This window comes from Mytilus trossulus, chromosome 9 (genome assembly GCF_036588685.1).
Source record: "Mytilus trossulus isolate FHL-02 chromosome 9, PNRI_Mtr1.1.1.hap1, whole genome shotgun sequence".
NCBI classification, from domain to species: domain Eukaryota; kingdom Metazoa; phylum Mollusca; class Bivalvia; order Mytilida; family Mytilidae; genus Mytilus; species Mytilus trossulus.
In genome coordinates this window covers 81,850,501-81,921,414 of record NC_086381.1, presented here as the reverse complement: position 1 = coordinate 81,921,414, position 70,914 = coordinate 81,850,501, and the positions used below count along the sequence as shown (strand labels likewise).

The following is a 70,914-nucleotide window of genomic DNA, read 5'->3' as shown; positions in this document are numbered from 1 at the left end:
GATGAACTGTACCAAATAAGTCCATGATAATTGTTATTTAACTACTATTTATGAATATACATATGTTTTTTAGCCTCTGTATTATTAAAACCCTTAAAATTAAAGAAATGTTAATGGATTTATAGAATTTCATACCATTATGACATAACTTTTTATTTACATTGGACATATATATTAAATTACAGAATAAGCATGAAAAGTTATAAAAAACCTAACAAAAACAGGACTTTATTTACCCAGAGGTGCAAGTGAAACATGTGAAAATGAGACTTTACAGCAAGCATAAGTACTTTAAAAAATTTGTTCTGATAAAAAAAATAACTGCTAATGGGAGATAACTCAAATATTTAATTCCATATATCATAGAGTAAAAGCTAAGATTGTCATTAAATTTACTTTTTGGTCTGTTATGTAGCAGCAAAACTTTGTTTTGTTTTTCTCCTAATTAATCTAATATTTTAGTCCATCATTTAACATTCTCTGGAAGTTTTTAATGACCTTGACTGGCTATACAGCCCTAAACTGGTCCGCCGTTCTATCTATAGCTTCGCACCGAAGGAACAGGTTGGAGCTATTGTCACATTGGCATTAATTGGACGAATCTTACAAATTCAACGATTTACTAATAAAATTGGCCAATTTTAAATGTGATAGGAAATTGACCTCAAATGTTAATACTACGATGCTGCAAAATGAACAAGTATATGTTAATTAACCCCACGGTAGTAGCAAAGATAAATGACCAACGAGCGTGTTAACATGTTCTTGACAAACTGAGCCGGTATCTTTTATTCCCTTAAGAACTCAGTAGGGTAATAAATGTGCTAATTTTTCTTTGTTTTGTTATCATACATAATTAAATACAGTCCATGATTTACTAGTCTCGTCGAATTATTAAATCCCGTGGTCAGAATTCTGACCACGGGATTTAGGCCATACCTGTTGTCAGTGAAGCGATAAATGAACTCAACAGGGGTCTAGTTTAATACAGCCCTTGCATGGACGTTTTTTTACCATTCTTAATAATAACATGTAATGTATACAAAAAAGTTCCAATTCACAGTAGGTGACATTTTGGAAGGGGTTTATAAAATAAAGAAGAATGGATACTAAATATACAGAAACGAAGGATCTGCTATCCAAATCCTCATAGGTACTTTCTTGGGTAAACGGAAAGAAAGTCACAGGACTTAGTCACAAATTTAATAGGACAAAAAGTCACAAATAATTTTTTGACAATTGTTTAAATATATTTTGAAATATTTTCTTTTTACAACATATTCATTTTTAAGTTAAGGAAATTGCTCAGAAACCTTGATAAATTATAGAATGTTTTTTTATTTTAATCATATAGTAGTTGGCAAAATGAAGCCTTTTAAGTACCAAGCCACTTTGACATTTTGTGTTCATAGCAATTATTAGATTATTATTGACATTTATTGGATAAATTTTAAGTACAAAGCTGCTTTATATATAAGACTTTAACAGGTCTTCAATGTAGCGAGAAATTCCCGCACCCGGAGGCGTCCTTCAGCTGGCCCCTAAACAAATATATACTAGTTCAGTGATAATGAACGCCATCCTAATTTCCAAATTGTACACAAGAAACTAAAATTGAAATAATACAAGGCTAACAAAGGCCAGAGGCTCCTGACTTGGGACAGTGTTTTCTTGTTCAAAGATAAATAATCTCAAAACGGAATTGTGACTTTTTGTCCTGTGACTTTCTGTCCTACATTCAAATTTTAGGTTGGGAAATGAGGCAGAAAACAGAAATTCAACTTTTTGTTATTGCCTTTTAAATACATGACATCATTTTTTAAGTGAGTGCACTTGTCAGCAGGTTTTTGTACCCTAGTTTATCCCAGGATTATAAAGACATTTATAATCTTATTTAATGATACATTTATGATTTATATGGTATAATTTAGCAGTATACACCAATTAATTTTGAAACATCAGTCACACCACTAATAAACCCACATGCCACACATTTGTGAATATAACCTAATGATAATGACATATACCCAGGTATTGTACCCAGGTATTATTCATGCTGGGTCCTTTAATAAAAAAAAATCTCTTTTCATGGTAATAAAGTTGATCTCTGTTATAATGTTGTAAATGCTTCACATATGAATCTATCTAATTTCAAAAGTCAATGAACCAGGTACAGTCATAGAAGAGAAATCAATATTTCATATTTAACATATTTTTAGGTAAGTTGTTGAATTTAATATAATTATAACAAATTTTACTAGATCTACTATAAAATAGATATTTTGTCAACTTAAGTTAAAATGTAAGAATTTAATTTTTAGTAATGCAACACTTTCTAACGATCAATGCATTTGAACAGGGACATAAAGTTGGAACCCTCCATACTTGTAAAAAGGGCTGGATCCATAAAATGATAGAAAGTGTAGTCTGGCTTTTTTATTTTCCCTGCTGAAATTTTTTTTGTGACTTTGTAAACTTTTTTGTCAGAAGGCAAAGCTGCACCTTCATTCTTTGTTGTCAGATTCAGAAAAAAAAAGGTTTTATTTGTTAATAAGAGTGTTATATCATTAATAATAAGAATCAAATTTATCTTTTGAAAACATTTATTCTGGATGGTGTTTACAGGTAAGAGAATATTAAATCTCAAGAGCCTGTGTCACTCACCTTGGTCTACATGCATATCAAACAAAGGACACTCTCGGACATTATTTGTAGACGAGAATAGACCATGACAAAAATCAGTATTTTTTAAAATCTTATATAAATTATTTTTTTAATTTAGTCTGTTTAATTTCTTTGAATTTTAAATGGATCTTGCCTTGGGGATCATTTTTGTGATTTAGAATGTGTATCATATAAATGAATCATAACAGAAAAAAATTCTCTCTAAAATATCATAGTTTTCATGATAAAAGGCAAAAATGAAAAAATAAAATTTGTCATTTATGGGCAACAACTCTTGTAAGAATTTGTCTAACAGTATCAACGTATGTGGATAATTGGTAGAGCTCATTATTCTGAACATATTTTTACTTTTCAGATTTTCTTTATTAATAATGGTTCAAAAAAATAAAAAACAAAACTTGCTTTTTACCCCTATGTCCTATTTAAGGGATGTCAGCCATGTTGGTTGGTAGGGAAAAATTTGGTTGATTATATAGGGAATCATTGAAGCATGACTGAAGCGGAGCCCCCCCCCTTAGCTCAGTCAGCAGGCCCCCCTTAGGAAAAGTTCTGGATCCGCCACTGCTAACATTTCTTTTTTAACTAGACACCTTAATGATGAGTGTGGCCAAGTTATGTTAAACATGTCTCAATATATAGTTTCAGAATATTTTTTTTCAAAGGTTACAAAAAAATTGTGAAAAATTGACTATGAAGGGCAATAACTCCTAAAGGGGTCAATTGACCATTGTGGTCATGTTGACTTATTTGTAGATCTTAATTGCTGAACATTTATCTTTTAACTAATATAAATATTCAAGATAATAACAAAAGACTGTAAATTTTCCATAAAATTACTAATTCTGAGGCAGCAACCATTCCAGGTTGTCTGATGCCTCTGAAAAATTAACAGCAAATAAGGTCTAATGAGTCTTGACTTGATACATATTTTTGTCAGATTTGCTTTAAATGCTTTAGTTTAGACAGTGATATTATAAGCCAAGAATTGCATTTTTAACCCTCATGCTTTATTTTTAGCCATGGCACTCATCTTGGTTGATAGGCGGGTTCATGTAATAATTTTTAACTACATATAATATAATACCCTAAGAATGATTACGGCCAAATTTGGCTCAGTTTGGCCCCATTAAAGTTTCAGAGGAGAGGATTTTGTAAAAACTTACAAAATATCTACGAAAATTTACTTAAAAGGGCAAGGCTCTTTATGAGGTCAATTGACCATTTTGGTCATGTTGACTTATTTGTAGATCCAACTTTTCTGAACAATTTTGCTAGATAAACATTTATTTCTTTATATTTCAATATTCAAGATAACCAAACACTGCAAAATTTCCTTAAATATATCAATTCAGACAAGTTGTCTGATAATTTCAGGGCAGAAAGATTTTGACCTGATATTAAACCCACTTAACTCCCTCTCCCCGTCTGATTTGCTCTAAATGCATGTTTCCGATCTACTTGCCAAAAACTGCCATGGTGGCCATCTTGGTTGATGGACGAGTTATATAATATATATATGGGATACATCATTTTTAAACTAAATGATGTTTAAGGTCAAGATCAGGGGTTAAGAAATCCACTAGCCCGACGCCCGGGACTAGAGCATTTGCACCTCGGGCAATCAAAACTTCTAACCAAATATGCCCGACGGACTAGTAACAAAAAAATCTTGGCGTTTCCAAAATAAAAAAATGGAAAATCCCTTCATCTCTATTCTATCTTAGCCAATCAATTTCAATTACGTCATCCGGGATTGCAAGAATTCAAACTGATTTTGTGTTTTAAAAAAAGAACAAATGACTCTGGGTGGACCCGTATCATGTATTGATTGGAATTCCTGTACTATCATTATCGATTTATCCGTACTTAGCGTATTGTACATTACTCAAGCCGAGACTTTAAATTAACGTTACTCTGGGTATGATGCATTTGGTTGGTGTGAACTGTTACTTGTAAGATTAAAGAATGATTTAGTCTTTCAGAAATATGTATTAATATAAAATTCTAAATTAATGATCAATTAAAAAGAAGTAAAAAAAAAAAGAGAAATGAAAATTCGACAGAACCACGTTGTTGAAACTGATACACATGTGAGATGAGCGCAGGTGCAAGATTTAATTTTGCATCTGAAGTCTTCAAAAATGCAAACATTATCATAGATACATTTATCTAAACTTTCATTTCAAGTATTTTCAAGAAGAATAATGTGGAAAGAACTACATAAACTGAACAGACAACTTTGACAGCGTACACAGAGTTTTGTGTCCATCTTTGGTCAGTGTTTTACCATTGACAAGTCAACATCTGGTAATAGGAAAACTGCTTTTTGCAAAAAAGAAAGTACAGTTCTGACAGCGTGATATTGTATTAATAAAGAGTTTAAGGCAGATTTTAGTTCACTTATTTTTAACATTTCGTATGTGGACTGTCAATTTAACAATTTACGTTTCAATGTCAATTTTTCAGGCATTGTGATGATGCCAACATTTTAACAATGATCATGGATAGCCTTTGTGACTAAGTCTTACAGGATTGAAATTTGGATCAGAAGAAAATACCAAGCTAACTCAAACATTTGTTGGAAGTCCGGGCTATCAGATTTGATTTGCTGGGCTAGCAGTTCTATTAACAGGACTAGTAAATCCTGCTACCAATAAGTCCTGGGCTAGTGAGCTGTAACGAAATTTTTTAACCCCTGGGGCCAGGTTAGCTTAAAGAAAAAGGGGAAATGACTAAAAAAAATAAGAACAGAGGAACAAAAGACTTAGGGAGCTACCATTTGATTTTTATGGGGGGGGGGGGGGGGGGTGCTACATGTAGGATGAAAAATTTTGTCCTGCATTTATTTTTAGTTGTAATCTCTGTCCTGCCTTTTTATTTTTCACCCTATCCGGTCCTGCTTTTTATTTTTTTACATAAATTGTCATCCTGACTTTTTTTTTCTCAAAACACCTGTCCTGCCTATTTTTTTCAAATTTTATCCTAGCCCCCCCCTAAAAATAAAATGTTAGCTCCCTTAACAAGTTTAATAGAGAAAAGAGAATGGTCACCATAAATAGAAAAAAATGACCATATATAATAACATTAAAGAATTTAATGGATTAAGGACCCGGATCCAGACCAAATACCCATTTTAGCGTTTGCTGAATTTCTGACCTTTTTTCATTTCTACTCTTCTTTTTATAAAGTATGCGGGCTTACAACAAAATTTTGTCTAATTTGTTGGTGTCTTTAGTTGCTTTATTTCACCAGTATTTAGTTAACTGTACCATGGTACACCAGAGGGGTGGGTAAGGATTTCAGTTTTCGTAATCAAAAGTTGCAGCTGTTGAAAGATGGCGGGAATATCGGACTTACTTTCCATTTTCATACGCGATATTTGTTTGACTTTTAATTTCTATTTTCATATCTATCAATTATAAGTATAACTTGTTTTCAAATATATATTTAAAGTGTTAATTAGTTATTTCATCTGACCTTACCAAAACGAAAAACGGTTAAGTTTTTTAGGAATTATTTTCGGATCGTAGCTATTTCCATGATAATTTGTGATGCGACCAAAAGAAAAACAACATGCAACATTTTATAGTAAGATTTGGGAAATGTTCTTATCTCATGACTGTTAAATATATTAAACTTATTTTAATAGAAAACAAATCTTTAGAAAAGCATTTGAATGAACAGTGTTTGCAAAGAATTATGTGGTTACGCACAAGTGTTAAACTGATGTAATAAAAAAAATATTCAAGAAACATGAGGGGGACCTGTTTAGCTTATAGTTCAAATAAATATGACGTCTTGCAATTCTATTTTTTTTCTGAGACGTCCTCCTGAGGGTGTAGATGAATTGCGCTAAAAATTCTTATCAAATCAATGACATTTAGATTTAGGCCTATATGCACTTTCTTTTACATGTTAAAAAAAATAAAAGATTTAGACAGTCAAGTTAATTTTTTTTTTCAAAAAAAAAAAGAACGTGAATGATAATATTTTGAAACCTCTGACGATTCATGAGAAGGATATTTTGACTAATCTCGGTGAATAACTTTTAATCAATTTGACGCTAACAAAAGCAGAAAATTACATACAGTTTGACGCCTGACAGTAGGTAGGAAGGCTTTACAGAAAAAAATTACAATTTGCCTTGAAAGAGATCATAATTATTTGGACTAGGGGTACCTGTACCAATTAAGGGGCTATTAATAGGTGGTTCTTAATAAATTTGTACTTTGATTTTGTTTAATATAAGATAAGATTAGATAATTTTATTAACCAATCATGGTGCCCTAATTTTGAGCTATACAATCAAATATCAATAGAAGTAAAGTAAAACATGTGACATGCACTTCTTGTTTATGATAAGATTAGCTGCAATTCTTTTCTATTGAAAATTTAAAACTCGACTCGGGCTTTTTTTTCATTTCCTGTTTGCTTACTTAAGTTTGCCTCAACCAAATACTATGAAACTTATACATGATGCTTATAATTACAAAATGGTATTAATGAACCATGCATAGATATGTAAAAAATGTATGTGGAAGTTACAAATGTATCGCATGCATAATATTTATACCCCCGCTTTAAAAAAGGGGGGTATACTGTTTTACCTCTGTCTGTCCGTCCGTCAGTTTGTCAATCAGTCCGTCCCATGAATATTTATACCCCCTTTTAAGAAAAGGGGGGGTATACTGTTTTACCTCTGTCTGTCCGTCCGTCCGTCAGTCAGTCCGTCCCATGAATATTTTTGTCGCATTTTTCTCAGGAACTACAATACAAGGATTTCTGGTATTTGGTTTCAGGGTTTATCTAAGTCAGCTATACCGTGTGATGCGTTTTCAGATTGCTCACTTGACAAATTCCTGTTTACCGAACACTTGTATGATTTTACACATGATAGCCAAGTTGAAAATTTTCGTCACACTTTTCTCAGGAACTACAATACAAGGATTTCTGAAATTTGGTTTCAGGGTTTATCTAAGTCAGCTATACCGTGTGATACGTTTTCAGATTCATCACTCGACAACTTCCAGTTTACCGAACACTTGCATATTTTTACACTATTTATTTTTTCGTCGCATTTTTCTCAGGAACTACAATACAAGGATTTCTGAAATTTGGTTTCAGGGTTTATCTAAGTCAGCTATACAGTGTGATGCGTTTTCAGATTGATCACTTGACAACTTCCTGTTTACTGAACACTTGTATGATTTTACACATGAAAGCCAAGTTGAAAATTTTCGTCACACTTTTCTCAGGAACTACAATATAAGGATTTCTGAAATTTGGTTTCAGGATTTATATAAGTCAGCTATACCGTGTGATGCGTTTTCAGATTCATCACATGACAACTTCCTGTTTATCGAACACTTGCATATTTTTACACTATTAATATAATCCACTTGCGTCTGGGGTATCATCAGTGAGCAGTAGCTCGCAGTTATACTTGTTACTTTTGTATTGGGGGAATCTGTGGCCCACTTACGCATCCTACATTTATTTTTCAACTTTACTGGAGAAAGTCTTCAAGATTTCTTACAATATAAGGGAAAATGATATTCTTTGTATATTTAGTGAATAAACTTTTATGCTATTATTGAAACACCAAATTATTTATAGTCTTGTTATATTTTTATCTTTAAAGGAACTGCAAGAATAATCTTCTATTTTCACATTTATATTGTTTTATTTTCAGATCACAACATTGGTGAAACATTAAATTGTACCAATAACCTAAATGAATCCCAACATTTACTCAGTTAGGCCAGGATATGGACAAGGTGTTTTTATGCCTGGATTTAATCCATCATCGATGCAGCAACCTCCACCAGGTAGTGGTCGGTTTGTCTACCAAACACCCCAAGCCATGCCATTTCAGTTTCAGGGACAAAGCATGCAATATCAGCAACAATTGAATACACAGTATCAGCACCCAACAAGTACACAGTTTCAACAACAAACAAGTACACAGTTTCAACAACCAATGAATACGCAGTTCCAGCAACCAATGAATACGCAGTTTCAGACCCCAATCAGTGAGTTCAATGCACAAGAGTTCCTAATCAACATTAAAAAATAACATTATTCATAAGATACCAATGTTATAAGCGTTTATGGCACGTATTATTACATGTATGGTATACCGTTCTCTGTCAGTCGTAAACATTAACTCAAAAACGCTTTAACCAATTTAAATAAAACTTTTGGGAATTATTCATATCTTTTGATGTGTGCTCCCTTTCATTCTTTATAAATTTTAGATTTAACGTTTCTGAGTTTTGGGGTTTTATTCATTAAAAAAAGGGGGATGTTCCAGTTTTCAGACATTAACTCAAAAATGCTTCCTTCAATTTGCAAAAAAATTTGGTGAATTGTTTATATCTATTGACATGAGCTCCCTTTCAATTTTTATAAATTTTATAAATTTGATTGTATGTAAATATTAAATTTAAAAAAAAGGAGGTGATTTTCCAGTTTTCTGATAAGAACTTAAAAATGCTTTCTGCAGTTCTCATAAAACATTGGTGAATTGTTTATATAGATCTATTGACGTAAGCTCCTTTTTGATTTTTATAAATTTTACATTTAACATTTTCTAGTAATGGATTTTTATTTATTAAAAAAGGGGGTATTTTCCAGTTCTTGGACAATAACTTGGGAAATGATAAAAACCATGTGTATTGTTTGAAGTAACTTGGTCCGAATATTTTTTATAATGATGAAAATGTTGAAGAAATATCTAAACTTCCATTGTACAAAATGTACATGCTGTATTACTGCTAATTGAAATCATAAATTTATTCAATGAATATGTCTATTTTCAGTGTCTGGAGTAGGTTATCAGAGGTCATCTCCACTACAGCCTGGTCAGATTATTAAACCAAGTTGTCCACCTGTCAGGTAAGTTGATGAATGGTCATCTAGATAAACAACAGTGTTCCTACTCTATTTTGATATACAGTGAAACCTGACTAAACTGAATCCTGTATAAACCAAAAAAACTAAGGTCAATTTACAGTAAATGGGCTATGTCTTAGATTTCAGTAAACAGTCAGAGCTCAGACATAAATAAGTCTGAATCTGCTTTTGACTCATAGAGGTCTAAATTTGTAAGTTTTAGGATTTGTCTCCCTTTCATGTAAGACAAAATACGACTTAAATAAGTCCAATATTGTTAAACAAGAAATAATTGACAAGAATCAAAAAGTTGCAAATATCGACTCCTACAAGTCGATGAGTGATCAATATTGGTTAACTTCAAGACCCATGCATATTTATAAGGAGGTCATGCATCTAAATCAAATAATGACAACATTGAAAGCCAATGCTTTGTCTTCTAAAGAAAAATATGAATGAGAGTCTAAAAAATCGGAGATAATGTTAATTAACCTTACAATGCAACTACCTGGAATCACACTTAATGAGGTAAAACATCTGTGTTTAGTATGGATGTTCAATTAGATAATTAAATATAGATAGCTCAAGTCCTTGTGAACTCTCATACATAATTTTGCTGTCATAGGTGGTGTAGTTTGGCCACAAAGTAACATTAAGTTTTTTCACCAACATAAATAGACCTAAACAAGTCTGTCATTTTCTGACTTAGATAAATCTAAAATTGAAACTACATTTTTATAATAAATACATGTTTCGACTTATTCAAGTCAAAAACAAAAATAGACTTGTTTATGTCTGAGCTCTGACTGGTAAAATTTGGTATACAACTCTGGGTCGATGAACTTTAACTGAAAATCGAAATAATAATGCATTTATCTCAATTATCATTTGAAATATTACTGATTGAATTCTTACAAAATGGGTGAACATTTGTATAGAAAGCACATAAAATCGGCGAAAACCCTTCTAAAATTTGTCATAAAATCGCCAAATCCCTTAATCTACTCCATAGATTTTTCTTAAAAAACTATATGTTGTTGATACATACATTTCCGTTATAATGATGCAAAATAAAGATAGGGTCACCAAGTTTGGTACAAACCAAAAATACAAGGATAGTTAAAGAAAGTTATTAAAATTTTAAAAACTTTAACCACAGAGTGAATGTAATATTTCCCCCCGCAGAAAAACTAAGTTCATTAATAAGTAAAAATCAGAAATAATGGAATTTTATTTTTGCAAACTTTACTTCTGGATACTATCTTATGATCATAAACAAGCTTCTGTCCAAGTTTGGTAGAAATCCAGTATAGTTTAAGAAAGTTATTCAAATTTTAAAAACTTTAACCACAGAGTGAATGTAATGTTTTCCCGCAGAAAAACTAAGTCCATTTATAAATAAAATACAGAAAAAAAGGAATTTTATTTGTACAACATTTACTTCTGGATACTATCTTATGATTATAAACAAGCTTCTGTCCAAGTTTGGTAGAAATCCAGTATAGTTTAAGAAAGTTATTAAATTTTCAAAAACTTTAACCACAGAGTGAATATTTGTGGACAACACCGACGACAGCTGAATGTAGGATCGCTTAGTCTCGCTTTTTCGACTAAAGTCGAAGGCTCGACAAAAAAGATCAATAAGTCAGTTATATTTTTTTTTAAACCAATATAGGTAAAAATATTTATGAAATATTCGTTAATTGTATCCCAGTGAATGTAAGACATGTCTTAAAACAGCCATTGAATTTTATTTATAATTTCAGTCAGCAACTAAGATCACCAGTCATGGTTGTCAGCAGCCAAGCACGCACATTGCCAGAGTTCCGGCCAGTGTCACCAATGTCCCAACTTGTTGGTCTCCAGCCGAGAATGACCTCACCGCTGAATCGATCTTTAACCTCTCCTCTGGACACATCTTTATCATCACCTGACACAGGCAAGCTGTCTCCTTCCATTCCTAACGGTTTTGTTGCAGCTTACAAAGACGATCAGATTTTCTTTAAACTTGGTAATGGGTGTCAGATGTTTTTGTGTTAGCACTAGAATCTACTGTAATTCTATTTTTGGACACAAATTCTGAACAAACTATAACAAAATTGCTTATTTGTTGTTCAAGCTTTAAAGCCACTTAAATTCAGTTTAATTTTATAAACATGTCAGAGATGGATTTATCTTGCTATACTGTTTTGTGTGTAGAGTTCTGAAACAGCGAATTTGTGGGTGGAAATAGTAATTTCTTGCTGTTTGTGTAGTAACTCAATTTGAGTGCACTTAAAAGTTTACTAAGTTTACATTAAGGTTCAGTTTAATTTTGTGAACCCCTGAATCATCTAGTGCTAACAGCCTAACACATTGATACCACTGAATTTTCTAGTGCTAACACATTGATATTCATGCATGTTTTACTGTTTTTATACGACCGCAAATTTTGAAAAAAAATTTCGTCGTATATTGCTATCACGTTGGCGTCGTCGTTGTCGTCGTCCGAATACTTTTAGTTTTTGCACTCTAACTTTAGTAAAAGTGAATAGAAATCTATGAAATTTTAACACAAGGTTTATTACCATAAAAGGAAGGTTGGTATTGATTTTGGGAGTTTTGCTCCCAACATTTTAGGAATTAGGGGCCAAAAAGGGCCCAAATAAGCATTTTCTTGGTTTTCGCACTATAACTTTAGTTTAAGTTAATGGAAATCTATGAAATTTTGACACAAGGTTTATGACCACAAAAGAAAGGTTAGGATTGATTTTGGGAGTTTTGGTTTCAACAGTTTAGGAATTAGGGGCCAAAAAAGGGCCCAAATAAGCATTATTCTTGGTTTTTGCACAATAACTTTAGTTTTAGTAAATAGAAATCAATGAAATTTAAACACAATGTTTATGACCACAAAAGGAAGATTGGTATTGATTTTGGGAGTTTAGGTCCCAACAGTTTAGGAATTAGGGGCCAAAAAGGGACCCAAATAAGCATTTTTCTTGGTTTTCGCACCATAAAGTTAGTATAAGTAAATAGAAATCTATGAAATTTAAACATATGGTTTATGACCATAAAAGGAAGGTTGGTATTGATTTTGGGAGTTTTGGTCCCAACAGTTTAGGAAAAAGGGGCTCAAAGGGTCCAAAATTAAACCTTGTTTGATTTCATCAAAATTGAATAATTGGGGTTCTTTGATATGCCGAATCTAACTGTGTATGTAAATTCTTAACTTTTGGTCATGTTTTCAAATTGGTCTTCATTAAGGTCCAAAGGGTCCAAAATTAAACTTAGTTTGATTTTGACAAAAAATGAATCGGTCGGGTTCTTTGATATGTTGAATCTAAAAATGTACTCAGATTCAAGGTCCAAAGGGTCCAAAATTAAACTAAGTTTGATTTTAACAAAAATTAAATTCTTGGGCCTCTTTGATATGCTGAATCTTAATATGTACTCAGATTTTTGATTATGAGCCCAGTTTTCAAGTTGGTCCAAATCAGGATCTAAAATTATTATATTAAGTATTGTGCGATAGCAAGTCTTTTCAATTGCACAGTATTGTGCAATGGCAAGAAATATCTGATTTCATAATATTGTGAAATAGCAAATTTTTTTTTAATTAGAGTTATCTTTCTTTGTCCAGAATAGTAAGCAAGACATATCTTATTGCAAGATTTTTTTTTAATTGGAGTTATCTTTCTTTGTCCAGAATCAACTTAAATCTTATACAATATACAATGTATATTCACTTTTTACTATCAACTGATAAATTTAAATAATCTTTACCATTCAGTGATAACAAGCAGTTTTTTAGCTCACCTGGCCCAAAGGGCCAAGTGAGCTTTTCTCATCACTTGGCGTCCGGCGTCGTCCGGCATCGTCCGTAGTCGTCCGTCGTCGTTAACTTTTACAAAAATCTTCTCCTCTGAAACTGCTGGGCCAAATTAATCCAAACTTGGCCATAATCATCATTTGGGTATCTAGTTTAAAAATTGTGTGGCGTGACCCCGCCAACCAACCAAGATGGCCGCCACGGCTAAAAATAGAACATAGGGGTAAAATGCAGTTTTTGGCTTATAACTCAAAAACCAAAGCACTTAGAGCAAATCTGACATGGGGTAAAAATGTTCATCAGGTCAAGATCTATCTGCCTTGAAATTTTCAGATGAATCAGACAACCTGTTGTTGGGTTGCTGCCCCTGAATTGGTAATTTTAGGGAAATTTTGCTGTTTTTGGTTATTATCTTGAATATTATTATAGATAGAGATAAACTGGTAACAACAATAATGTTCAGCAAAGTAAGATCTACAAATAAGTCAACATAATCAAAGTGGTCAGTTGACCCCTTTAGGAGTTATTGCCCTTTATAGTCAATTTTTAACCATTTTTCGTAAATCTTAGTAGTCTTTTACAAAAATCTTCTTCTCTGAAACTACCAGGCCAAATTTAAACAAACTTGTCCGCAATCATCATTGGGGTATCTAGTTTAAAAAATGTGTGGCGTGACCCGGCCAACCAACCAAGATGGCCGCCATGGCTAAAAATAGAACATAGGTGTAAAATTCAGTTTTTGGCTTATAACTCAAAAACCAAAGCATTTAGAGCAAATCTAACAGGGGGTAAAATTGTTTATCAGGTCAAGATCTATCTGCTATGAAATTTTCAGATGGATCGGACAAACCGCTCTTTGGTTGATGCCCCTGAATTAGTCATTTTAAGGAAATTTCGCCGTTTTTTGTTATTATCTTGAATATTATTATAGATAGAGACAAACTGTAAAGAGCAACAATGTACAGCAAAGTAAGACTTAAAAATAAGTCAACATGACCTAAATGGTCAATTGACCCCATATGGAGTTATTGCCCTTTAAAGTCAATTTTTAACAATTTTCATAAAATTTGTAAATTTTAATTAACATTTTCGACTGAAACTCTTAGGCCAAGTTCAATATAGATAGAATGTTTGTAAGCAGCAAGAATGTTCAGTAAAGTAAGATGTACAAACACATCACCATCACCAAAACACAATTTTGTCATGAATTCAAATGCGTCCTTTGTTTAATATTCACATAGACCAAGGTGAGCGACACAGGCTCTTTGGAGCCTCTAGTTAACATCTTGATATTTTATGATGTATTTAAATGAGTAGTTATTGTTGCAAACTCCATTAGAATATTTTAATTGAGATTAGTTTTGGAATAAGGGAAAGGGGGATGTGATTAAAAAATTGGGTTCAATTTTTCTCATTTGAAATTTCATAAATAAAAAGAAAAGTTCTTCAAACATTTTTTCGAGAGGATTTATATTGAACAGCATAGTGAATTGCTCTAAGAGAAAACAAAAATTTTAAGTTCATTAGAACACATTCATTCTGTGTCAAAAACCTATGCTGTGTCAACTATTAAATCACAATCCAAATTTAGAGCTGAATCCAGCTTGAATGTTGTGTCCATACTTGCCCCAACCGTTCAGGGTTCAACCTCTGCGGTCGTATAAAGCTACGCCCTGCGGAGCATCTGGTTGTAAGTTGTCTTTGTTGATTTTATGTGGTGTCAGTCTGTGTTTTAATTTTTTGTTTGTTTCTGTAAATTCATTTAATTTCATATTTACTATAGTTTATGTACATGTCCATTTGATGACAAAATGTATTTTCATGGATTTTTTATTTTATAATTTCTGCAAAGTCTGCATACAAGTCTACATCAAATTTGTACTTTTGTTGAACATTCTACCGTTTTACGAAAAATAAATCCATGAAAATTAATATCCCATAAATAAAATAAAAAAGGTCAGTCAATAACTATGTTAACAGTTTGCAGTAATATTGATAATAATTGGTCTTGGTATGAACTGCTACATTTAAAAATACATGGCACTTTAAAAATGTGGTAAAATTTCTGTTTCTTTGTACAAAAACACTCTGCACTTGGTGAATTTCAAAATGCCTCCACTGGGTCCTATGAATGGTTTTACAGTGCCCTGAGTGATTCAGTCAAATTAGTTGATTTTGGAGAGATTACATTCATTTTATTTCTGTTCGGCTAAAAATATAATCTAGAGTGAATCACCAGGTCACCCCCAAAATTTCCCAACATTCACTGGAAAATCACCATCTAGACTTTGGACTGATATAAATAGGTAGACATAAAGGTTAAGGGACCTAACTCCTTGAATTTGAATCAGTGACATACAGGTACTTTTTTTTGTCAACCATTATTGTTACTTTATTCTAAGGTTCTTTTAGTTATTCAGCTTGTTGTGTTTCTGTATCCTGTGAATGCTTAAAAAGAGCATTTATAGAACTGGCTCATACAAACAAACAGTCAGAGCCCAGAGATAAGTATGTCTGCTTTTGACTAAAGAGGTCTGAAAATGTACAGTAACTTCTTCATGTCTAATATATATGTTTCCCCCATTGTTGATAGAGATGTTAATTTTTCTTATTCATTTTGCAGGCCAAATAGATCAGTCTACAAAAGCTCAGACACCAGAAGAAATATTTAAAGCTAAAGCATCTCATTATGGTATCAACATTGTAACAAAATCTGACAAAATCAATCAAACTACTGCAAAAATATTTAGGAAAGTTGAAGAAGAAAAGAACAGGAAAGAAATGGCTGAGGACACTAATACTCAAAATTTCATGCAGAAAGCTTCTAAATATGGCATTAAAATAGAGAATCCTAAGAAGCGAATGCACTCAGAATCTGAAAGTTCTGAATCATCGTCCGTAGTAGATATAAAACCCTCGAACAGATCTTCAAAGGTTGGCCTAGGCGATTCATTGGGCAAGGGAGACTACAATCAAAACTTTCCTGTTTTATCAGCCGATAGATGGAAAAAGACATGGTGCAGTAAAGAAAAGATGGATTTAGAATTAGGATCTTCTAATGAAAAAATTGCTGTAGATAGTGAAGTTAATGGTATAGAAAACAGTCATATTTTATACGCATTAGAATCCAAAAAAAAAAGCAATTACGAACAAATGTTAACTGCACTTAGGAGAACAAATTATGCTCCGGATGTTGGTGATTACTATGATTTATCTACGCCAGAGTTGCAGTCACCAAGAGATGCAGCCGCGCCAGAAGATTGGGAGCATTTCAAAGATGGCATTATTAAAACTCCTGTCGTTGAGACAACAAGAAGACTGAGTCAAGATACTGATTCACTTTATATGTCTGATACTCCTCAAGACGAAGACGGGAAAGACAGGACTGTTACAGAAGATGAAAAACTCTTTGAGATTGCTAATAAACTTGTACAAAAGGCAATTGCTTCTGCATTACAAGAGTTAAGAGCAGAAGATACAATCAACAGAGTAAGAGAAAGAAGACGCAAGAAGGCAATGGATTCGTTGACATCATCTGGTAGCGATCAACTTGAAAGGTTCGGTGTGAACTATGCTTCAGAGAGTAGTGGAAGTAGAAGTCAGACACCTCAGAGTGACTTAGAGGGTTATCTGGCTGCCTCCATACCAGTTACTGAACATGAACAAAATGAAAAATGTGCTAGCAGCCATTTTGAAATCAATGCGACAGACAGTTGGAGTTGCATTGATGATTTCGAAAATTCAGATGATAAACGTCCATTACATATAGAATTGAAAAACGTAGAAAATGAAACGATAGAACTGAATCCACAATCACCAGAGTTTAAACCCAGTGGTTTTAAATATGCTAATAACTTGCAGCCACCAGGTTCTTCAACATCTTTGAAAGCAGACGTGCCTGAATTTATTCCCTCTGTGATTCCAATGTACGTGCCAAAGACGGGACATAGCAAAAGCAATGTAAATATTGAACGAAATCTTTACCAAGAGTCTATTGATTTTAAAGATTATTACAAACTTGAGTATTCAACTGGTCAGTCTACAGAAACTCAGACGGACTCCGCTGAGGTCAATGATGCCATGACAAATACAAAACATTCAAAAGTTTGTGATAAATCTGTAGAGACAAAAACCTGTGATGTAAGAGAAATTGTTGTAAACACTGTTGAATCCATGTTTGATCAGCAAAGTGTTTTTTTCATCGATGAAAATACAGATGAAGTTGATCATGGTCATTTGGATGTTTGTGTTCAGACTGATGAAAATGAAAATTCACTGAAACAAAAATTGATAGAAGCACAGGTAGGAAAGTCATTGATTATGTTGACTTTTTTTTAATAAATTGGACTAGAAAAAATGGCTGAACAAGATCATCAAACATTTCCATTCTTTTATTTTGAGGACTGCTTTCTGGTTTAATTAGTTATCAAAGGTATGCTCCAAGCTAAAGGTTTGAAATGACGAATATGTAGTGTCCATGGATCAGAAAAAAATCTTTGAGGAGATGTAGTTTTTTAAAAAGCTCATATAGCCAACAACAGAGTTTATAAACTATCCAGATAAATATTCAATGCAAAATTTTATGTACTCTAATCAAACTATATGTTTTATTCTTTTACACCCAACAGACTACATGTTCGTTGAGAGTATTAAAATCAAAGTTTTTTCATTTATAAGAAAAATAGCATCACAACAGTTTTAAGTATAAAAAAAAGTAAAATGACAAAAGTACCAAACTCCGATGAAAGTTCTTAACTGAAAGTCCTTAAACAAATGGCAAATCAAAAGCTCAAATATCATGAACATATCAAACTAATGGATAACATTGTTATATCATATTCCTGACTTGATACTGGCATTTTCGTATATATAGTGAACTTGGTGAAAAGTTTGTTTAACTTTGTGTAAAATTGACAAGTATGATTTTGTATTATTTCTTCCTTTATTTCAGACGGAGCTATTGACGAGGTACTTTGTCTGTTATCAACAGCTAGAACACAACTGTGTACTATACTTAGCTAAATATGATATTTCTTTCTTTATTTCAGAGGGAGCTATTAAAGACAAGGTACTATGTGTGCTATCAACAGCTAGAACAAGAGATACAGCATATCAGGAGTTCTAAGTACCAGATTTACTCAGTTTTCTCCCATCTGTAAGTAGGGTCAGGTATTTTAAAATTATAAATAAGAAGATTTGGTATGTCTATGATTGCCAATGAGTAAACTCTCCATTAGGGACCAAATGACTCATAAATTAACAACTGTATCACTGTTCGATGTATGGCCATCAACAATGAGCAAAGCCCATACGGCATAATCAGCTTTAAAAGGCCCAGAAATGACAAAGTAAATCAATCCAAAAGAGAAAACTAAAAAGTGCACTTTTTATGAACAAAAAATGAACGAAAAACAAATATGTAACATAAACAGAAAGTTTGAGAACCCAATGAGGTAAAAACGTTTTGCACATTTTATTTTTAAGGAGAATTTGATGAGTTTTTGCCATTTTGTACTTTTTTCTGTGTCCGTATGTTTTAATATAAAATTTGTTCAGTGTAGAGTGGGGTGCTCATTTTCGCCGGGGACACACTTTCGCCGTTTTAGGATTTTGAGGTGTAAAAACTTCAAAGGATGGCTGAATTGGAAGAAATGTACCAATAAATTATATTTTTATAACAAATATGATATTTTTTTAAACTGAAACAAAATTGCGGCTCCTACCGAAAATGGCCGAAAAACGGACAACGATTTTCGGACAATTTCCTGAATAAAAACACGATTTCAAAGAAGTATTTCTAATTAAATATTTGACTGAATGCCCTAATTTTGAATTCTTTACACCTTTGAAATGTCTGCTATTCATCTATAATGCAATTGATTTGATAATTGTTAAAAGCTGCGGTTATTTGGTTTTAAATAGATGTGTAAAAACGGCGAATATGTGTCCCCCATTGACAAAACATCCAGAAATTTCATACACCCTTTAATCTAACTTTTCCAATGATTTTTTTCAAACAAACCCGTTTTCAAGCTTAAGAATATTTTGCATTTGAATTTATCTCCATATACATGATATAGAAATATCAGTATACTTCAAAAATATTTAGACCTGCCCATAAACTGTAGAAAACATGGAAATATGTGGCGAAAATGAGCACCCCACTCTAGACCATTCTTCATTGTTTAAGAAACATTACGCACAACCAGACATATTGAGCCTTTGCTAATTTACAGAATGAATGGATCGGTTGATAAATACTGCTATTATAGTGCAGTTATGAATTTTCATGGGGTTTAAATTTCTTCATTTGGACTATCTTTATATCATTGGAATTATTTTTTCATAGTTTTGAGTACATGATTGTAATATTCCTTACCTGTAGGTTAAAATTTGGTTTGAACAGATAATATTTATTGGGGCATAATTTTTATTAAAATGTCTATGAAAATTTCTCGATTTACATAGATAGAGGAAGATGTGGTATGATTGCCAATGAGACAATTCTCCATCCAAATACAATTTATAAAAGTAAACCATTATAGGTCAATGTACGGCCTTCAACACGGAGCCTTGGCTCACAGCGAACAACAAGATATAAAGGGCCCCAAAATTACTAGTGTAAAACCATTCAAATGGGGAAAACCAATGGTCTTATATATAAAAAATGAGAAACAAGAAACATGTATTAATTACATAAACAACAACAACAACTGTACATCAGATTCCTGACTTAGGACAGGAGCAAACATTTGCAGCAAGATTAAACGTTTAAATGGTACCAAACCTTCTCCCTTTTTCTGAAACAATAGTATAACATCACAACATAGAAAAAAAACACAATAAATTATCAATTGGAAGGCTTAACTCAATCAAGAAACGTAAGTTAACACACTGTGAACCATATATTTGATCTGTGATACAGTATATTTGTCATGCTTTGTTAAACAGCAACACATCAATCAAGTCTTTTCAATTGTAGTGGTGAGTTTTTTCAATTGTAGTAGTGAGTTTTTTCAATTGCAGTGGTGAGTCTTTTCAATTGTAGTGGTGACCGGTCCAAAGTAGCTGATGTTGTGGAGACTAGAATATTGTACATAAAAGGAGAGATACAGAGGTTAAAGGTAATATAGAAATAAGAAGATGATGTATGATTGCCAATGAGACAACTCTCCACCTGAGACCAAATGACATAGAAGTATGCAACTATGGCCTTCAACAATGAAAAAACAAAAACTGCAAAGCAAGCTACGAAAAGCTAAATGACAACAATCCAAGCAAGAAAACTAACAGCCTGATTCATGTTCAAAACAATAAACAGAAAACATTGTGACAGATAGCAACAAACAACAGCTCTTGTAGATTTTAGTCCTATATACATGTACCTGTCCGCTGTCAAATCATAGATACTGTAAATTCAGAAATTATTGCGTTGATTTATTATTGCGATTTTGTCATTTTGGACCACAATGCGATTTAATTTTTTGCGATATTGAAAACAATCTTGTTTCATTCATATAAACTTTTTCAAAATGTGAGTTTAAATTATTGCGATTATTACCCTGTCGCATTTTTCGCAATAATAAAGAGCTTGTAATAATTTCTGAATTTACAGTATATTCTTAAATAGAGAATTCTAAAGCTAAATAATATTTTTTATGTAAAGACTAAAGTAGTTTGAATTTTGATTATTATGCATGAAGAGAAATTGCTAGTCCTGGTTTGAAGCATTTTCACTGGAGACTTGCACAAATTTTACACACTCTGTGTTGGGGAAAGGAGGGGATGGGTGTTGGTAGAAGGGGTCTTGATCCCGCAACTGGGGCTTAAAAACACAAAATCCTGTGGTCCAGATTTGGATAAATTGAAACCCGACATCCAGAAAAACACCCAATCCTGCAGTCCCAATAAAGTTCCTATCCCCCCTCTGTGTTGATTTTCACTATGGATGGCTTGAAGTGAGAAAATCCACTTCAGTCTTAGTGTGTGTGGTATTAAACTGCTTAGATACCATAACCATATAAAATATGGAGTCATTAGGCAATTTTCAGGAAGTTCGCTTGGGGTGCAATCAACAGTTTTTTTCTATGACGTCATATTTTGAGGGACCATCTATAATTGACCCTTAGTGGTGTTAATGTTAATGAAGATACTTGTATAAAACTAGATATCATTAGAATCAGAATTTTCTCTAGTTTATAATGAAATAAAAATAAATTGTACTTTTAATAGTACCAACAAGTTTTATCCAGAGAAAATGGGGAAAACATTGCCTAATCTATGCATAAAAAACATGAAATCAGGCCATGTGCACACCCATGCAGACATGATACGTGCACATTTTTCATATTCAAAACTGTATGAATTTCATAGGTTTTTACCTGGTCTTTCTCAAAATTTATGCTTCAGGCTACGTTCGCCTGCTCCGAAAAGAGCTACATTGGGTGCAAATAAGTTTTGCACTTTTCACTGCCAAAAAAACAGGATGTTTACAGTTTGTCTCCCCTTAAAACATGTGTATTTAATCTAATTTTTAAAAATTATTTTAATCATTCAACCTGTTTTAATTGAAGCTAATTAACTTATTTTTACAATCAAATATAAAAAACATGATACTTTTTTACCAATTATGTTGATAAAAAGGGACTTCCCTCCAAGTCTATTTTTAGTCGGGGAATAACCCCTAGTTTTTTATACGAAACTGTTTATAGCACCCTTAAGCAAAACCTTGTATGCGATATATAAAAACTTCTCAGCTTTTATGAATCTGTACACAATACTGATTAAAATGATGTCTTACTTTAAGGATTGTGACCCCGAATGGTGAAACTACAGCTAGTTTTATATGTTGCATAGTTATGGTATTTTGGCCAGTGGCAAATAGTTTAACTGGCATATTCCAAACATTTCCTGTATTCTATTGTCATCAGTTTATTTAAAAAGAAAAAACATAAAAATTGGGTTTATTTTGAATAAGTAGAATAAAAACTGTAAAATAAGCATAAATAAAGTTACTTTAAACATATTTTGTCCCTATTATTATATGAACTAAGTTGTAGCTGAGTTGAGAAAAATATTGAAATAGTGTATTTCTTATATATGATACTTGGAGCCTTTTAACTATAAAAAGTACAAAAAATATGAATTAATGAAAAAAAATCCATGTTACACTAATCAGTAGTACAGGCCAAAGAAGAAAAAATCAACACTGTGCATGTGCAACTTTTGGTTCCATATATAGGAGAGAATTAATAAAAGTATCATGACGTCGCAATTAGCTGAAAAACTTAAAAATTTGAACAGAGTCTGGTTTTCTTATATCTGGTTGCTATGTACTAATCTGTAATATTTGCATTAAATATACCAAACTGATGCTTTAAAATTAATGTACACATGCCATACAATATTTTTCAGAATTGTTTTAGTCCATTCACTAACATATTTCTATGCGAAAACCTCACTATATTATATGTTTGTCCCTTTAAGGGTGCAATCAACAGTTTTTTTCTATGACGTCATATTTTGAGGGACCATCTATAATTGACCCTTAGTGGTGTTAATGTTAATGAAGATACTTGTATAAAACTAGATATCATTAGAATCAGAATTTTCTCTAGTTTATAATGAAATAAAAATAAATTGTACTTTTAATAGTACCAACAAGTTTTATCCAGAGAAAATGGGGAAAACATTGCCTAATCTATGCATAAAAAACATGAAATCAGGCCATGTGCACACCCATGCAGACATGATACGTGCACATTTTTCATATTCAAAACTGTATGAATTTCATAGGTTTTTACCTGGTCTTTCTCAAAATTTATGCTTCAGGCTACGTTCGCCTGCTCCGAAAAGAGCTACATTGGGTGCAAATAAGTTTTGCACTTTTCACTGCCAAAAAAACAGGATGTTTACAGTTTGTCTCCCCTTAAAACATGTGTATTTAATCTAATTTTTAAAAATTATTTTAATCATTCAACCTGTTTTAATTGAAGCTAATTAACTTATTTTTACAATCAAATATAAAAAACATGATACTTTTTTACCAATTATGTTGATAAAAAGGGACTTCCCTCCAAGTCTATTTTTAGTCGGGGAATAACCCCTAGTTTTTTATACGAAACTGTTTATAGCACCCTTGTCATGTTTTGACAATTTTGTCAGATTTTCAGAATTCTCTGGTTTTATCCATTTGAATGCCTTAAAAAAATGCCCATTAACCTCCATTTTTCTTTTTATAAATCTTTTACATGTATAATTATAAGCCATCTGTAACATCTTATAAAATGGTTGTTATTTTTTTAATAGTTTTTGAAAACTTGAACTTATCAGTCATAAACATATATGATTAAGCTATAAAAAATCAAGAGAACATTTTCCTACAAAATTTCAATGGCTTATATCTGGAAAACAAGTACATTAATCTATATTTTATTTTTGCTCTTTTGGTTCCTTTATAAATCCCCTATCAACATATACTAGTGTTGTGAAAAGCTTGGTATTTTGAAACTGAGAAGCGAACTTCCTTAATCCTTTCTAACAAAGACAGAGGTTGAAGAGAATGTAGGGCCTTTAACCAGGAACAAAAACAAAATTTTTAAATTAAGTTTATCTACATTCCTTATATACCTAGCAGTGCTCACTGAGGTTGTGAGTTCTAATGAGTAATTGATTGCACTGAACTACCTACGTTTAATGAAGTATTTAGAGTGGAAATCGCAAATAGGTTTAAACCTTTAAGCAACTAACTGCTTGCACCTGAATGGTGGCGTCAGTTATGTTTGTATTGATCTTGCAAACAATAAAGCTACTCAAAATTTGTATGACTGAGACAAAAAGAATTTCAATGTTTTTACTCTTGTCAATTGTTAGTTTAGAATTTTTAACAAATTCAGACATCTGAGAATACATAATAACTTTTGGAATTGTGTTGTAGAATAAACTTGCTCAGTTTGAGAAGGTATTAGATGAGAAGATCCTGTTTGAACAAGTACCTGACTTTGGTGTTACATTGGATATGGACTCTATGATATCATCTGTGGTATGTATTATATATACGTATAGTGGGTTATTCGCTGGTGTAAAATTTCTCTATTTTCATTTAATATATTTTTGCTGTTATTATTTTTGGCAGATTCAAAAAAATTATCAATACCTTTGCATGTACACGAAAATTTACACCTTGCGAAAAAAATAAGCTGTACAGTTGTTTGTTTGATCCATGGCTGGGTTAACCAAGAACTTTTAAAAAAAATAGTATTTACCGGTATTGCTTTATTGCAAATTGCACAGCAATTAGGAGTTTGATCAAAGGCGGTTTGACTTGGAATGAAAATGATATTACAGGCAGGATAACTTTGTCCACTGTTACCTGATAGTAACAGTTAGATGACATTCAGCAACAACATATCATGATAACAATTCTTTGCATCAAAGTGATTAACACAAAAGTTTTGAGTTTGAACACAACAGAAGACAATTGGGTTCAATTTTGATGTTAATTGACTAGGACAGCCAGTTTTGGTTGGTTGTTCTTTCTTGGCACTCTGTCTTTCTCAACCAATTAAAATATGCAAAACCAAAAGGACAATCCATTCATCTATTTTCGTTTCTGGCCTCGTTGGCTTAATGGTCTAAAAGTTACTTCTGTAATCACTAGCCAGTCAATACTGAGGTTGTGAGTTCTAACCCCGCTTGTGCGGGTGCATTTGATTCCAATCATAATTGACTAGGATTGTCAGTTTTACTATTGAAGGTCTATGGTTTTCTCCAGGCACTCTGGCTTCCTCCACCAATAAAACCTGGCCACCACGAAATAGCCTAAATGTGGTTCTTAAAAGAGGCGTTTAAATACCAAAAATAAAATAAAATCCATCTAAATTTCACCATGTTTAAAAAATGTGAAAAAATCAACAATTTTTAATAAGATCTGTTAATATCATAATTTTATAACAAAACAACAAAAAAAACATTCTTAGAAAAAGTTCCAGACTGGGGACAGTTATTTAAGCAACTTGAACCACTGGGCATAATAAATGTTGAGAGCTTGAGTAATTGTCAATGATCATGATTGCACATCTTCAATTTTTGCATAACTAAAAGACAGAAGTCAAAGACAACTTGTTGAAATGTTTGTAAACTATGATAAGAATTTAGCCTTTGCTAAGTGTGCAATTGCATGTACTGTAAACCAACTAATATTCAAGATTATGCAATTTATTTTTGGGATTATCGTGACACGAATGAAAATCATCAAAAACTAGTAAAAACTGAATACATCAAGAAAATTTGAAAATCCTGCAATTAATCAGCTCTGACTTGGTCTAAAAAGGACTCAATGGGAAACAAAATATCTGCAAAAATAAGTTGGTTCACAGTACTTCATTTAGTAATATAATGAAGTGGCAATAACAAAGAATTTTTGTGAATGTCTCTATCATATGTATTGCAGGTCAAAACAGATTCAAAAGAAGTGCAGACTGAGAAAATGTTGTCAAAAGAGAGCCCATCCATTAATGAACATCAAACACGATTTCTCTCGGAGGCAATAAAAAAGCTTTTACACAAGTTAGATGGTAGTGATGAAGCCACTAAATATCTGATGACTGTGTTCAAGGATATGCTCAGTACAATGAAACTATTGTCTGACTGTGTACAAGAACATACTGCTATTGGTAAAGACAACATGTTAGAAACTTTGAATGTCATGAAGGAAGTCATCAGGGAAGTTTCATCTACCGTTAGAAAAGCCGAATCTGAAATTAAAAATTTGAATAGTTCTAGTCATACCACATTAGTAACAGAGGCTTTGAAAGATAGCAATGCAGTCAACACGTTACCTGAAAATTCTGTTGAGATTTTAGAGGATAAAGGTGTTTCTAGAGATAATTCCGAAGAAAGGAAAGAAAATATAGATGTCAAGGACAAAGCAAAGAGTAAGAAAGGAAAGAAAAGTAAGAAAAAGAAGTTGGAGAAAGAAAGCACAGAATCAAATCAAGTTATAGAAGGAAAGACAGATGAAAGTATTGAGGAATTTAACAATGTAGAAAAAAATTCTGAGAAAATACCAGCATCTGTTAAATTGTCAGGGATGTTAGTGAAAACATCGGCTTCTTTAGAGAAACTTGAGGTTAACTTGAAATTTGATGAAAAGATGGAATTTGATGAAGAAAATACCTTGTTGAAAGAACAGAATGAAAGTGAAATGTCTGCAAAACCAATCACAGGTGAGGTGAATACAGTGAAACATGAAATCAAATTGTCTACAGTAAAAACAGATAACGATATTTCTACTGTGAAAAACAATGGCATTGCATCTACAGTGGAAAACAGTAGCAATACAGTAAAAAATGAAAATGTAGACAAGGCCATTGCACACAATATAGACATTCAGGGTTCTTTAGAAGATATTGACGATGATGAATTGGATTTCGATGTTGAGATGAGCAAGTCCTATCATTCAGCGAGTAGTGAGTATGTGTCTGCAGCCTCACAGCAGACGTCACAGTGCCATACTCCCGTTTTACTCTCAGCCTCTGAGGAAAATCAGTTCTTCATCGCAAACAAAAGTTCTAGTCAAGAATCTGTGGAGAAACAATCTGAACGATTGACTGATAATGATTCTACAATGAATTCTAGCAGTGCTCAGCAGCAAACCAGTGCAATTATTGATTCTAGTCATAAAAACAATGAACAGTTAATGGAAGGGGAAAGTCAAGGGTCGTATTTGAACACAAATGTAATTGGAGTTTCTACTAGTGCTAATGCTACAATTATACCTCAGGAAGAAAGTGCAATGTCATTACTGTGTCAAAGTCATCTCCAGTCAAATGTTCAGCCAGATCTGTCTTGTCAAAATCAGAGTGGACTTTTGTCTCAGGTTACTAATAACTCTTTGTATGAGGCTGTTGTTCAGCAATTAAAGCAAGTGTACCCACATTTAGCCAGTAATCCAGTCATGTTGAATATGATAGCTCTTCAGCAGACGTCAGTTTTACATAATTATCTTGGAAAGTCAGATGGGGCTGGAATGGCCAATCAGATGCAGGCTTTTGGAATGGAAACTGCTGGAACAACAAATGCAACAAGTGCTATGGAAATGACGGGTGAAGCTATGCCCAGTCAGATTCATAGACCAGACATGCCAAATCCTATGACAAATCAGACAAATATTCAGCCAACAAATCTGAATTTTTCTAGCCAAGTTGAACACAGCAAAAGTGATGCTGCTCTTGGCAACCAAAACAAACCAATGAAAACCTCTGTTACAAGTTCTGATCATAATCTGCCTATCAAAACATCTGTTGCAAGTTCTAATTATGATCTATCAATGAAATCTACTGTTAACGGTTCAGGTGACCAATCTCTTCCAATGAAACCAATAGCACCCACTGAAAATAATATGAAAACAATGTTACAAGGGGATGGCTCTGAAATTTTGAAAAAGCCGGCAGACATTATAAAATATGGCAACAAATCACCTTCTAATGTTAACAACTGTAATTCACTGGAACTGAAGATGGACAAATACTTGTGTTCACCAGAGAAAGTAAACATGGTTACCAAATCAAGTAAATCGTTGAGCTCCTCGATAATTGATGATTCCACTCTTTCACCAAAATCTACGGTCAGACCACCTGGTTTTGGTGGCAAGAATGATTTTTCTGTTGAAACTTCTTCAGACACTGTTCCTGCAAGTGGGCCCCCAATGGTTATACCACCTAATAGCTCTAACTTCAATGGATGTACAGAAAGTGTAAGAGACTTTAGGAAAACAGAAATCAACTCAAATCATGCTAACATTTTAAGCGGTTTCAATAAAGAATCAACTGTCCAAAAACCCCTGGAAGTTACTGGTTCAGGTTTCACCTTCAGTAAAACTTTATCATACAATCTACCTCAATCGAAAACGGCTGATTCAGCAACTTCAAATGTAGCTGTGGAACAGTGTAAGAAAGAAAAGAAGCCACCACTTTTGGCATTGCCCGTCATGGAGAAGACTAGACATCTTTCTCAGCCAAACTCCGGAAGGAAAGATATATTGCATGGAAAATTATCAGGATTTGATAGCAACTCACCAAGTCCAACAGAGGCAGAGAAGAAATGGCAGTTCTCATCTGGTCTACCAAATTTACCGCCAAGACTGCAGAAGAAAAGACGTAGTTTTGAGAACACCAGAGTGAATCATCCACCACTTTTATCTGAACCAAGTTGGGATGATGAAGTTGATGATTATGCTGAACCATTTGTTCCAAATTTTGACCCCAGGAGGCCTTTAGAATCTCATATTGGTAAACAATGTAAGTATTGCAAACAAGTTCAGAAAGAGGCTTTTTGGACTTGAGAAGACAAAGATGTAAAAGGTGTTTTAGAATTAATTATATGGGGGTTGGAAGGCACTGATGAAATTGAGAATGGAAATGGGGAATGTGTCAAAAAGACGAACACCATGAACAAAGAGCAGAAACAGCTCAAGGCTACTAATGCATGGTGGGATGAATTAAATATGACTTCAAATATCACCAATCCTATCAACATTTATTTCTGGAACAGCCTGAATCATGTATCTGAGAATACAAAATTCCTCTTTGACTTAAAACATAAACACTGCAGCTTGTAAACATAAAAAAAATGAAGATTTGATGAGACAACTCTTCACAGGAGATCAAATGACACAAAAAAAGTATAGGTCACTGTACATCCTTCAACAAAGCCAGTACCATATAGTCACATGTGTAGATTTTGTCATTTTATTATACAAAGGAAAAATATTAAGCACTTGAATATAATAAAAAAAAATAATATACATTGATATATGGCTTAATTTGAGTTGGAAAGTGGAAGGTGGGAATGCACAAAAACAGAAATAATCACAGTATTAGTTTGATATTCTAATAATTTAAACCGTCATATGGGAATATCTTTGTCTTATCTCAATAGCTGTTGACACTTTAGAAGAAATAACATTACCAGAGAAAAGAAAAACAGAAGATGTGAAAGTAGATGGAGAGAAAGAAAAACAGGAAGAGGATGAAGACTGGTGTCAGGTGAGAACTGCTTCCCTGTTTAAACAAAACACTATTTATTGATTTTTGTGTTTCAATGTTTTTTGTGTTAGATAATGTCCAGTGGCAAATATTTCATAAATGTTTGGGAATTGAGCAAATTAATCAATGAATGTAGGTTCTACATCCTTTTTGTGGAATAAGTAGGATATACGACAGACTAAAAAGGGTATCTTTTGGGTTGTGACAGATCAGAACAGCTACAACTATAGACACAACATAGAACACTTCTAAACATGGTCCATAATTCAACTGAAATAGGTTTTATCTGTTCTATCAGTATTATATAAAACAGAAAATTGTAAGGGTTTGTCTCGCCTACTTTTGCTGTAAAATCGCACACTCAACAAAAATGATGAAAACAATCAATAAACATATTCCTTTCAATACTATCTTTTGATTGTCAGAAGCTTCTGTCCAAGTTAGGTAAAAATCCAGGATAGTTTAAGAATCTTAAAAATGTTTTAAAAACTTTAATTGCAGACTGTATGTAATGTTAACTGAAAGAAAAACTGAGTACTTTTATAACATGTATAAGGAAAATACTGGAAAAATGGATTATTTTTTTACAAAATTTACTTATGGATATTATCTTATGATAAGAAACATGCTTCTGTCCAAGTTTGGTACAAATCCAGGATAGTTAAGAAAGTTATAAAATTTTTAAAAACTTTAACCACAAAGTGAATAATGTTTTATGGCAGACAAACTAAGTCCATTTATAAGTAAAATACAGAAAAATTGGAATTTTATTTTTCGAAATTTACTTCTGGATACTATCTTATGATCATAAACTAGCTTCTGTCCAAGTTTGGTAGAAATCCAAAAAAGTTCAAGTACGTTATTAAAATTTCAAAAACTTTAACCACAGAGTGAATATTTGTGGACAACGCTGACGGAATGCAGGATTGCTATGTCTCGCTTTTTCGACTAAAGTCGTAGGCTCGACAAGGCTATTGTTATTGTGATTTCATTATCAGAAAAAAAAAACCAGAAAATTTAATTTCACTGTTGTTTCACACACTCAGGACTATTCCATTAAAATATATGTGGGAGGCTAGGACAGGACTTTAAAAAATATCCTTACAACAAAAAACAATTTATTATATAATTTTGCATAATGGTAATAGACACATACTGAAAAAAGACCCATGACCCACATTCAATATTTAAACTTCCCTTCCTACCCTCCCACATACATTTTGATGGAAAAACCCTCAGGTGCAGGTGCTGTTATATTCACACAGCTGTGAAGTAATGGAATTTGTTTTCTTATTTATATTTTATTTGACTTTATAGCAAGACTTGAGATATAGGTGAGTTTTGAGTGTCACTTGCTTTGCAGTTTAGATTTGTAGTTAGTTCATAAACATGGATCATCTTTCAATCATTGAAATGTAAACATATTTCGTTTTCTTTTTCATCATGCTTCTTATAGGTACCACAAGAATATTAAAAAATAATTCCATGTTATATAGAATTATTTCTACAAAGTTCCAGCTTTTACATTTCAATTGTAATAATTGTACTGAGTGGAATAATTGTCTATGCTTATTTTGTATTCCTGGAAAAAAGTCTAAAACTGCAATTTAACCTACAAAATTGAAATGAGAAATGAAGATATATATAAGGGAGATAACACCATCACATTTCTACATTTATAAGGGAGATAACACCATCACATTTCTACATTTATAAGGGAGATAACACCATCACATTTCTACATGTTTGCACCCTTTATGCATTCCATCCTATCTGCTTGCTGTTGTAGAGAATATTGTGTACCCGAGTAAACTTGCTTTCTTATAATTATCTTGTATAAACTATACTTCAAACAATCTAAACACTGTAATATTGTTTTGATAACCTGGATGTTGTCTTTGTATAGTTTATGTATCTAATATAAAATTTAAGTTTAATTATTCATACTATTATTTTATTTTATTAATACATCTATAATACTGTGTCAATTCTGAGATTAGACTTGAATTATTCTATGACACTCTGTATCCATCACACTATGTTTTATGTCTCTTTTTGTAGTATTGTTTGCTGTAATAACACTTTGTTTAATCCTCATTTTCTCATTGACAAACATTGACAGGATGAAGGATATTAATAACTGTTCCTAAAAGGCAACAGAAATCAATGCTGGTACAGACAAGAACAATATTTCTGATTTTACTACTATATAAAAAAGAAGATGTGGTATGATTGCCAATGAGACAACTATTCACAAAAGACCAAAATGACACACACATTAACAACTATAGGTCACGGTACGGCCTTCAACAATGAGCAAAGCCCATACTGCATAGTCATTAACCTTTAAAAATAAGCTGGTTCAGAGGATCAGTAAGTTAACAAGGAATGATCTAGAATATATGAAACAAAGAAGACTTTACTAAAAATTTGAAGATGCATCTATTTAAATTAGTAAACATAAAAAACTGTATATAAATATAGAAACAAGGAGTAGTGAAATGATTGCCAATGAGGCAACTATCCATCGGTGTATACTGTTTAGATGCAAATAAATATAAGAAGATGTGGTATCAGTGTCAATGACTAGAAAAAGTCTTAAATCTCTTTATAATACATGTACATTAATCAAATTTGAATTTTTAGGTGACCAAAAAGAAAAGGAAAGAAACCAAACCATCAGATGTTAAGAAACCAGCTACTGCCAGTAGGATACGACACAAATCTGCAGCAGACAAGACAACCAAGAGCAATAACTTTGACAGACTTGTTCAGATGTTAATGGAAGTCTATACAGGACTTACAAGGTATTGTAAAATGGAAGCTTTGGCAGAACAGAAATTGGGCATCTCCTGTTTCCAACTTTGTATTGCATTTGTTGCAAATTTGAATGAGCAGTTTGATCAAAAGAACAAAAAATAATATGGAAAATTGAACTGAAACAAAAAGTCAAGATAACTAAAGGTTGGGGGGCAAAAAGTACATTTTAGTTTTTATTGGCAATGCTTAGAATGTTACGTCAGACACTCAAATAAATCCATGTGTTCGTAGATAGGTTTTTGTGTCCTGTTAAATTGTTCCATTTAAAGTTTTGGATTCTTACATACTTTTGATTTTTTAACCCTGTATGCGCTCATTGCCTATGTAAATTTTAAAATTGTTTATAATCCTGGTACTTTTGATAACTATTGTATGCACATTGAACGACAAATTTATGTGACGTATATAATTTTTCTGACGTCAGACACTTAAATCAATCCATGTGTTCGTAGATAGTAGGTGTTTTTGTGTCCTGTTAAATTGTTATACGATGATGACTGATGTACCCATATTTTGACTATTTTATTAATTGTGACTGTTTATTTAACGCATCATGTAAATGTAACGGAATTTGATGAGACTGTTATTAAAGTGAGAGGGTTAGCGCTATAGAACCAGGTTTAATCCACCATTTTCTACATTTGAAAATGCCTGTACCAAGTCAGGAATATGACAGTTCTTGTCCATTCGTTTTTGATGCGTTTTGTTTTTTGATTTTGCCATGTGATTATGGACTTTCCAAATTGATTTTCCTCTGAGTTCAGTATTTTTGTGATTTTACTTTTTAATTGATTATTTACTATAAATGATCATGCAATCTTTTTTATAAATTCACCACTTTTTGTAAAAGAAAATATAAACTAGTTGTGTCAAAGCGACATGAATGGCCTCGTCCCATAAAGTTGAAAAATCTGCAATTTCAACATAAACACATGTGGACACAAAATCTGTATAACTGTGATTTTCTATAATTTATCATAAGCCTGTAATTTCAGCAAAAATTAGCGGATCGGAACCAAACTTACACTTGATCTGTAACTCATCATGGTTAACTCACGTAGCAAAATTCAGCCCAATATCTGAAGGCGTTTAGAAAAAAAGTGTGCATAACTGTGAATTTCAACAATTTCTAAAAGTGCAAAGCCCCTAATTTTTTTTGCAAAAATTAGTGGAGTGGAGTGAAACTTAAATTTGATCTGTAACTCGTCATGGTTTACTCACATAGCAAAATTCAGCCCAATATCTGAAGGTGTTTAGAAAAAAAGTGTGTATAACTGTGATTTTCAACAATTTCTAAAAGTCCAAAGCCCATAATTTCGGCAAAAATGAGTGGAGCAGAAAGAAACTTAAACTTGATCTGTAACTGATCATGGTTATTAAACTCACATACCAAAAATTAGCCCAATATCTAGAAAAAACTCCATATAGTGGTTTGTTGATGAATGATGCAATGACGGAATTGTGGACAAGGGTAAAACTATATGGCACCGACAAATTCGTTGCAGGGCAGTAAAAAGTAGATGTGCATTGATTGCCAATGAGACAACTCTCCACCCAATACCAAAATGACACTTAAATTTAACATATTGTTTGTTTGCCTTTTACCGACCGACCGTATAAATTCGTCTGCCTGAAAATCTTTATTTGTATTTACCAGCAAGATTTTATTTTATTTTATTTTTTCGTTCCGACCAAAAAACTTATATTTGTATTTCCTGCTCAAAACATTTTTACCTGAATCCTCGGGTTTTATCTGTTATGTATAAGGTCCGGTCCGGTTGGTATCACCTGAGCGTTTGACATGAACACTTGCATTTGAAGTTTCAATGCATTTGTTTGAAATTGATGTCGAACGCTTCCTGAAATCATGATATGATGTACGTTACTCTGTACCTTTATACTTTAAGAGCAGGGTTCATTTACAAAAAAGTTCGTTTGATTCAAAATTATCAACGTGTGTACAAACTAATTTGTAAACGGACGTAACTGTGTTCTATGTTGGGATTGCCTTTTTATTTTTTAAAAAGGCACACACGAAATTTTTAACACTCTAGGGACTTTTTCTACTAGTAATGTATGACTTCCCGGACTTATCTTACCAGTACAAAGTTATCTCTTACAGAAAACCTTTCGGTAAGCGTACAAGGTACGTAGTACAGAATATGAGTGCAAGTTCAAACTCTTCAAAATTCCAGGCATATAAACGTTGAAGATATGCGGCACAGGTCTATATTTTAATATTTGAAAACAAAATAGTAGTGCATATGAATTAGCTTCACATTCTACGTGAAATTTTTTTTTCAAAACTTTTAAATAGTCCCAGAAACTTATTTGCAAAAACAAAACGGACCAAAATGACATTATGCAAATTTTGTATCTATAAAATAAAATATAGTACCTACCTGCCTACCCATGACAAATAATATACCGAGCCAAGTTATTTTATTGGGGAAAAAATAAAATATTTTACCTACCTACCTACCCTGTTTCAAAACATAGGGTCGGAAAAGGGCAAACAAACAATATTTTAATATAGGCCTTATAGGCCACTGTATTGCCTTCAAGAGTCGTTTTCTCTGTCTAGGTGTTAAACCACAATTGATTTTTCCCTATTAGTCTTTGTTAAATTGGCATTTTAAAAAAAAAATTGTCCAGTATTTATCTTTTTTTCAACCAAAGAAATACTTTGCATGAATAAAGTTTAATCCTTTCCAGTGCTACAGTGAAAATTTCGCAGTACAGTTCATTGCATATAAGAAAGTAACCATCACCCTATTTTTATACTGTTATTTACTGGTTACCTGCTTTGGTAACTATGTAACCTTAACTTTCCAAAATATTTTATAAGACCATCAAATAAAAAAGAGAATGATGCTTTCAGACACCCAACATACATGTTTATGACTCAGAAAAAATTAAGTGCATTGAGATGCAGGGTTAGTTTTCTTCAACTGTCAAAGTCAAGGGAATATCTTTTTAGACCTACTTTCGTATACAACTGGATGTGACGTACCATGATTTGGTAGTATTACAACTCTAACAACTTTTATAGAATAGATCTTTACAAATATCGCTAAATTATGAATAACATTTGTGAATAAATTAAAGATCTATCATCACCATGGATGGATGAAAAATACCAAATCCTTATTTATTTATATAGAAATAAATATGAAATTTTATCATGCCACATGCATACCAAAACAAACTTATTCAGTGCAAAATATATTAAAAAAGGAGACCATATAAACAGAAGTATATTAGATATCTTGTCTTCTTTGTATAATATGTATATCTTGATTACAGGTCACAGGTTATGGATGTTATTCAAGAGGTACGAGTGGTCAGGGGTGGACTCAGTGGTCTGACCGTTAAAGAAATCATGGAGATAGCCAGGACAGTTATAATAAAAAAATATGAACACAAAATGACAAATAACCAGGTTTGTGGAAGTAATAATGAACAAACGATATAAATTAAAGGAAATACCGTATATATAAATGTATATATAAATAAGACAACAACCAAGTGGCACAAATAAAGAAAAAATACCATAAACCTACTTTTTGCCCTCACAATAGATTAGTAGAATATGAAAATACCATAAACCTACCTTTTTGCCCTCACAATAGATTAGTAGAATATGAAAATACCATAAACCTACCTTTTTGCCCTCACAATAGATTAGTAGAATATGAAAATACCATAAACCTACCTTTTTGCCCTCACAATAGATTAGTAGAATATGAAAATACCATAAACCTACCTTTTTGCCCTCACAATAGATTAGTAGAATATGAAAATACCATAAACCTACCTTTTTGCCCTCACAATAGATTAGTAGAATATGAAAATACCATAAACCTACCTTTTTGCCCTCACAATAGATTAGTAGAATATGAAAATACCATAAACCTACCTTTTTGCCCTCACAATAGATTAGTAGAATATGAAAATACCATAAACCTACCTTTTTTCCCTCACAATAGATTAGTAGAATATGAAAATACCATAAACCTACCTTTTTGCCCTCACAATAGATTAGTAGAATATGAAAATACCATAAACCTACCTTTTTGCCCTCACAATAGATTAGTAGAATATGAAAATACCATAAACCTACCTTTTTCCCTCACAATAGATTAGTAGAATATGAAAATACCATAAACCTACCTTTTTCCCTCACAATAGATTAGTAGAATATGACAATACCATAAACCTACCTTTTTCCCTCACAATAGATTAGTAGAATATGACAATATCATAAACCTACCTTTTTCCCTCACAATAGATTAGTAGAATATGACAATACCATAAACCTACCTTTTGCCCTCAACCTACAATTTGCCTTCACAATAGATTAGTAGAATATAACAATCACCTAACCTTTTGCCCTTCATAATAGATTAGTAGAATATAACAATCACCTAACCTTTTGCCCTTCACAATAGATTAGTAGAATATAACAATCACCTAACCTTTTGCCCTTCACAATAGATTAGTAGAATATAACAATCACTTAACCTTTTGCCCTTCACAATAGATTAGTAGAATATAACAATCACCTAACCTTTTGCCCTTCACAATAGATTAGTAGAATATAACAATCACCTAACCTTTTGCCCTTCACAATAGATTAGTAGAATATGACAATCACTTAATTCTAAGGCATGGACCCTGAAAAGTTAGAAATTGTGGTGACCATAATTGTATTTCTTTTGATTTTAAATCCTGCATACAAATAGGAAAATACATTTTGATTTGGGTTCACAGAACTTAATAACAGTAACACATAGTAGGATCTTGAAAGCTTTTTACCTATAAATTAACATATGCATAACACTGAAACAAATAGTGTGCAAATAAAATATATAAGCAGTATATCTATATGACAACACACAGGTATCTTGAAATACAAATGTACATGCAAAGCTCTACTTACCTCTACATTTTAAGATTCTAAAAAATATATTGCAGCATTGAATGAATAAAATTGGTTGTTATTACATAATAGGACATATATAAAACATTTTGGTTCTCCGATACTGTACACAATTTGGAACACATTGACAATGTTTTCTTCCACAGTCAGAAGTTGGCTCTATCCAAGCCTATTTGTGAAGGAAAAAAATTGATTCAATATTGATGTCATTTTTTTATCTTAATTGAAAGTTTTTAGGTTTATTTTTAATATATGTTGGTATGTTATAAGGAGTTAAATGATTGTTCTTACTGTATTTATAAACAGAGACCTATGCAGGCATCAGATGTCAAAGGCAAGACATCAACAATGACTGGCAGGAGGAAGGCGGAGCTTCAAAATATTGCCACTGGTCATCCCTCCAATCAGGTCACCATGGAAACAGTTGAAGAGAGAGCCAATCGGATAAAAGTATACAATGCCATGAAGGCCAATCAAGCTTTACACACATCAGAAAAAATGATTGTAAGTGCTGTCTGACTAATTGCATTCAGTTGCATTGTAAGAAGTTAAAGACTCCTTATCAATTACTAGCCTACTTAAAGTTAGCCACCATCAACCTTTATTAATAGTAGTATTTGTAAGTTTGTTTTTCATACGAATATGCATCCATCTTATGAATCAATTCTTTGACGACTATTCATAGATATAAAGAAGATGAGGTATGAGTGTAAATGAGACAACTCTCCATCCAAGTCACAATGCTAAAAATTAAACAATTATAGGTTAAAGAAGGGCCTCCAACACCGAGCTTTGGCTATTAAACACCGAACAGCAAGCTAAAAAATAATGTTAAATCACAATATAGAAAGACACACTATGAAAATATCAATTGAAATGGCTTAACTCAATCAAAAGACACACCAACAATTACAAGCAAACATATTGTGAATGTGATATTACACACATTTAGGTAAATTCAGAAATTATTGCGAGGGTTTTATTATTGCGATAAATGCGAAATGCAATAATTTAAACTCGCATTTTAAAATGTTTTATATGAATAAAACAGGATTTTTCTAAAAATTGTAAAAATTAAAATTGCATTTAGGTCTAAAATGACAAAATCGCACTAATAGACATGATAAATGCACACTATAATTTCTGAATTTACAGAACCATAGGTTATTTTAAACATACATCATTGTTCCTTCAAATGCTGGAGATTTGTGTGTTGATCAAACTACAGACGTCGGACAGACTTCCTTCACCAAGAGTTCATATCTTGGGTTCTTAATAACAACCAAATTCATTTTGAACTGCTTTATCGAACCCTAGTTCAGAATATAACAGGGTTGATACTTTGTCAGGACAAAACCATGAGACTGGAAAATATTGAATCTGTATTTGGTGCTATGGTGTAATATGAATTATTTATTACCTCAAAAGATACAAGATGGACATTCAAATTCATAAGTTGAAAACAAACTGACACCATAACTAAAAAAGAAAAGGACTGACAAACAATAGTACATAAAAGACAATATAGAAAACTAAGGAACGAGCTACACAAACTCCACCAAATTTTTGGGTTGATCTTAGGTGTTCCAGAAAGTAAGCGGATCATGTTCCACCAGTGGCACCCGTCCTGTTGCTTCATGTCCATTTAAGAAAAAGGGAGGGGATTTTAGTTACGACATTAGGCACATATACACTATTACTTGGGAAACGGATATTCCATAACCAACTCATGATGGCATCCATAAAATTTATGAAGGGATGAATTCAGCTTCACCATTTGGAACACACTGTTTGATAGTTTCATTAAGAGCAGTAATTCCTCTATTAAGGAAATCATGATAAGAAAGACAATCCTGAGAACATTGTATCAATAAGGAGGTAGATAATCTGGTTGCATGATTGTCTGTTAAATAAAATATGTTAATTTGGACATCTACCATTTGGACATCTACCATCTGGACAAGATGGTTGACATATTTATTGTGCTTCACTTTTGTGGGGGGTAAGAAGCTATTGAAATAAATCATTTTTTCCAGATTCATGGATATGAATAAAATAAGGTGTGGTATATTTAAGTAATGATTGTCATATTTTTTCTGTCTATGAAGAAATAACATTAAAAATGTGGTGCACACTGAATAACGTGCGTAGCGGGTTATTTAACAGTGTGCACCACATTTTTTATGTTATTTGGAATAGACAGAAAAAATATTACAGTCTTTTCTTATAATTTAATTCCAAATTCCATTTTAAACCGTAGAAAACCTTGAAAAAACGTTAATGACGTCACGGTCACATGACTAAATTATGTCTATGGACTCATAACAAAATAACGTCAGCCAATCAAAAGACGCTTTACATCCAAAATTAAATTATATAACAATGTGACAACATCTCAAAGACATCTTAAAATTAACATGTGGTCTTTACAAATCAACATGTGGTCTTTATAAAACATGAGTGTCTATAAAATATATTGAGCTCTAATCAGTGGGACATCAAGAGATCAACATACATGGTTTTCATAAAACATCATTGTCTATAAAATATGTTAAGCTCCAATAATTCAGTCTGGGGAAAATAAACATTGAATAAAAAATAATGTATTTTTGTGTAATTGTAGGATGATGAAGATGATATATGTGTGATTTGCCATGATGAGTTGTCGTATGGAGAGACTAAGATGTTAGACTGTAAACATGAGTTTCATACTGAGGTCAGTCATAGTGTAAAATACATGTAATCACTTTATGGGCTAACATGGTTAATTCTCAAATTCTTGTATCTAAAAGAAAGAAGCACACAGACCTGTCTAGTTTTCCTTTATTTTGATGTATTGTACATATATGGGTTAATCCTGATGTATTGTTTGTCACTGGACATGGTCATCCATCTATTTTCATCCAATGTGTGAAATTTTTGTTGCATTTTTGGTGTAGGAAGCTCGACATAGGGATAGTGATCCGGCTACGGCGGCGTTAGCGAACTTTTTAAAAGCTTTATATTTTAGAAGTTGGAAGACCTGGATGCTTCATACTTTGTATATAGATGCCTCAACTAATCCTATATCTGTGTTTGTCTTGTTTATAACCTATTGAATTTAGAGATTAAATACTTGAAATTCGAACGAACAGGACGAGGAAGTATTTTTAAAATTTGTTACAATTTGTAACGTCCAATGGTTATATAAACTTGTTGTATTTTTGTAGTACATCAATGAATTAAAGTTCTTTTGGTAGGTAAAGACTTTTCAATTGTATTTTTAAACTGATTGTATATTTTGTAGTGCATCAGTAAGTGGGTATATGAAAGAGAAAGAACCTGCCCAACATGTAGGGGGCATGCCTTGTTTGAAGATGACTTTCCCAAGCTGGGAAACTAAAAATAGCGTATGTTCTGCAGAAAAAGAGCAGAGGTGAAAGGTCAAGCTATGAATCCAGACCTGTGGAGAAAGTTCGTGCAATATGCTGTTTCTGAAGACGGTGGCCAAGATAGGTTGTCATATTAATGTTTCAAAAAGTTAACCATGGTCTGTCAGTTTATAGAATTATGTAGAATGTTATGGGGTAAAGGTTTAAACAGTTTTCAAACTGATAAAGAATCGTGCATGATGCTGAGTGTAAAAGTTTGAAAGATCTCTCATCCACTGATATATAATTATGCAGAAATAATGTCAAAACAATTTATAAAAGATTTTAAAGCCTCTCTCTCTCTTTCTTCTATTATGTATAAATAATGTTGATATAATTTTGAATTGTAAAGATTCTTTCTCTCTCCTTTGATATATAATTATGTAGAAATAATGTTAATACAGTTTTAAAGATTCACTTTTTCATCCCCACAAGTTGAAAATTATGGGAATTGTAATTTTCAACAATAAAGTTTAAAGGTTTTCTTCACAACTGTTAAAAAAACCATTCACAACTGTTCAAAAATTATTGGGAATGTTAAGAATGAAATTTGAAAGTAAATTTTGTTTAAGAATATTTGATAGATGTGAATGATGGTAACAGAAAAAAGATAAAGGGAGACGTATATTTTGACTGTAATTTGTATGGAAGTAGTTTAATTGATCGCTTACTTACATGCTTTGGTTCTTTTTGTTAAAATACCAACCATTTTGTGTTCACAACTATATTATCTTTTTGTTTACATATCAGATTATTTGTAAGAAGTGTGTTACCTCTAACTCTTTGTAAAGTTGATGACTATGTGACATATCTGTTGTAACTGGTGACAAATAATCTTTTACAATTCAAGTTCATGATTAAGTTAACAAATATTTCATGGCCCATTGCAATGTATTATATATAGATCTGATAAGTTGGTACTGAGGATAAATATATGACTTGTGTTGCTTCTATGGAGAAAATGATATCCACTGTTTTTGTATATGTAATAATTTTGCACACTTTATCTGGTTTGATACAAAAAAAGTGTAAATGTGTATTAAAAAGTATTTACATTTTTGACAAAGTATGTGCTATTTGTTTTCTATTGAAGTAATAGTTGTTTATTGCCTGACTTTTTAGCATTATGTTAAGTTGGAATTCTGATATTTTATTTTGTACTCATTGTTTTTCTTTTCTTCAGTGATGTTTATAGACACATACACTTTGCTTTTTAGTGCTAGTCAAAACCTCTCTTAGTTTTAATACCCCTTTTGAAGGATATTATAACTATCTTATTGCTTTAAAACATATAATTAAAAAAAAAATTGACCAATAGACATATAATGTTAAAGATCTGGAGCTATAATTAATGGCAAAAAAAAGTTTTTTCATAACAGTTTCTTGTGTATAATTCGGAGTTTAGTATGACGTCCATTATCACTGTACCAGTATACATATTTTTAAGGGGCCAGTTGAAGGACTCCTATGGGTGCGGGAGTTTCTCACTTCATTGAAGACCCATTGGCAGCCTTCAACCGTTGTCTGCTCTATGGTCGGGTTGTTGTCCCTTTGACACATACCCCATTTCCTTTCTCAAATTGATGTTCTTCTTTTTTTAGGTTAAGACTTTTATTTAACATATCTAGTTCTTGCATATATTAAATTATTGTATTGAGATAAGATGGTTGTGTTATCCGTTTCATTTTGTGAATCATTAAATATAGTAATTATCTAAAATGATAATGAGAAAATGTTTGAGCCAGCTTTTATTGATAGACATCAGAAAAAAACTTTCATGAAAAGAAAATCTCATATTAAATTATTCCATCTAATTTCATTAATAATGGTAACTTGATACCCTTTTTCAGAATTTGTTTGTTTTTATGGGCATTATGTTTTCTGGTTAGTGGCTCCAGGTTAAAGTTTTTGGTCAAGGTAGTTTTTGATTCAGTTGAAGTTTAATCAACTTGAAACTTAGTACTCATGTTCCCTATGATATGATTTTTCTAATTTTAATGCCAAATCAGAGATTTCCCCCCAGTTTTATGGTCCACTAAACACAGAAAATGATAGTGCAGATGGGGCATCTGTGTACTGTTGACACATTCTTGTTTCATATTTATTTTGTCTGTGGGCTCTGTCCAGACTTTTCTGTAAATATCAATCTATTTAAAATCAGGAAAGAATGAATTAAGAAGACATACAGATTAGAAAACAATGAAATTTAACAATTGTAAAATTGCACAGAAGTGAGACATAAGTCAACTGTTTATGGATACACAGCTTAATCTTAGACATAAGAGAAATTGATTCATTATTTTATACTGTATTTTCAGAATTTTTTGCGAGATTTTTATTATTACAGAAAAATGTGACACAGTACTAATAATAAAGCACTTTTTACAATCCAGATTATGATAATGAATATTATTATACTTCACGTTAAAATGCCATATTTTGATTGGCTAATACGAGGGTGTCATTTTACTCTATCACATAGCTGAGAGGGTGACAATTTTTTTGAATGTTACCCTCTTGTCTCAACCAATCAAAAATCGACAATTTAAAGGACAATGGATTGAATTTACATCAAGTAGTTGAATACAATGCTTAAGTTTGACGTTTTGGATCAAATTTTATTATTTAACTGTCAAAATAAAAAAAAAAACATCTTGTTGTTTATTTCTAATACTCGTAACGTTGTTATGTACGTGACGTCATAGAAAATCCTTTTGAAATAAAATTTATCTGTAAAAGACAAAAATGGTAGGACGTTCAGTATAATAAATTAAATAACACATAGCTGAGAGGGTGATAGAGCAGATTGGTACCCCTTGAAAAAGCATTGTCAACCTTGGCTTCGCCGCGGTTGACAATGTTTTCTCGGGGTACCAATCTGCTCTATCACCCTCTCAGCTATGTGTTATTTATATAATGTCACATTGATAATTTACCATGCCATATTGTAGAAAATTTTCATATATTACAATTTATTTATGTCACAATAATGAACCATCTGAAATGTGTAAGGGAAAACATTTGTATAAAAAATTTTGTTTTAAAAAGTGTCATTGTTGTATTATTTTTTTTTATGTTTCTACATCAAGAAGATGAGTTTTATTATGTTAAAGTTTGAACCAGTGACCTTTTTTTGGCAAGTTTTTGCCTTGTGTCAGTGTTCTTAAATTGATTTTTTTTTTTTACATTTTTTGTGTGGCTTAAATACAATGTTAAGTATATTTCAAAGTAAGCTTAAATTTATGGATAAAAATGTGTTGGGTCTAACAGCTATCTGTCTGTCTGTACAAGAGATGGGACAAATCACTTCACTGCCATTAATTGGTTCTTTTATTGATTGAAATTAACTTAAACCTATTCCCTCAAAAAATAGTAATATACGGTTATTGCATGAATATTGGGGAATATTGTCCCGAGTGGAATTTTATTTTGCACGAGCTTGTGAGTGCAATATATGTTCTACGAGGGACAATATTCCCCAATATTCATGCAATAACTCCTTTATTGTATAGCAATATAATATTTGAAAGTAAAAATTGGTTTAAACTGAAGATTTGTTGTTGATGACGTCATAAATTTTGAAGATTTATTGCACGCTAACTTTAGGTTACTTTCTGTGGGAAATATTAAATTGCTATACAATAATATGATTTCCATTATTAAATTAATAATTGCACTCTATTTTATTTCTTTTTGTCATCAGTTATGAATAAATTTGCTGAAATTATTTGAGTAAACTTTTTAAGGTGGGACATAAAAGGACAAATATCTCTCCAACAGCCTTAGATTTCTTGTTTCTGATTTTTATTAAAAACTTATTTTACAATGTCATTTTTAAGATTTAATAAAAAGCAGGAGGACTTAGAATTCTTGAAGTGGTAGATCCTTAACATTTTAACCAGTCTTAATCTAAATATTCAATGACAACAAAAAGTGTAAACTGATTAGATAACCAAGGCACTTTAAGATTTCAAACTTTTAATTGGACTGGACAAAAATTATAGTTTGCACATGCTTTAAAACTAAATTAAGTGTATCATTCCTATCAAGTCAATCATCCCAAAATTTAGCTGATTAGTTCTTATTCAACAGTGCCACAATTAAAAAATATTTTGGTTTGCCCAAACCCTACCCAAAGGTTTAGACAGTGGGTAGGTAGGTAGCATTTTCTTTTTTTTTTCTTTCAAAAAGAGAAATTGAAGTATCGGGTGTTTATTAGTCTTCATGCCTATCTGATTAAAAAAAACCTTTCTACAATCAGGACAGGAAAAGAATTTGAGGAGGCAGCTTTTTTTATGGGTAGGTAGTGTTTGGGCAAACAAACCTATTCTTTTTTATGGGCCAGTGTGATTTGTAAAGACGAGTTTAACTGTTAAAATAGCCAGAGAGGTTATTCTTTCTATTCATATCAAAATTATATGATAGGATATTATATAAAGATATCTTATTAAAAGCTGACAGGTATTTCTACCTCTTATTAATAAAATTAAATGATGGGTGATCTTGAGTGTAAGTACATGATGTTAATGTGGCCAAAAGGATGTATATTTTGTTAATATTGTTACACATGTTTATAAACTTTATATAGAAAACTATGATTTATTTCTTCATTTCGCTGACAAATCCATCAGAACTATCACCTTAAAGATGACAGCTAATTATAGTCGTTTAAATTGTCGACAAAGGAATAATTTCAGTAAGGGCCATATTTGGCCCAAGATTATGAAATTGAATGGTACAAGACAAAATATGTTTTAAGTTGTCCTGAAAACGCGTGAGAAAGTGAATTAGAACTACTTGTGTCAAAGTTTTATTCTAATGCGTTGATTTCGACAAAATTGGCATGATTTCAACCAAATTTAGGACCATGAAACATAGATTGCAGGCGTTGACAAACTAAATAGTCAAGTCAAACATGCAAAATGTCATAACAAACCTTGTGTTTAAAGAATTTTTTTTGTTGACGTATGCACTCTATGTTTCCTGTCCAATAATCCATGCAAAATTTACAAATTTAATTTGATTTTTCGTGGAATATATAAATGAGTACTGTTTGTGACGTCATCAGCAAAATGCAGGAACGTATTTTTTCAACAAAAAGGCTCATTTCCGATCTAGTCAATGTATAATCTATGATTCATTGTGATATTGGTCCATAAATCCTTATTTACTTATTTACTGTAAAAAATAAGGCCAATTTAGGGCGTTATCAAACCTTCTCCTTTGAGAATAGTTCTTTAAATCTTTCATAGGCTTGAAAGACTTATAAACAACTAGACTGTATTTCAGTAATTGACTGATTATAGAAAAGAAGATGTGGTATGATGGCCAATGAGACAACTTACCACAAGAGACAAAATGACACATAAATTAACAACCATATGGACTTCAACAATGAGCAAAGCCCTCAGAGCATAGTCAGTTATAAAAGGCCATGAAATGATGTGTGAAACAATTCAAACAAGAAAACTAACAGCCCAATTTATGTACAATAAAAGAAACAAAGAACATATATGTAATACATCAACAAACGACAACCACTGAATTACAGGCTCCTGACTTGAGACAGGCACTTGCATGCAGAATTAAGGTATTTTTGTATCAAACTGTGCTCATATCAACATTTTTTATTGTACATGATCATGTCAACATACTCTGTTTATGGTGATGTATGAAATAGTTATCAAAGGTACCAGGAATATAATTTAATACACCAGACGCTTGTTTCGTCTACATAAGACTCATCAGTGACGCTCATATCAAAACAGTTGAAAAGCCAAATTAGTACAAAGTTGAAGAACATTGAAGATCAAAAATTCCAAAAAGTTTGAATCACCTGCAGTACAATAGCAGCAATGTTTTTTTTATATTTGAGTGTATCTGGCTTGAGAGTCAATGCAGAAACCACACAAGCAATGTGTATGCAGATGCATATCGTAGCGTGCATAACATTGAATCATTTTCACATTTGAGTTCAATCCAATCTACTGAAGAGGGAGCACTTAAGAATAGGCAATAAACAAGTTTTAAAAGTAGAATACTAATTAGATCCTTACAAAGAAATATGTAACAAATTAAAACACTCCAAGAAGCTCAGAACTGCAGCTATGAAACCATTTTTTGATGGTTCGTTAGTTTGTTGGTGTTTAACACCACTTTCTGATACCTTGGCTATTTTGTGGCAGACAGTTTTCGTTGGCAGAGGACACCGGAGTGCCCGAAAAAAACCACCAACCTCAACAGAAAAACTGACAATCCTGATCAATAAAAAGTGGTTCCAACCATTATCATACATGATACATGTATATATGCTGTATTGTTCAGAGGCGGATTTAGGTGGGGGGGGGGGGGGTGGCAGGGGGCCCGCCACCCCCTTTTTGGGAAAAAAATTGGTTGCTTATATAGGGAATCACTGAAGCGTGACTGGAGTGGGCCCCCTCTTAGGTCAGTCAGTGGGCCCCACTTATGAAAATTTCTGGATCCACCACTGTTATTTTTCATTGAAGTGATATTACTAGGCATGTATTGAACAAAATATGTTTGTCATCTTGATGTCAACAACTCCAAAATGTGCCAGTAACGAAAACATTCTCTTAATTAAAGCATATTGCTATGCATAATTAAGTATTTATGGTTTATTTCTGTGGTATTACAAAAATGTAATAGAATTAGAAAGCTTAGATACTATTACCTTTATCTATAACCATGTACTATGCCATTAATAAAGAGTAATGTCACAAGAAATTTAAATATTATTCCTTGGACAGCCATATTTTCTATAGATAAGGTCAATCTCCTTTATTCTGATAAGATAAACATTTGCCATGTCCGTGTGTTTGTGCTTGTCACCGTCTTAAGTACAGAGTAATTATTTTTCACCGATATACCACATAAGCCTTGTAAACAATTCTGTGAAATGTCACATTTTCGAGCACTCTCACTGTGAAATCCACTTTTTGTCTTCTTTACGTCTTTGTTATTCAGTATGATAAACTTCTATATCTAAAACTTTGGTTTGTAATAGAAGAGACTGAATGCGGTATGGGTTTTGCTCATTATTGAAGGCCGTACAATGACCGGTAGTTGCTAATCTTCTTCGTTATTTGATCTCTAGTGGAGAGTTGTCTTATTAACAATCATACCACATCTTCTTATCTTATATTACCATTGATATATACATGTGTATCAGTATGATGTAAAGTGAATGTTTATAGCTGACTATAGCTGACTTTGCGGCATGGGCTTTGCTCATTGTTGAAGGCCGTATGGTGACCTATAGTTGTTAATGTCTGTGTCATTTTGGTCTCTTGTGGATAGTTGTCTCATTGGCAATCATACCACATCTTCTTTTTTTTCTTGAACGTAATACAAATTTAAAACCGAATCACACTTGTATAATTCAAAAAAATCAAAAATTTCAAAGTTCACGCGAATTTAGAATTTACAAAGGAGGATGCTTCTTTATGTATCCCAATATCCCAAAAAAATAAATTTGTAGCTGCGATGGTAATAACTGCACGATTTGAACTTCACCTTTTCAATCCCATTTGGTGCCAACGTTTTATTTTCAGTGATCCAAAACGGAAGAGGTTTATATTGATCAATAGAAAATAACATTCACCTGTAATTTACCTTACACAATCGGCGCAAATGTCATACGCCCATTTAAACTAGTTAAATATAGGTCTTCTCTATACCTTATGTTCCTAACATAGCAACACTTCTAACAATAGACAACTAAAACACAAACGTATGTTTGTCGACTAGCTTGCTGCTTGTGTATATAGGCGGGCTTCGTCTTGTCCGTAAACAATTATGAATATTAGTTACGCGAACTTGACGCCACACTAAACTCCGAAACACACTAACTAACAAATGATAGAAGTTCCTGACTTGGAACAAGCGCAAAAATAACCCTCGCATAGTCAAAGTGAAATAGATAAACACACTACAATACGTACAATAAAACTTAACTTAGAAAAAGTCCGAGTCCGATGTTAGAGTAACCCTTAACAGCGATATACTTTCAACATCAGAATACTACTAACACATATCAGGAATTTAATGTCAACCATCTGCAAACTGTTTGCGAGTATCCTAGTATATTGTGGCTAGCATTCGTATACATATATAAAAACATCGTTATACTTTTAACAAATACCAGTTAACTTATAAAAAGCATCCATGCACTTTTTAACACGTATCAAGTATCAGTTTACTTCATATAAGCATCGATATACTTTTAACAAGTGTAAATATTCTTATCAAAAGCATAATTCTGATTTTAGACTTACTTTAACATATGTGAGATTCAATGATACACGTTACAAGGAAGTTTGCTAGAACTGTCCAATAAGATTGTAGAAAACCATTTCCAAATTCTGTGTCAACAAAACGACCTCTATATAAATATACGTAAAGTTTCGATAAGATCTTGTTCGTTCTTTTGACAAGCGGAGACAAAACTAACATGAGGTTCAGTATCGCTCTATTTGTGTTTGTAGTCGTCATTTCAACGACTAGGGCCTTTTTAGAAAAGGTCTGTGTTTGTATAAATGATAACGGTAGGTGTTTTTTTTTTACATTTTATCCTTATAAAGAGCTAAACCCGAAAATAGTCACAACTTGAATCATACTAAAGTAAGAACTACTACTACGATCTTGTTAACGTCCTGAAATACCAATGCAGGTCTCGTAAGGACGGCTCGATGACTTGGGTCATTTTTGTGAACATTCTTGTATGTTGTATGGTAATTAAGCGTATGCTTTTGGAACAGTTGGTTTCCTAATACATGTAGCTGTTAAGCGTGGAAAGGGGGGGGGGTGTTGAAGTTAAGTTAACGTTCGGTATATTGGTACCAAAGAACACCAACCATGCATCTATTCATCATATTCTAGAAATTGTTTTTACAGCAGTCGAAACAAGTAGGTTTTTTTTTTTATCAATTTTAAGGGGAAAAAATGTGTAAGGGTTCCGCGGAACCCAGTGTCTCGCCTACTTTTGCTGTAAATCGCAGGCTCAACAAAAATGAGGAAAAAACTCAATAAAAATATTCCTTTTCATACAATCTTCTGATTGTAAGAAGCTTCTGTAAAAGTTTGGTTAAAATCCATGATAGTTTATGAATCTAGTAAATGTTTTTAAAAACAACTGCAGACTGTACATGTATGTATGGTTAACTGGAAGAAAATGTAAGTCCATTTAAAAGTAAAATACGGAAAAAATGGATTTATTTTTTTACAAAATATACTTCTGGATACTATTTTATGATCATTAATAAGCTTCTGTCCTAGTTTGGTACAAACCCAGGATAGTTTAAGAAAGTTATTAAAATTTTAAAAACTTTAACCACAGAGTGAATGAAATGTTTCCCCGCAGAAAAACTATGTCCATTTAAAAGTAAAATATGGAAAAAAAATGGAATTTTATTTTTACTAAATTTACTTCTGGATACTATCTTATGATCATAAACAAGCTTCTGTTCAAGTTTGGTAAAAACCCAGGATAGTTTAAGAAAGTTATTAAAATTTTAAAAACTGTAACCACAGAGTGAATGTTATGTTTCCCCGCAGAAAAACTAAGTCCATTTAAAAGTAAAGTATGGAAAAAATCTTTTTATTTTTTACAAAATTTACTTCTGGTAGTTATCTTATGATCATAAGCAAGCTTCTGTCCAAGTTTGGTAGAAATCCAGTATATTTTAAGAAAGTTATTAAAATTTCAAAAACTTTTAACACACAGAGTGAATATTTGTAGACGCCGCCGACGACGACGACGAAGGCTCGACAAAAAGAAATAATATGTTTTGTCTTAACTCGTAAACTAGTAATAATAATCTATATCAAAACATCAAAATACCGAATAATGAATCAACACGCTCACAGTTTGTTTAAAAACTAAATTCTTTTCCATTGACTTAATTTTGCAACCTTCAAACCAAGTTCCTATATCTTACTTTCACCTGGTTTATCATAAACTTTACCTTCATCTGTTATCTAGATCAAAAGCATTGGCAAAACAACACGATCGTAAAGATGACCTAGATACAATAGTTTTACTTCGAGACTAAACGGTTTAAACACTTTATTGAACATACAGTTCGTTGAGGAGGCAAATCATGAAGTGAGAGTAACGTCAAGTTCCATTCTAAACAGCGTTTTTTTTTCTCTGTCAAAATTGTTCGCGATCTGATTGACAGCTTTCGCAAGTATCTGCTATTCGATCAACAACACATCCTATCACATGTGGGGCATAATCTGCATACCTTTCCGGATCACCTGAGATCAACCCCGTTTTAGAGAGCCATATCTCTTGCACGTTTAAGACACCCTTGTAGGTCTACAGCAGTTCTGGAAAAAAATTGGTAACCGGAAGGGGTCCAAGTTGTATTTTGTAAACTGTGTTTGTTTTTTGGTTGCTTTTATTTTTAGCATAGCATTGCCAGATTCTTTTCAGTTCAACTATCCACCATGACTGTTCGGCAAACTCTTCCCTTTTTCACAATTTATACCTCATTTTTTTTATCCTTAAAAGTTTTTTTCTTAGTTCTTTTGAAAGAATGAGGAAACGATACGATATGAACCCTGTGCAAATGTCAAAAACAAAACAATTCTGAATCATTGTAAATATTTTTATACACGTAATGACATTTTATTCATAATGGAAAGGATGCTATACACTGGACAATTTAATTGAGTCAATCCATGCTTTTACGTTGTAAATACAAATGTTCATTTTCATGTTCATATAGTGTTCTACTTGATTGTCTCACAGTTTTAAGAGTATTATATATTGTGTAAAGAAAAAAATAGTCAGGTTACTTTGTATTTGTTACTCACAGGATTAAAATGGTGCAATTGGTGGATAATATAGTGGAGCTACAATATAAAGAAAGCCTGAATAATAAGTGTTCAGAACTGTATATTGGTGTTAAAGACAATTTTGAAACGACTTTGCTTATTGCATATGTTTAATCGAAGGATATCCTCAACTTGTCCAGTTTTAATTTGCACATTGTCCTATAGGGACTCCTTGCCCTCTTATGAATAACAATTTGTGTTCACTTGCATTCTTTATTCTTAACTGCCGTCTCCCTTCCTTTTAAAATTCCTGGATCTGCCACTCACCTTTTTTTGAATGAGGTTGGACTTACGGAAAATTTAGAAATTTACTCTGCCTATACTAGGTAATTTTATACCGTATATTCATAAGAAATCGGAACTTGTTAAACGGATCTATTTCTTGTCCTAATTTGTTTTTTTGCCGAATTTTACAAATATTGTGGCAATAGATTTAACACTTTCCCTTGCAGGAAATATTAAAGGGGAGTGCAAAAAAATATTATTAAATGCTTTTTTTTAAATGCAAGACTTTCTCTCTTTGTTGAAGAACCATTGGTGGCCTTGGGCTGTTTTCTGGACTCACTTTGGTTGGGCTGTTGTTTCTTTGACGCATTCCCTGTTTAATCCATTCTCAATTTTATTGTATTATATTTTTTTAATTTTTGCATCAAGCAATTATTTTTCTCTGGTTTTTTTTTTATAGACTATGGAGCCACCTGTTACATGTATGGAGGTTTTGTACTAAGGAACAATGTTTTAATTGCTGTTTTAAAGGATGAATCGGTAAGAATTTCTCATTTTCTTAATACTTGATTTGCCATGCCGTCTTTAATTTTATTTGAAATGAAGATCACATATATGAAAAAGCACACAATGTTATGTGTGAACGAATAGAATAGCTTACTGTCTAGCATACTTCATACCGTTATTTGAAATTCTAGTTTTCTTAATTATTCAAGTCATTGTCCACAAACGATATTTATCCAGTTTGTTTTTATATAAAGCTGACAAAGACAACATATTCTTCCATGTTGCGCTTTGCTAGATGTGTTGTATTTGTTCTATTCTATTGTTAATGTCTGTGTTGTCTCAATGTGTTATGGTCTTTTCTATCCTTTGTCTATAACAAAATTGTGTTTCAATTTCAAACATCTTCTGGAGTAAGAGTGTATACATGTGCCGAAGGTTTTTGCGTGTCGAATTTAGCGGATATTCGTTATGTCATAATGTTTTATTGTCATAGAAAAAAAAATGAAAATACCATACGCCGAACAACGACACAAATACCACTATCTAAAGTAAAAAGATGAAAGACAGCCATAAATCACCAAACACTATTCCCAGAATACTAGCTTCAGCAGCACTAACCCCGACAAAAACTAGGGAATGCTATTCCAGAAGGGCCAGCAGTGCCTGCTCCTCTACCGACACCCGTTGTGTAACTCCTTAAATTGGATAACAAGACCATCATGTCAATATTTCGCTTACGTATCATGACAACAATATATATCATTAGACATGGATTGATAAATCCTGTGCACTAAACAAGTCAAAAGAGATGCAGATAAGCTCATCATATAGATACCAAAATTGAAATCTTATATGTGCGCCAGACGCGCGTTTCGTCTACAAAAGACTCATCAATGACGCTCGAATAAAAAAATATTAAAAAGGCCAAATAAAGTACGAAGTTGAAGAGCATTGAGGACCAAAAATTACAAAAAGTTTTGCCAAATACAGGTAAGGTAACCAAGTATACATAAATAAGACAGCAATTTAAAGACAGAAAAACGCCCAAAACATCTAGGTTTCAAACAGTTTCCAACAATAGAAAAAATACTTTACATTACATGTACATTGTATGTCTAATATGAAGCTCTAAATCGTCACAGTCTAGGAAAATTGTCAATAAATTAATATAACTATCAACGAGAAAACATTAGAACAAGCATATCATCATTCGTCATATATATAATTGTGTGGTTCGGCAATGTTGAGACAATATCATAAACAGATTGTGCTGGCCTGCAAAAAGACATTTTCTTTATTAAAATCAATTTCATTCCAAATATTTCCAAATAACTTTCTTACTTTAACAGATCATAGCAATTCCTTTGTCAAGTTCAAAGGTCAAGGCAGGTGATAACTGTGTTGGTGCTATACGCACTATTCGTCCATCAAAAGGTATGCCCTTTCTGGTTAAAATTCTTTTTGTCATGAAATTTTACAGCCGTAGAGTACTTCGATACTAATAAGAACAATTATTGACTATTTTATATTAAAAACTGCAAAACAAAGTAATAAAACTTTATGCGAACTCATCATTTCTCATTTCTAGATAATATCAAACCCTTGAAATTGTTTTTGAAGCATAACCTTAATTAACAATTTCGTAAGTGACAAAACAATTGATGAAAAACTCAAAACTTTCTCGACTCAATTCTTTTCTTGAAAAAAAAAGAAAATTATAATCGTTAGATAAATTAAACTGCATCTTTTTGACCATTTACGGCAGTTTTTATAGCTTTTAGAGTTGTAAGTATTATCTACATACTACATAAAATACTATGACAATGATGTTTTTCACCATTTGGAAAAACTATTAAAAATAGGTCTGATAGCATACAAAGCAGTCGAAAATTATGAATATTTATATTCACCAATGATACAACAACATAACGACTCAAATAAACAAGAAACCTCTAAAAGTCGACAGTCAGTCAAGATGAGATATCAAGATCTATATTCCATCGATTCGGAAAAAAGTTGTGAGTAACAGATACGATCGAAGAAATAAAATTTTGAATAAAAGACGGTCATGATGTTTTTCATTTCTGTATTTTAATTTTTTTGTTTTGTCAGTTTCTGTATTTTTTTCATTATTTGCACATTATTCTGTATTATTTATATTTTAGCATTCAATTATGTTTTATATTTTTGGTCTTTTTTTCTATTCTCTAGTTTTTATCCATTTTTCTGTAGTATTATCCTATTATTCTCTATTCTGTATTCACACTCATAAATGCAAACATTGAAATATGACCATTATTATGATGGATACTAGTATATAGAAAAATTAAAAGCAAAACTTCTATTTTGGGCAAACAAGCATCCTTAAAAACTATTAAATGCTTATTATAATTTATAATTATTGAAAATACAAACGAACAATTTTTCGATTGTTGACATTTTAGATAAAAGATTTATAATACCACATTTGATAGACATTGATATTGGAAAGGGTGGAATCAAAGTCGACACTGCAGTCGGTGGTGTTGGTGTAGGAAAGGATGGCCTTAATGTCGACACATTAGCCGGTGGTGTAGGGATAGGTAAGGACGGTGTCAAGGCCAAATTGGACACTCCCCTTGGTGGATTTAATGTCTCGGCTGGTAAGGGAGGTGTCAGTGCTGGTGGAAAAGTTGACGTTCCTGCTGTTGGTAGTCTAGGTGGCGCCGTGAATGTTGACAATAGTGGTAAAGTTAGTGGCGGTGGAGAAGCTTCTGTCAATTTCTTAGGTGTTGGCGAAGTCGGAGGTCACGTTAACGTAGATAAAAACGGCAAAGTCAGTGGCGGTGGTGAAGTTGGGCTAGAACTTGGTCCTCTAGCTCACGCTGGAGTTCATGTTGATGTGGATAAAAATGGTAAGGTCAGCACTGGAGTTGATGCAAATGCAAATTTAGGTCCACTTGGCAGCGTGGAAGCTCATGTCGATGTTGACCAAAATGGCAAAGTATCTACCGGTGTGAATGGACAGGCCAGTTTAGGCAAGTTTGGAAGCGTAAGTGGGCATGTGGATGTTGATCAAAACGGGAAAGTAAGCGGTGGTGGAAATGGACAAGCTCAACTGGGTTCTCTTGGAAGTGTTGGCGGCAATATAAATGTAGGCAAAAATGGACAGGTGTCAGGAGGTGTTCAGGGAACTGCAAATCTTGGAAATGCAAGTTTGAGCGGCAATGTCAACATAGCAAATGGACAAGTAAGTGGCGGGGCACAAGGTCATGCAAATCTAGGTAATTTAGGAAGCGTCGGTGGCAATATAAACGTGACAAATGGTCAGGTTTCTGGTGGAGTACAAGGGCAGGCTAATAATGGATCTCTTGGTAGTGTAACCGGAAGTTTGACAATTGGTTCAGGTGGCCAAACTGGTGGTGTAAACCTTAATCTTGTAGGTCAAGGGTCTCAAACTGTGTCTACTTCTGGTTCCGGTTCAGGATCATCAAGTTCGGGTGGAGGAAGCTCTTCAACTGATAAACTTACACAGACAATGAACGGAATGTTTGGAAATTTCATGAGTGGGTCTAATTTTGGTCTCAATGCAATGATGGCAAATGGAGGATTCAGTAATATGTTTGGTGGAAGCGGTGGTGGCAGTGGGAGCAGTAAGTAGCTATAGGAAGATAGATGTGATACCTCAATAAATACAAAGTAAATCTAATCTTTAATATTGCAATAATGGGATACGGGATGGTAATTAAAAGAGGCATACCAATTCAATAAGAGAATATTATAGAGTTCAAGTTTGTCACAATTTTTATTTTATTCTGATGGCCCTTAAACATAGTTCAAATAATTTTTGGCTACACCATACTAATTAAAGCAAAATAGTCTCTCAAATTACAGCACATTTAAAATATATGGTGAAACATGAATGCAATAATTACAATTGTTTTATATAAGAAATGTACGGTTGGTTTCACACAAATAAAGAGTTGCGGTATTTAAAAGTCAAGCGCTAAAGATGTGAAAACAAAGTGCTACAATGCTTGTTTTGCTGCCCTGAAATTAAGCATAAAACAAATACGCCAAAATAAAAATGTTAAATAACAATCTTATTAAAATAAGTTCTCATTACTTGCTCCTCTATTATGAGCACTTATTTTGATAAGATTGGTTAAATCACAGATTCAGAGAAAACACCCTTTCTCTGACTGTGTATCCAAAGTATTCTGTAATTACCTTTTTTGAAATATCCAGAAAGTAAAGCGTATTTGTTTTATGTTTATTTCAGGGCAGCAATACAAGCATTGTAGCACCTCATTTTTTTACTTTGATAGCTAGTGGTTTGGTGTTGGAATTATATATATAATACTTATATATAGATGAGAAATTTCAGTTCATTAAGATATACCTTTTTGAATGCTAAGGTTATCGACCGAATATACAGGAGTTAAAAGGTAAAAACACAAAAATACTGAACTCCGAGGAAAATTCAAAAAGGAAAGTCCAAAATCAAAAGGCAAAATCAAAAGTCCAAGCACATCAAACGAATGGATAACAACTGTCATATTCCTGACTTGGTACAGGCATTTTCTAATGTAGAAAATGGTGGATTAAACCTGGTTTTATAGCTAGCTAAACCTCCCACTTGTATGACAGTCGCATCAAATTCCATTACATTGTCAACGATGCATGAACAAAACAAACTCAAAGAGTAAAAATGTCAAAAATAGGGGTACAGCAGTCAATATTGTGTTATCATCTTAATATCACTATAAAAACAATAAATGTAACGAAGAAGCACAAAAAGGCATACATCAAATTTAACATACTCATTTTGCTTTTCTTATACGACTTAATTTATCTATGTAAAGTCTACCCGTAAAGAAATAAGGTTTTCAGTACTCGTGTAAAATTGCGCGTTTGAAATTCGCACAGGTAGATGATAAAAATAATGTTGTCGTTCAAAGTATGACGGCATACATACATGCAGAGTCACGTAAAGTAGATATAACAAAAAACAGACTTAACAGTAAAAGTAATAATAATAAATAAAATAATAAATATCTACTTTTTGTTGCCCTTTTAGCATCATATTGGCTTTATTCTTTTGGATGTGCTACACTTGCTTTTGAAATCAATTTATGCAGTCTTTTGTAATTTGTATCTGCAATCTGTGTCACAAGTACATGTAAACACTGTCAACTATACGTCTGTGTGTTCTTCTTTCCAGATCCAAATGGTTTCAGTCCACAAACACTAAATCAGCAAGGTTTGTACTCAAGTTCAAATTCTTTTTGTGAAAAATATATTCCTTTGTACCACGTTTCTTGGCCGGATCTATATTGATATGAATTTTATAGCAGTAATCTTCACCTTTTTCTTCGTCTTTATGCATGAAATAATTGACATTGTATGTTAAACAAACATGAGTCAATCATTTTATTTGGTATACTTGTTAGTGAAATACATCGTTATGTTTATCTTGAAAACCTTACACTCACGGTCAGATGTCTTGCAAATTCACCTTTGATATATACATTTACAATTTATATTTTCCCGAAAGACGAATCTCCTAACCATTATTTTTTACAATATCAACATGTTTTTTTTCCAAATAATATACATTGAACTTTGAAGAATCTTCATAAAAATGAAAACAACACGTGATAAATTGCATGCGTCCGAAGCGCTTTTCTGGATTTACCTTCATCAGGAACGCAAAAAGCCGAATATTCGAAGGCCAATGATATATATAAGAACCATTCCAGTTGAAGAGCTATATAGCAAATAAAAGGACCTTTAAACATTAGTTTCTATATAATTTGAAAATTTATAAACGGACAAGGTTTGTTTTGAATCATGTCAGTACATAAGTATTGACTACTGAGCTGATGATGCCTCGGGGACTGATAGTCCACCAGCAGAGGTATCGACCCAGTGATGTAAAAATATGAAAACAACACGTTCTATTGTATTCATCATTGTAGTTTGTTCTCTCCCTTATTTATATGCACTGATAATTCAGTAACTTACGTTGAATCCATAAATCAATAATTCAGTTTGTTTGGTCTATGAGTACCAAGGTTGTTAGTGGATGGTTACAAATGTTTGATACTAAGTATTCCATGAATATGTCGAAATATATTCGTTCAGCCTTTTTATTCTCGACGTTGTCGATAACATGTCACCTGTTATTTTTTTTATTTTCAATTCAAGTTGGTGTACAACAGTTCCTGCAGAAAATGCAGCAAGGGAGAAGGCGACGATTTAATCTGTAACTACGTGCACAGTGGTAAATACTTATATTAATCTCTAATAAATTGTGTTTTAAGGATATACTATGGGGAGGTTTAGGAATTTGTTTCAGATGTTCGGACTCTTTGGGTTTTTTTTCAATCAATACAGGGTAAAATATTTTACCTTTTTTCATTTTCATATAAGACTTCAATAGCTCATTTAAGGTAATTTACCAAAATTTAAGCAGATTGTTGATTTTTTTTATCTCTCAATTTGAGACCAAAATAATACTAATGCAAATATAAGGTAAAAGTCCGAGTCAGCCTTTTCCCGCCATTTAAAAAAAATCAAATATCTCGAAAAGGGCCTCCATAACCTTAGTTCTATTAATATTTTTAGCATGTTTTGTTCCTTAACTAATGCACTTCTGACTTTTAGTATCAATTTTAGATTCTTATTTTTTTTTGAATTTCAGTTAAGTACATCCTTAAGTGAAAAAAAACCCACGAAAAGCCTTGTAAATGTTATCACGTTTCATAATACAAAATATGCCTCGGACATTTTTACACGCATATAGAACGTGTAATTTGCAAGCTGTAATGCAGAAAATGACGATAATCATTTTTCAAATATTATTATTTTAACTTGTTAAGCTTATCAATATTTTAGTGCAATAATTTAATAACTGAAATCTACTATCATTTAATTTGTGTTAACTGGTTATAAATGTTATCAATTCAGAAAAATCTAAATCCCTTCAGTTTGCTGCGTTTTTAAACTTTTGTTAAAATTCTTCTTTTCTATTTGTTTCAGAGCTTCAGATGAATTATGTACAACATTACGGGCGTGAAGTTATTTTTTAATTGTTATTTAATATATTAAAGGGATTCTTTAAAGAACCTGTGATTTCATGGTCTCCAGCCTTCAACGTAATTTGAAACATAAGGTTGTTAATATGAAATTAGTTAATAAGATTTCATTAAAAACTAATTTCGACATTTCTACCTTTTATGTCTGATTGGTTTGTTCGCACATCGTTGTCAATATAATGGAATTATTTGTTACTGAAATACAAGTGACAGGTTTAGCTAGCTATTGAACCAGGTTTAATCCACCATTTTCTAAATAAGAAAAAATCTGTACCAAGTCAGGAATATGGCAGTTGTTAACCATTCGTTGATGTGTTTGAGCCTTTGATTTTGCCATTATTTGCTTAGGGACTTTCATTTTAGAATTTTCCTCGTCCTTTCATGTAGGGCTGCAGGAGATATAATATATATTAAGGTCTTTTCACTTTTCGTGGAAAGACCTTTTGGTTTTCTTCTTCTGATGATTATTATTTTTTACTTCTTCTGCCGTCTGAGATGCTTTTTTGTTTTACAACATACCGAATGGTTTTTTGGCCAATGATGTTGTACAGTAATGGGGGTTTCAAAACTCATCCTGTGTGACTTATTCTTATAGAGTTATCTCCCTGCGTCCCCTTTTTCTTATATCGCTATATCTTGATGTTATAGATTTTGACCTTGCTAAAAGTTCTTTCTTGTTCATTATAAAACAATTAAGTCTTCTGCATATACCTATTAATCTTATTGTTTTATATCAGTTTGAGATACCAAATTATATCAACAAGGAGTGAAAATTTCTAACATTGTTTTTAAATTTCATTTTTATTATCGAGGTGGAAAAACCTTAAATTGTTCTCTGAAGAATTGGTTTTTAATTTCAATTATAGATGTTATCAGAAGTCAAAGGTTAAGAAACAATAACCTACTTAAGACTGTCACACGAACTCTGACATTAAAATTAGTGACAGTTACAGGCAATTTTTTTTTTTTTGGGGGGGGGGGTACCTTATTTTAAGAGTTTATTTTTTTCTCAAAATTTCTCTAATGTCAAATTTTTGAAAAGTTTGAAGAAGAAATCTTTAATTGCACAGTATTGTGCAATAGATTTGTAACACCTTGACATTTTTTATTGTGTCAGAAACATATTTTATTTTTAAAAAAATGATCACGATCCAAATTCAGAGCTGTATGAAGCTTGAATGTTGTGTCCATACTTGCACCAACTGTTCAGGGTTCGACCTCTGCGGTCGTATAAAGCTGTGCCATGCCGAGCCCCTGGGTTTTCCCTTGAGGTCATAGCAGGTCTTGTATTTATAAGACTGTCTGTCTGATTCGGTTCCGAATAAAAAAAAATGTTTGTCAAGTGACAAAAGTTACAAAATTCATGACATAGGGATTACTATCCTGCAGCGCCGTAAACTATTTTTTTAAAGCTTATATTTCAGAAAGTACAGAATTTTGATGGTTCTTATCTTGTATTCAAGATTCCTTATGTCAAGAAGTTACCGTCTATTATGAGTCCATCATCATAAAACTCTTTAATAGAGTAAAGTGATTTCTTCAAAAACAAATGTAATTTCTTTATCATCAATAAAACAACATGGAATGCATTATTATCTCCTGTACTATTAATGTTAATGTAAAGTTTTTTTTGTTCAACTTATATGAAAAAGAAATAATTCCTGAATATATCATAAAAATATAAAGTCAATTCTCTTGCTATAAATTTATTCAATATATTGTTATCATAGATTATTACATGTAAACAAAAATGCCAGCAGTTATTGAGCAGCGTTGTTTCATTTTCAAATAGAATTGAGACTGATCTTTTCTGTATATTACTGTCTTCATGACTTCGATATGTGTGCACTGAACTCAGTCAAAAGGGAAACAATATGCTTTAAGACATTACATTTGGAATTCAGATCGTTCAGATTATCAACCTCATCCTTAAAAAAAATCTTAAAATAGTTGCATTTTTCTTCTAATGATTTTATCATTTCTAAAGATACATCAAGTGGAGATTTTCCATCTTTATCTTCTATAGTAGTATCTGCCTGTCTGTCTAATAATATCTTAATTACTTGCTCATGGCTGAATTTGCACGCTAGATACAATGGTGTCTGACCTTCTTTATTGCGTAAATTGAGGTCTGATTTATTCGATGAAAGTATTGTTTTTACCAGTTCATTATCTCCATACCGGCATATTTTATGTAATGGTGTTTCTCCTTTATTGTCATGTGCATTCAGATCTGTACCATAACCAATAAGTGATTTGACTATCGCCTTGTATTTCGAAGATATTTCAATGAGAAACATATTAAAATGTTTAGTGTCTTGTCGAAAGTACATCGAGTTTTGGAATCTCTCGCAAATTACACGAAGGGGGGTTTTACCAGCGATATCACACAATTCAAAGCTTGCTTGATTTTTTTAGCAATACTTCAATGCTGTCGATATTTGGTTCAATCCTCTCGCAGGCGAAATGTAAAGGTGACTTGTTTTGATAGTCCTGCATATTAACATTCGCATTGTTACTTATAAGAAACTCACATACAGAAAGTAAACTATTTTGACAGGCTAAATGTAAAGGTGATACTCCATTTGTGTCCGGTTTGGAGATGTCTAACTTATTTTGAATCAACAGACTTATAACAGCTTTATGACCTTCGTTTTCGTGAGATAATTCACAAGTAGCATGTACCAATGATCGACCAGCATCGGAGTATTGAAACACATCAAAACCTTGAGACAGAAAATACTGCACGGTCTCTATATGTCCTCCTTTGCATGCTAAATACATAGACTCATTTATCACACTAATGCGTTTTTCACCTAAAAGAAGATCTGCGTTTTTCATAAATTTTACAATGTCTGTGCAACCACAAAACGAGGCCGTACGCATAGAAAAGCACCTGTCAACAAGAAATTTTGTCGCTACATTTCTGTAGTAACATCTGCATAATATTGACTTTGTTACTTGCGCAAGCAGAAGCCAAGGGCGAATGTACGCTTCCATCCAAGTAATATATAATTGGATAAATATATGTATCGCTTTCCAGTAACATTTTCACAATCCCTGCATTTTCATTTTGACAAGCTATAAACAGAAGAGATTTGTTGGGTATGTTTCAAAAATTTCAGCTTTGTTTTCCAGTAACTCTTTAACTATATCAGCAAAACCTCCCTCGCATGCCAGACTCAAAGGAGTGTTATCGGATGTAGAAACGCTGTTTACATCTGCATTGTTTTCAAGCAAAAGTTTCACTACATCTAAATGGCCAGCGTCACACGCCATCTGGAGAGGACAATGATTCATCTATTGATATAGATATAGATATATAAGAAGATTAAAAGATTAACAAGTAAAGATTTTAATTAAGTTAAACTGTGTACGCAAATGGTAAAATGTAAAGGTTCTACTGAAATAAGTTTAAATAGTTCAGATTTCTAGAACATCCAAGTGTAGAAATGGAATTGAAAACTGACCTTTCATTCTATTATATCAATTTAAAAGGAGTGAAGAAATGTTTCAACTATAATTATTGTCAAAATTGAAAGTTGATATTTTTACAGTAAGCGATAGGAAAAACGAAAGTTAACTCTATTATCATTGAAATATTAAGTAACGTTATGTCTATATTGACATAGAAAGTAAAACAATTAAACAGAACTCAGCGTTTAGCAACCATAAATATAAGTATAATTGTTTCATGGAAATCATTTGGAATTTGATGCGACTGTTATACAAGTGAGAGGTTTAGCTAGCTTTAAAACCAGGTTCAATCCACCATTTTCTTCATAAGAAAATGTCTGCACCAAGTCAGGAATATGACAGTTCTTGATTCTAATATTTCTTTTTTGAGAAGGTTCTGTTTGAAATCTGCTTTATATAAGTACAACAACAACCTTGGCAGAATTCCAAATTGGAATATCGACTGTCTGCTGAAATATATACAAATTCAACAAATACGTTGTCTACCAAATAGAAAGTAATTTCTATTTACATTTCCCATTGATGTAAATATAAGTTTTATTTGATGCAACGAATTAGTCTATCAAAAATTTGAACATAAATGTATCCATGCAGATAAGTTGTCACACATATTGAAAGATTTCTTTATAATAACCGTTTGAAATACTATATCGATCAATTTTGAATTTCAATATTAGAAAAGAGGTCGATGATGTTTCAATGGAGTTAGTCAATAAATGTACCTTTATCATATGCATTATTTTTTAATTACTTATTAGCTTAAGCTTGAAACAGTCTCCTAAATCAATTGATGACAATGTATTTCAACCTAGACTAGAGGCTTGCAGGAACCTGAATTGTACAATAACTAATTTTAACTATGGAATCGATAGTCTAGTCTTTCAAAGTGCAGGCATATCTAACATAATTTTAAGAATAAACACCCTAATTAGAAATGATAGTTCTGCTAAGTGTTGCAAAAACTGTCTCAGTAGTTTCATAGGTGATTATGTTTGCTAAACAACTTTGTATTTCTCGGCATTGATCACATACGACTTAATTGATTGTTTTCAAACGCTTTAGAAATGTGCTGTCCAAACGGTTTCAGTCGAGAACTGACCAAATTTGATTTATCGTACGTCATGTGTACGTCTAGATTTTCTTTTAAAATATTTATTTTCGTAAAAGAGTGGGGTTAAACACTAACTGTTGTCTCTAAATATACTTCCCAATAACATATTTTGTAGGATTTGTTACACATAAGTTTCCCCCTGGACTTTTGTTATCAAATTCTTTCTTTATAAAAAGTAGAGATACTAGGCTTTGTACGCATTACGCACGTTTATTCTACTTCTCATTTGCGATGGAAACAAATACACTGAAAAGTCAAATCCAATAAAAACTTCAGGAGTACCAAAAAACAGAAATACAAAATACGTCTAAGGCATTCGATTGGATTTAAATAAAGTTAACAAAGGACAGAAGACAAATGCCTAGTGATGATATATAAGTACTCTCTGGTTTACCTATACAGTTGATGTTTATAATTTTCATATAAACGAAGAGCAATACATACACTAGTGACATCATTCCAGTCAGTAATGGTATCATCCAGATGAGCCTGGCGGTTTCTGTAAAACTTGATTCTAGCCAAATCAGCACGAAGTGTCGTCTCTGTAGATTTTGATAAACTGTCAAATCCATCATGAGGGGGGGGTTAATAGAAGCCAGATTTCTAAGTAATGTCATCATCAGAGTGATATCAACAGTTTTTGAATCAGGAACACCTAGAAATTATAAAATTTCGAAATAAATACAACATGATCTATCAGAACTTGATTTTTCTAACGATGCCAGTTTTTTTATAATGCACTATCAATTATGTACATTTTCCCTGGTGCTACATGATATCAAAAGTTTTTGAATCAGGAACACCTAGAAATTATAAAATTTCGAAATAAATACAACATGATCTATCAGAACTTGATTTTTCTAACGATGCCAGTTTTTTATAATGCACTATCAATTATGTACATTTTCCCTGGTGCTACATTGAAAAATCTGATAGGCAATGTGGCTTCTTTATATGGTATGTAAAATTTGGCCCAGTAGTTTCAGAGGAAAATAGTTATCAAAGGTACCAGGATTATAATTTAATACGCCAGACTACATAAGACTCATCAGTGACGCTCATATCAACATATTTATAAAGCCAAACAAGTACGAAGTTGAAGAGCATTGAGGATCCAAAATTCCAAAAAGCCAAATACGGCTAAGGTAATCTATTTCTGGGTTAAGAAAATCCTTAGGTTTTACAAATATTTAAAGTTTTATATTCAGGAAATTTATAAAAATGACCACATAATTGATATTCATGTCAACACCGAAGTGCTGACTACTGGGCTGGTGATACCCTCGGGGACGAAACGTCCAACAGCAGTGGCATCGACCCAGTGGAGAAGATTTTTGTAAAAGCTATCGACGGACGACGGACGACGGACGACGGACGACGGACGCCAAGTGATGAGAAAAGCTCACTTGGCCCTTTGGGCCAGGTGAGCTAATAAAAACTAATTTGAGTAGAAATCCAAATCAGTTATTATAAAAAAAATCGAAGTATACTTGGTTTGACTGTAAGCTAGTAAAATTTGCAATTCCCTCAATAAATGGATTACGTATAAGCTAAAAGATATGTAATTCGCTATAGTCTTTATTTCATTCTTATTTAAAACTAAAATAGAACAGACACGCGAAATCGCGGGCATTTAGAGCTTGATTAAAAGTATGTTAACTGTTGAAGGGATTTTTTTTTAAAAAGATTATATGTCTGGAGAATTTCAGATATTCATTGGTACTTGGAGACAGGACAATTTTGTTAAGCCTTATCCCTTTTTCCGAAGTCCGTTTTATTTTTGTTTTCTGTTAAATTCCATTATTTTCGCGTTTCTGTATACAATTTCAAGTTTCTTCTCCACGGCGATCACTGCTATATTATATGGAGAGTCTTTATCAACGCGAAAATTATTGTCTTGTCCCCAAGTACTCTTTTATGACTTAAAAGTTAGGCTGATGATTGAAACAATATCTGGACGCCTTTCTTTTCGTTTTTCTCTCAAACTAAGCAAAACTGAATAGTCATAAGAATAGATGACAAATGCAACTATGCATGGTACATATAGAACACAGAGGCTTGATGATAAATGTATTGTGGAAGGAAGAGAAGCGGCACACAAAGTGAGTTATTATTGTTATATAACATAAAACATATACTATAAATAAAGTGTATTTGCTATTAACTATCAATTGCCAGTGTCTTCTCCACGGCGATCACTGATATGTTATATATAGAGTCTGTATCAACGCGAAAATAATTGTTCTGTCCCCGAGTACTCTTATGAAAATTATGTGCAAGTTTAAAACCTGAAGTCTTGTATAGCTTATCTATAGTGATTAAGATTATTACACAATTTTGATTGATGTATCCCAATTTTTGACATTTCTGTCGAGCCTGCGACTTTTGTCGAAAAAGTGAGACATAGCGACTTTACATTCCGTCGGCGTCGTCGTTAGAGGCAACGTCCAAAAATATTCACTCTGGTTAAAATTGTTGAAATCTAAATTACTTTTTTTAAACTACCCTGGATTTGTACCAAACTTGGACAGAAGCTTGTTTTTGATCATAATATAGTATCCAGAAGTAAATATGGTAAAATAACTCATTTTTTTCAGTATGTAACTTATTAATGGGCTTAGATTTTCTGCAGGAAACATTACAATCACTCTGTGGTTAAAGTTTTTAAATTTTTTTAAACTATCCTGGATTTCTACCAAACTTTGACAGAAGCTATTTTATGATCATTAGATAGTATTCAGAAATAAATTTTGAAAATTTCTTTTTTTTCCTTTTTTAACTTGTAAATGGACTTAGTTTTTCTTCCAGTTAACATAACATTAATGGACAATGACAGAAAAAGACACCAACAAGCTCTCCAGTTTTCACAACGGTTGCCTTAGTGATCTTAAAGATATTCTGGCCGCGTAAGATTACCAACAAAGACCTCCATGAAACAACAGGATCCAACAACATGAAGACTTTATTGAAACAGAAAAGATGGAGATGGATTGGCCATGTTCCTAGAAGACCAGCAGAGGACTTGACCAGAGTAGCCCTAAGATGGACACATGAGGGGAAAAGACAGAAAGGACGCCCCAAAACAACTTTGAGAAGAACAATTGAAGCTGAAATGAAAGAACATGGAATCAGCTGGTGTGAAATGGAAAAGAAAGCACAGAACAGAGATGAGTGGAAAGATCTAGTCCTTGTCCTATGTGCCTCCCGGCATAATAAGGACTAGGTAGGTAGGTAGGTTACATTACATAGTCTGCAGTTAAAGTTTTTAACTCATTTATAGGATTCATAAACTAACCTGGATTTTTACCAAACTTTAACAGAAGCTCATTTCGATTTAATGTAGTATCAAGAGGAATATTATTATTAACGCTTTTCCTCATTTTTGTTGAGTCTGCGATTAATAGCAAAAGTAGGCGAGACACTGGGTTCTGCGGAACCCTTACACATTTTTACATATATTGTCTTTTTAGTTTCTTTTGTTTACTACTCTAACATCGGACACGGACTTTTTAACTGAGTAAAACTATGCGTGTTTGTTTTTCTACATTGGCTAGAGGTATTGACGGGGGAATGAGATCTGGCAAAACATTTTTAACCCCGCGGCATTTTTGCGCCTGTCTTAATTCAGGAGTCTTTGACCTTTGTTAGTCTTGTAAGATTTTTAATTTCAGTTCATTTATACATTTTGGAGTTTAGACTGATGTCCATTATCACTGAACTGGTACATATTTTTAACTCCAGGTGCTGGATTTTCTTGCTGTGTTGAAGACCCATTGGTGGCAATCGGCTGTTTTCTGCTCCTTGGTCAGATTGTTGTTGTCTTTTTGATACACTCCCCATTTCCATTCTCAACTTTATTGTTTTGCGCACGTATATATTGTCAATATAATGAAGTTCTATGCGACTGTTGTACAAGTGATAGTTTCAGCTAGCTATCTATAAAGCTAACTAACTAGTACAAGAGACTCTCCCATTTGCATTTTCCTTGGAACAAAGCATGAAAGTTGAGACTAGGATTTTATGATACTAGGTTGTAGTTTAAAACACAACTGTAACTGATCTTTTATATAGCTCATCTTTATGATCAACAACATAAGACAATTATTAATTTAATTTATTTTGCTAATAACCTTGAAAACTATAATGAATAAACTGTGAGCAAACTAACGTTTTAATTGAACACACATTGTGACAATTTCTCTTTTTATTCTTAACCAGATGCTCCGCAGGGCGTAGCTTTATACGACCGCAGAGGTTGAACCCTGAACGGTTGGGGCAAGTATGGACACAACATTCAAGCTGGATTCAGCTCTAAATTTGGATTGTGATTAAATAGTTGACACAGCATAGGTTTCTGACACAGAATGAATGTGTTCTAATGAACTTAAAATTTTTGTTTTCTCTTAGAGCAATTCACTATTCTGTTGAATATTAATCCTCTCTAAAAAATGTTTGAAGAAATTTTCATTTTATTTATGAAATTTCATTTCAAATGAGAAAATTGAACCGAATTTTTTTAATCACATCCCCCTTTTCCTTATTCCAAATTAATCTCAATTAAATTTCAAATGGAGTTTGCAACAATAACTACTCATTTAAATACATCATAAAATATTAAAATGTAAAAAAACTGCTTGTTATCACTGAATGGTAAAGATTATTTTAATTTGGTAGTAAAAAGTGAATATACATTGTATATAACAAAGATTTGAGTTGATTCTGGACAAAGAAAGATAACTCCAATTAAAAACAAATATTGCTATTTCACAATATTGTGCAATTAGATATTTCTTGCTTACTATTCTGGACAAAGAAAGATAACTCTAATTAAAAAAATATTGCTATTTCACAATACTGTGCAATTAGATATTTCTTGCCATTGTGCAATACTTAATATGATATTTTAGATCCTGATTTGGACCAACTTGAAAACTGGACCCATAATCAAAAATCTAAGTACATGTTTGGATTCAGCATATCAAAGAACCCCAAGATTTCAATTTTTGTTAAAATCAAACTAAGTTTAATTTTGGACCCTTTGGACTTTAATGTAAACCAATTTGAAAACAGGACCAAAAAATGAAGAATCTACATACACAGTTAGATTTGGCATATCAAAGAGCCCCATTTATTCAATTTTTAATGAAATCAAACAAAGTTTAATTTTGGACCCCGATTTGGACCAACTTGAAAACTGGACCAAAAGTTAAGAATTTACATACACAGTTAGATTCAGCATATCAAAGAACCCACCTAATTAATTTTTTGTCAAAATCAAACTAAGTTTAATTTTGGACCCTTTGGACCTTAATGTAGACCAATTTGAAAATGGGACCAAAAATTAAGAATCTACATACACAGTTAGATTCAGCATATCAAAGAACCCCAATTATTCAATTCTTGATGAAATCAAACAAAGTTTAATTTTGGACCCTTTGGGCCCCTTTTTCCTAAACTGTTAGGACCAAAACTCCCAAAATCAATACCAACCTTCCTTTTATGGTCATAAACCTTGTGTTTAAATTTCATAGATTTCTATTTACTTATAATAAAGTTATGGTGTGAAAACCAAGAAAAATGCTTATTTGGGTCCCTTTTTGGCCCCTAATTCCTAAACTGTTGGGACCTCAACTCCCAAAATCAATACCAACCTTCCTTTTGTGGTCATAAACATTGTGTTTAAATTTCATTGATTTCTATTTACTTTAACTAAAGTTATTGTGCGAAAACCAAGAATAATGCTTATTTGGGCCCTTTTTTGGCCCCTAATTCCTAAACTGTTGAAACCAAAACTCCCAAAATCAATCCCAACCTTTCTTTTGTGGTCATAAATCTTGTGTCAAAATTTCATAGATTTCTATTAACTTAAACTAAAGTTATAGCGCGAAAACCAAGAAAATGCTTATTTGGGCCCTTTTTGGCCCCTAATTCCTAAAATGTTGGGACCAAAACTCCCAAAATCAATACTACCCTTCATTTTGTGGTCATAAACCTTGTGTTAAAATTTCATAGATTTCTATTCACTTTTACTAAAGTTAGAGTGCGAAAACTAAAAGTATTCGGACGACGACGACGACGACGACGACGACGACGACGACGCCAACGTGATAGCAATATACGACGAAAATTTTTTCAAAATTTGCGGTCGTATAAAAATAATTATTTTATGTTATACTATTACTGTTTAAAAGTGATTTGTCTACTAGTCAGATGTATAGCCGTTATGCTCTCTGTACATTTAAAAAAGATATAATCCTTTTGTCCATTGTACACGAGTTTTTTTAATATCTCAGAAATGCAAATATACAATAACGAGCTATAAACCTGACCTGTAGACATAATGTGTTATGTCTTATCGTCTGTAGCCATAACACTTTTTAAATTGCTTTTCTATTGCATGTGTTGTGTTTCTGTCACAAAGTGTTGTCATTTAAACGATATAATATACATGGTTATTTTTTATATCGCAAGATACAACTGGCATTCCAAATTGCAAGCATATGAATCCTATGTTTTGTTGATATAAGAACATTGCTAGGATAAAGGAGAGCACCAAATTAGAAGACTTCTAAATGTTTGTGTTGGGGTACTTACTATTGATGTTGACTATAACATAGAAGTAGACGGACGTGTACTTTGTGGACAAGACGGATGCCATATGATGAGAAAGGCTCATTTTGTTATTTGGACCAAACTGACATTAAAAGCGTTGAAATATGTAATTTTTCTGAAAGTACATCTATGGCCTATGGCAGTTTGTTATAGTATGGGGTTTTCGAGTAAATCAGCTTGCAAAGCAAAGTGGTTAAAGTCCATTTTTTGTGTAATCTTTATGTTATACTATTACTGTTTAAAAGTGATTTGTCTACTAGTCAGATGTAAAGCCGTTATGCTCTCTGTACATTTAAAAAAGATATAATCCTTTTGTGTCCATTGAACACGAGTTTTTTTAACATCTCAAAAATGCAAATATACAATAACGAGCTATAAACCTGACCCGTAGACATAATGTGTTATGTCTTGTCGTCTGTAGTTATAACATTTTTTGAA

General features: G+C 32.5%; 2 protein-coding genes across 2 annotated transcripts; both read left to right on the top strand.

Moving 5' to 3' along the window:
• The first annotated feature begins 28,347 nt into the window (after positions 1-28,347).
• LOC134683458 (E3 ubiquitin-protein ligase TTC3-like) lies at positions 28,348-44,456 on the top strand. The gene is made up of 7 exons (XM_063542757.1): positions 28,348-28,686; positions 29,327-29,433; positions 32,080-32,240; positions 35,560-35,695; positions 37,502-37,699; positions 39,819-39,911; positions 40,482-44,456. Exons 1-7 carry the CDS (start codon positions 28,377-28,379, stop codon positions 40,575-40,577), a joined length of 1,101 nt encoding a protein of 366 aa, XP_063398827.1. The 5' UTR covers positions 28,348-28,376; the 3' UTR covers positions 40,578-44,456.
• Positions 44,457-49,044: 4,588 nt separating this feature from the next.
• On the top strand, positions 49,045-59,306 carry LOC134684240 (uncharacterized PE-PGRS family protein PE_PGRS54-like). The gene is made up of 7 exons (XM_063543505.1): positions 49,045-49,169; positions 52,151-52,230; positions 53,547-53,631; positions 54,642-55,829; positions 57,401-57,439; positions 58,387-58,462; positions 59,221-59,306. The coding sequence occupies exons 1-6, from the start codon at positions 49,076-49,078 to the stop codon at positions 58,446-58,448; spliced, it is 1,548 nt and encodes a 515-aa protein (XP_063399575.1). The 5' UTR covers positions 49,045-49,075; the 3' UTR covers positions 58,449-58,462; positions 59,221-59,306.
• Positions 59,307-70,914: the final 11,608 nt, after the last annotated feature.

What these genes read in the sequence shown, in the direction of transcription:
- LOC134683458 (XM_063542757.1), top strand. Translation starts at nt 28,377, where the DNA reads ATGGAGAAGACTAGACATCTTTCTCAGCCAAACTCCGGAAGGAAAGAT. An exon ending in ATCTCATATTGGTAAACAAT is followed by an intron (nt 28,687 to 29,326) that starts GTAAGTATTGCA and finishes TTATCTCAATAG; the next exon opens with CTGTTGACACTTTAGAAGAA. An exon ending in AACATGAGTTTCATACTGAG is followed by an intron (nt 39,912 to 40,481) that starts GTCAGTCATAGT and finishes TATATTTTGTAG; the next exon opens with TGCATCAGTAAGTGGGTATA.
- LOC134684240 (XM_063543505.1), top strand. Translation starts at nt 49,076, where the DNA reads ATGAGGTTCAGTATCGCTCTATTTGTGTTTGTAGTCGTCATTTCAACG. An exon ending in TGTTTGTATAAATGATAACG is followed by an intron (nt 49,170 to 52,150) that starts GTAGGTGTTTTT and finishes TTTTTTTTATAG; the next exon opens with ACTATGGAGCCACCTGTTAC. An exon ending in ACAAACACTAAATCAGCAAG is followed by an intron (nt 57,440 to 58,386) that starts GTTTGTACTCAA and finishes TTTCAATTCAAG; the next exon opens with TTGGTGTACAACAGTTCCTG.